Source organism: Ambystoma mexicanum, chromosome 5p (genome assembly GCF_040938575.1).
Source record: "Ambystoma mexicanum isolate Mex_15411 chromosome 5p, UKY_AmexF1_1, whole genome shotgun sequence".
NCBI lineage: Eukaryota > Metazoa > Chordata > Amphibia > Caudata > Ambystomatidae > Ambystoma > Ambystoma mexicanum.
This window is the reverse complement of record NC_090930.1, coordinates 1122702452-1122774540: the sequence shown is the minus strand read 5'-3', so window position 1 is coordinate 1122774540 and position 72089 is coordinate 1122702452.

The window sequence follows — 72089 nt, the reverse complement described above, 5'->3', positions numbered from 1 at the left end:
CTCCCTTGTTCCCATCTGCGCTGGCTGAGGAATGTCTTATCAGTACCTTCCCAGAGAAAAGGAAGATTAGCTTGGGGCCAGGGCTAACGTTAGTGAGGCTGAATATTCTAAGGGAAGCAGGGATGTATTAACCCCATCTGCAAGCTCTAAAAGGCATGCACTCATAGCTTAGTGTTTATAGCGCTTAAGACTGGCTATCTAAGCGCTATATAGGTGCCATGATGTTCCAAACACTCCAAAAACCTATTAGCTACATAGCTGGGGGCCCTCCCTGCCTGTCATATTCCTTGTAGCTCACTACTGCATAATGGAAGTGCTACAACAGACTACTGTCAGCATTTTTAGCACATACTTTGAATACACTATTGGCTTTCAGCGGCTAATGCTGTCATCTAAAGCCCTGATTGGCAAGGTTGCAATTTCGTGTATCACTACAGCTACACATCTGACAAAAGGACTCCAGAGCTAAATTGGTAGAGCATGGGGCTTGCAAGGCATTGGTCTCAAGCATGCTGTCAGACACAGAAACACAGCTTGTATGAAGGTGAGTTGGCCGAAGTAGAAAAAGCCTTGTTTTCTAGTTACACATTTCTTTACTGCTTGAGGAATGTAGTTTACTTTCATTCATTACAAAATAATGCCCTGAGAGCAGCACTTGGCATAAACAAAAGATCCCACATCTCTGCCGCCAGATGCCATCACAACTGGTTGACCACTGAGAACAAAATAACACTTAAGATGTTATCCCTGACCCACAAAGCTCTTAATAACTCCACCCCCAAATACCTGATTGACAAATTCCACAGGAGAACATCCCTCAGACCGACTACAGCTGTCAATTCCAATTGTCTGACAATACCGAACTTTAGACTTAAGACGATCGGAGGTAATAGCTTTCAGGTAAAGGCTGCAAAGACCTGGAACTCACTACCACAAGACCTGAGAGTGGACTTACCCTACCCTCGCTTTAGAAAAAATGTCATCCAACTCCTCACCTCGACTGACCTCAGCTGACCTCACATGACCCATGTCTCCTACAACCCTGATTGCCCTCACTTGAACCTCGTATATTTTGTAATTATCTGTGTCCCATGACCTCACGTTATTTTCTACTGTACATTCTGCCATGATGTAACCTGTAACTTGATTGACCTTTCTCGAATTCTGCATACTTTGTATTTACTGTATTTTATATTGTACGCTATGCTTTGATGTAACTTGTAAGCTTTGCATTTTCTTGCCACTGCGCCCTGCTACCCTTGGGTCTGGCGCGCATAAAAAGTGAATAAACAAACAAACAATAGAATTGGGGATAGGAACACAACATCCTAAAACATTCTGTCATTGAACATTTTCAGGTGCAGACATTCATGACTGCTTTGATAGCTGTGTAATAATGTAAGGAAAAATGTTCCAGCTTAGAAGTCAAGGCACTCTGCTCAAGTCTGTCATCGGGCCATAAAAGACTTGTGTACATCAATGTGAGTTGGTGGATGGAGGAAAAACATCTATCTTTTTTAATTCTACATTGCTTTTACTGTTTGAAAAAAATAATTTATGTTTACTTTCTTAATTGACTTAGAGATAGGAGCAAAAATCGTAATAAATGATTCCAATGATCTTTTGCACTCGAAGCCATTCAGGTCCCCTTTGATAGCAATGCTATATTGATAAAAGCTCCAGGTTTAATAGGGTAAAGTTCAATAGGCAGAAAATTTGACAGCCATCAGGCACCAAAAGGCCCTTTTCATGAAGGTGAGTTTACTGGAGGAGAAAACAATCAAGGTTATAGTTCTACATTTCTTTTGCTAGTTCAACAATTTCGTGTTATGTTTTATTTCACTGCAACTGAATTGGAGAAAGGAGAAGGAAGACTGGCACATCCTTTCATGGATCTTTGCATTTGCTGCCATTAATTACATGTTTCATAACTGTATTATAAAGACAAAATCACCACCTTTGGAAAAGGGTGCACAAAAGTAAGGCATTGGATTACCATTAGCTAAGTATTGGGTTCAAACCATTAATGAGGCACACATGGACTGTGTACCTTAAGGTGAGTTACCAGCGGGAGGAAAGGCCTCATTAGTGTAGTAGTACATTTCTTTTACTAGTTGAATAATTCAGTTTTATATTTACTTTAATTTCCTTTGCCTCCGAGATAGGAGAAGTCCTTTAACATTATTTCAGTGTTGCTTGGCATTTAATGCCATTCATGACACTTTTGATTGCCCTGTCATCATAAAAAACGCTGCAGGTCTTACAAAGTATGCAATGGCTCAGTTGGTACAGCATAGGACTTCCATTATACAGGTGCTGAGATTAAGCCTGCTCTCCGGCACAACATGAATCAGTAGATAAGGTTGAATTGGCAGCGGGGGGCAAGGGGAGCATCCATGTTAATGTTGTGTTTACTTTCATTACAACTGACTTACATAAGAGAAGAAATTGTGATATATTCTTTCATTAACCTTTAGCAATTGTAACCATTAATTGAAACTTTAATAGCCATTCCATAAAGTGAAAAGCTACAGGTCTGAAACAGTAACACAGGGAATCAATTGTGGTCCAATTGACTGCCATCAGTAAGGTGAAGGTACCATCAGGTACCAAAAGGACATGTTCATGAAAGTGAGTTGACAGCTGGGTAAACACATTAACCTTTTATATCGACATTTCTTTTACTAGAATGAAAATGCAGTTGTTTGTTCTCTTTCATTACAATTGAATTTGAGATATAAGGAGAAATATTGATACAATATTTCATTAATTATTTTCAGTTCAAGTCCTTCTTGACCGAACAGCTCCAGGTTTGAAAGGGTAACCCTATGGCTAAAAGAGTAGAGCATGGCACTGCAATCTAAAGATATGGTTTTAAGCCTCTCACTAGACTCCAAAAGACATTGTTCATAAAAATGAGTTGACAGCAGCAGGAAAAGCATCAACTTCATAGCTCTGACTTTATTCTACTAGTTAAAAAATGTAGTTTATAAATATTTTTAATTACAAATGAACTTTAGAAAGAAGCAGAAATCCTAATACATACTGTAATGCTAAGCCATTCATGACATCTATGAAAGCCATGTCATAATGAAATAAGCTCTAATAGTTTAAGGGTAGAGGATGGATCTACCTTAAGCAAAGTTCTGTGTTCAAGCCTGCAATCAGGCACCCACACAAGCATTGTACATGAAGGTGAGGTAGCAGCAGGAATAAGAAACATTGTGTGTTAGCTTTTAGTTTCTTTACTGTTTGATTAATTTAGTTTTACATTTACTTTCATTACAATTGAATTGGAGATAAGAGCGAATGTGCTGAAATGTACATGTATTGATCTTTTGAAAATAGTTCATTGGGTAGATCCTGGGTCTACTATGAGCGCAGTGCTGGATTCAAGCCTGCCATCAGACAGAAACAGAATTTATAATTAAAGTCAAGTTTGCAGCTGGAAAAAAAGCATATTTTCAATTTCTGCATTTATTTTGCTGTTTGAAAAATGTAGGCATTTGTTTCATTTCATTACAATTGAATTGGAGATTGTTGCAGAAATACTTATACATTATTTCATTAATCTTTAACAATTGTACAATTGTAGTAATCCATGGCACAATTGATGGCCATGACATAATGACAAGAGCTCTTTTGAGAAAAGGACCCACTAGTTGAATAGATAGAGCATTGGACAGCCGTGAGCAAGGGGCTGGTCTCAAACTGAAGAAGAGTCTGTACATGAAGGTGATTTGCCAGCAGGAAGACAAACATTACTTTTAGCTCTTAATTTCTTTTACGATTTGGACAATTTAGATTTACATTTCCTTTCATCACAATTGAATCGGAGATAGGAGCAGATACATGATACATTGTTTCATTCATATTTTGCAGCTGTAGCTATTCATCACACAGTATCATAATGAAAAACGGTCCCGTTTTCTTTTTTGTTTTACAGACTTTATTTATTAAGAAATTGGCCACAAACACAGGTCAGTAGCTTACATTATCTGACATAACGGTACCATTTTTAAGCGGGAACCCAGTAGCTTAATGGAAAGAGCAGGGCACTACTATCAGCATCGTCATGGGACCAGGTCCAGCAATCAGCACTAAAAACACTGTCCATGAAGGTGAATTTGTAGTAGGAGGAAAGACATTGGTGTTATAGTTCAAAGTGTCTTATGAGGTTTAGAATATATAGTTTTGTTTCCTTGTATTACAATTGGCTTGGAAATAGGAGCAACAATTCTGCTGCATTCTATCATTGAGCATTTGCGGGTGTAGCCATGTATGACTGTTTTGATAGCCGTGTATTAATACATTTTTTTCCAGTTTTAAAAGGGAAACAGTAGGTCAATTTGTAGAGCCTTTTGTGGGGGATGGCAGCAGGAAGAAAACATGATGTCATTAGTTCAAAGTTTGTTTTACTATATATAACATAATTTACATTTATGTTTAATTTCATTAAAGTTGCCTTGTGGATATGAGCAAAAATCCTGATACATTCTTTCATTGAGCCTTTGGAGGTGAAGCTGTTCATGACACATTTCATAACCATGTCATAATGAAAAAGCTACAGTCTTGAAAAGTTAACCCAGTTGCTCACATTTTATGTCCAGGCACTGCCATCAGCAAGACACTGGGCTGAAGAGTGCCATCTGGCACAAACATACTTCGTTAATGAAGGTGAGTTGGTAACTGGGAGAAAGACATTAATTCTGTAGTTCTAAAATTCTTTTACTATTTGAAAAACTAAATAGTCTGAGGAAGGAGCAGAAATCCTGGTATATTCTATGATATTTTGCAGCTGTAACAATCAATCAGTCATACAATCTTATACTTTATTTCAGGACCAAGCCCGACACAATGTTAAAACAAATAATAAAATACAGATCATAACAAGTTAACATCACAGTTCAGTTGATCAAAATACTATCCATAACAGGCATATAGTAGGAACACTTAGTAAAATACAAGTCAAAAGTGGTGCTATCAGAAACCATAACTGAAGTTTACAAAAAACGCTTAAAATACAATGACCACATTTAAAAGAAGTTCTGGCAGACGATCATTCACTTAATGTTTTGAGGCCGGCAGCTTTAGCTAAATCGTTGGATACAGCAAAGACCACTTCCTTATAGGATGTCAATTTACCAATGACTAAGACATCACAGAGAGAGCAGGTTTGATATTTCAAAAGGAGAGGAACAATCTACCTGCTCCATAGTGATGTATTTTTAGGGCATTCCAAGAGGAAATATGAAATGCTCTTTGTCATATCTGTGCACAAAGGACAACAGTGGAAAAGTTTTTGGACCATCTTTTAGACAACTCTGTGATCAGAAACATTTTCAAGGGAAACTTTATGTACAGAGCTCTATTGTAAACAGCAAAGATCTCATTCAAATAGTTTTCTGGGGCGAGGAGTGAGATTTTATGAATGATGTAACCAGGAAAATGAGCCCGGGGGACAGATGCAGCCATTTCATTTTTTATAAAGAGAATGTCAAGTTTGCACCTAACACCCCAATGTAATTCCTCAGTCATCTCAACATCTTCATTCATTAAATGGGCATAATTTATCATGCGCAGCAAAGATGATACATGATATGATAGTTTATTGATAACACACTTAATACCCAGAGGCGTCTACACGGGGATCAAACCTGTGTTGCTCCGTGTCGTTTTGCTTCCAAGGCAAGCACATTGCCGCTGAGCTATCCTCCCGAGACAAGGTGGAACGAAGCCTATGTCTTCCCTCCTGGTGTGTTTATCACATCCCAGAACATTTCTTTATAGTGGCTCAATAGAGCGATTTATGGAGGCGTAGCCAATAAAGATGAGGTTTGCTTTACCGTTGAAGACCGACCTCCAGCCATAATGAAATTGAAGGAATACTCTGAGGCAGGGAAAAAGCACGCTTCATACATTTATTTTCAGATTTGGTAAGATGGTCCTTGACATCCATACCCCAAAGCTCACTTCCGTATAGGGAGGCAGGAACTGCTTTGGCATTCTAGACCTCGAACCCAGTAAACAGGGAGGAGTCCCTAAATGAGAATTTAAAGTGCAAGGCGCGTTTGTGCGGCGCATCAGGGAGAGTTTGTTCTTTGCTCTTTAGCCAGGACCATTTTACATTGTTGTGGACACGTAAGCCTAACTAGTCATAATAGTCTACCTCCTGTAAAGAAACTCCATCCAGGGTGATATTTGCCTTACATGTGTGTGTGGGATAGCAGGTTATTACAACTTTTTTGTGTGATTGACGCTAAAACACCTATTTTTTCAAAAGCCAAGGACTATATCCAGCTGCTTTTGCAGACCCATTCTGGTCTTAGAAATCAAGACTGCATCGCAAGCATTAAGTAAAATGCTGAATGTTTGATTAGCTATACGATGGACGTCAGTATTAGAGATTAACATGTATAATGCCAAATCCTTTATATACCGTAGAAAGAGAAAAGGGCGAGTATGTACCCAATTGGGCACAGCAAAGGGGTCCGTGACTTCACCATTCTGCCCAAATATCATTTCTGCAGTGTTTATCTCATGTAGCCTCCGGATGGGGTTTAAAATGTCAGCAGGAATTGTAAGCTTGTTTAAAATGGACCACAACAGATTCCGGTTTACTGAATCAAAAGCGATTTAAAAATATATAAAAAGAAGATATAAAAGGCACTTTCTTTAAAATCACAAATCTGGTTAAAATAAGCAAAAGACAAACCCTGATCTACTGTACCAATTACTCGAGTAAAGCCTGCCTGCGATTCAGTAATAATATTCTCTTCTTGGACCCATTTTTCAAGCTGATTTAAAAAGATTTTTCTGTATTCTTTAGCTAAGCTGTCTATAAGGCTAATAGGTCTAGTTACCGTGCAGGATACAATCACTTTTTTAAAATAAAAATCGGCACAATTTCAACGGTTCGACAACTATTTGGTACACAATTTACAGAGATTAAAGAATTAAAAAGCAAGTTAAAATTGGGATCCAACCGGCAGGTTCTTCATTAAAGAAATCAATAGGAATGTTGTCTCGGCCCAGGGCTTTGTCCCTTTTCTGGGAATCGAAATTTGAGTGAACTCTGAGTAATAATCCTGCACATCAACTGGAGCCGACTCATACTCAGCAGCGCAGTTAAATAACTTGTTAAAATTGACAGACCAATCGTTTTTTTTATATTGAATTTGCAGTTTCCTGGTGAGAGCCTGATATGTTGGATGATAATTCGGAAATGATGTGGCAATAATATTTTGTGTTTTCTCGAGCTGAGTCAAGAGCTTCCCACTTCTCATATTCCGCAGCCCATTTTTCTGTAGAATTACATTTTTATAGTTTGCACATAGAAGTGGGATTTTCTCTGAGTCATTTGCTGTTTTAATCTCCGTCAGTAGGGCAAATTTAGCAGTTCTACAATCTTTGTCAGACCAACCACTATGTTGTTTAGCTGTTTGAGTAGTCTGTGTAATAAATAGGCTTAGTCACAAAGGGAGAAATAATATACGATAACATATGATGGAAATATTGGGAGGCAAAATTGGGATTACAAGAAATCTAAGCCTATGCAGATTGTATGGTACTGAGACTATTGAAACCGCTCAACATCTCATGTGCCACTGTGAGAGGCTTAATCAGTTACATAATAATTATCTGAAAAGGTACAATAATGCCTGGAAATTGGAAAATATAGATGTGCTTTGGCAAATGCTGCTAGAGGGTAATGACATGAACCTTATCCCCCACATGATGACATTTTATGAGCTCATTTTAACAATTTTAAGGGAATTGACTTTTTGGTATTATGGTTTTATAAAATGATATATTTTAGGTGAATTTTAGCCTTGCATTGAGTGTATTTTCAGAATGTGATATGTGTGATATATGTGAAGTCTTTGTGGGCTATATGCATGTTAAACAATAAATAAATAAACAAATAAATAAATTAAAAAAATATATACACTAGAGATAGATACACATTTTCAGCAGAAGATACAGGGGCTGATTCATGGAATTTGTGCACCGAAAAACGTGGACTTGTGCGCCATTCTGCCCGCAAATCCCTGTTTGACAAATGGGGATTTGCGGGCAGAATGGCGCACAAATCCCCGTTTTTCGGCGCACAAATTCCATGAATCAGCCCCTGTATTTTCTGCTGAAAATATGTATCTATGGGGATTTGCGGGCAGAATGGCGCACAAATTCCATGAATCAGCCCCACAGTGCCCTCAGTTCCATGAGAATGGGTGCCAATAGTAGATATTCATGCCTCATACAGTGGTGGGGCAATATTACTGTTATCGATATCCACCCATTGAAGTCGACTGCGGCTGTTAGCAAAGGTAATTGTGGAAGATGTAACCATAATGGGCCCTACATTTAAACATGGGTCTGAGTCTAGTGCTAGGCAGATAGGTTCAAAATCCCTCTCAACCCGAGTGCAGTGGTAACCATTCATGAGGCATTTGATGGCCATGCCTTAACACCAAAAGCTTCAATTCTGAAAGCGTAAGGCAATGGCTGAATGGGTAGAGACAGTTTGATACATTCTTTCATTGATCTTTTGCAGTTGCGGCCAGTCACGAAACCATGGAAAGCTGTGCCGTGATGACAAAAGCTCCAGTTTTGAAAAGGAAGCCTCCATTGCGCAAAGGGAAGAGCATAGGACTGCGATCGGCAATGCCCTGTATTCAAGCACCCCATTAGGCTAACAGAGGCCCTATTCAGGAAGTTATGACAGCCGAAAGAAAAGTATCAATTTACTGATTGAAAAAAGTGTTTTATTTCATTACTAATGAATTGGAGATAGGAGCAGATGTCCTACTACATTATTTAATTAATCTTTTGCATTTTCTTGATTCATGCCATGTTTCATTGCTGTGTCATAATGACGAAACCACCAAATTTGGAAATTGACCCAATGACCTAATAGGTATGGTGTGGGGCTAACACCAGAAAGGTGGCCAGCACAAACTTACTATCAGGAGGGAAGGACAGCTTGCAACAGCAGATCATGCATCATTTATTCAGTTCTTAATGTTTTTTACTATTTCAAAAATGTAGTTTTATGTTTACCTTTATTGCAATTGGCTTGGAGATAGGAGCAGAAATCGTGATCCTTTCTTTCATTAATCTATTTCAGTCGTATCCATTCATGACAACTGTGATGCATAATGAGAAAAGCTCCAGAGGAACCTAGTAACTCAGTGGGTAAAGCACGCAACTTCCAGTGCTCGGCACACACCTCCCATCAGGAAAAAAGCCCGAGTACATAAAGGTGAGCTCGCTTTAGAAAAACATCAATTGTTATTTGTTCTAAATTATTTTTACGATTTGAAAAAAATAGTTTTATGACTTTGAGGAAGGAGCATAAATCCTGATACGATCTTCGAATAATCTTTTGCAATTGTCCCCATTCATGTCACATTTGATAGCCATGTTATCATGACAAAAGCTGCGTTTTTGGAAAGAGAACCCAATAGCTCAATGGGTAGCGCCTTTGACTACTAGCAGCAGGACACTGGGCTACAAACTTCTATCAATCACAAAAATGTTCTGTACTCGAAGGTGAGTTGGCAGCATGCATTTATTTATGTATGTCGTCATTAGTATAGTGCCTTGCCTTTTACCATTATTATGGTCTCAATGCACTATGTGGTGGGAACGCCCACGGCAACCGAAGTCCAAAAGTGTGGGAAATCGCAGAGTAGGTTTTAGGATGCATGTGTGCATTTTGGCCAGGATAGGGCTTAGGGGCTGGCTGGGTTCTGATAAGCAACCCATGCGGTCAGGCATGTGAATTGGTGCTGAGAGAGATCAGGAGAATGCGCAAGTGCAAGAGAATCATTATGTGACGAGCTAGACCCAATGTGGCGTAGTCTTGGCTGCATTCTGATGTGTGTGGATAGCCCTACCTGGGCAAATGTCCACCGAGGTGGTGCATATATAGGTACCTTGGGGCTCGGATGGTACTTTGTTAAAGGTGCACCTGTTTGAACAGGTAGTCTCAGCCTCCATTTATTCTAACAGCTGCAACACATGGCTAGCCCCCACAACTCCTCCATTAGCAGCAAATAGACTAGGCCTCCAGATGCAAAGTCATGACCTTCTTCGCATGTGTAAGTGCAATGCATGGTCAGCCCCCACAATCCCTCAAGAGCGACACAAGGCCGGCCTCCACAATCCATCCACTAGTGATGCATGGACTGATCTTCACCTCTGATCAAGACCAACAAATGGCTATCCTTCCCATTTCCTTCCAAGCACAGTAAATAGCTGTCTTCACCATTCTTCTGAGCGCAGCATATGATTAAAACCACAGATTCCTCCAAGCGCCACACCTGGCCAAACCTCCACAACTCCAAGATCAAGGCCCCAAATTTCCAAGTGCAGAAAACTGCCGCGCCTCTAGAATCCTCCAAGTCCAGAACATGGCAAACCCCTAAATCCCCCAAGCACAGTATGGGCGGACCCTCAAATTCCTCTAGGGTAAATCCATGGCAAGCCTTAAATCCACCAAGCGCCGAACATGGCGAATTACAAAGTCTTCCAAGCCAGAGGTCTTCAGACTGGTGGTTTGGGGGGCCCTGGGAGATGGGGCATGTGAGAGATTATTCCCTGGGAGAGGGGTGAGTGGGAGGGTTGGGATGCCAGTGGAGGAGTATAGGGGCAGTGGGTCAGTTAGTATATCTGTTCTGCTCACGGACTGTAGTTTATAGTCTGTAGATTGCTTTTGTAATTTGTGTATTTAGTAGTTGGTGAGTGTTTCTAGGTGAGGCCGCTGCGATAATGGCCGGCACCTGCCTAGTGGAGGTCGACCATGATCAAGATTGATGCTTGTCAGTGTGCTAGGTCGGGGCTGCGGCGATAATGGCCAGCTCCGCATGGTGGTGACTGTTCATGTCTCGGGTAGTGTTTTGGTTAGGTTAGACGGGTGCCGGTCCTGTTAACAGGTTTCATGATGCTGTGGGAAATAGCCAGGTTTGAGGTCTTTTTGAAGGAATGGTGGTCCTTGATGCGGCAGATGTGAAGCTGAAGAGAGTTCCAGATGGTGGGGCTAAGACAGAGAAGGCTGAGCCTCCAACTCTGGTGGACATGTAAGGGGAGATCGCGAGAAGGAAAGGCAATCCTGATAAGAGGTTTCTGGTGGGATTGGTAGCGAATGACCTTATCCTGGAAGAACTCTTGCCCAGTATTACAAAGGACTCGGTGTGTGTGATGCACATGGCTTTGAAAGTCACCCGCCGACTCACAGGGAGCCAGTGTAGCACTCAGAGGGTGGGGGTGATATGTTCTCTGGGTGAGAGGGGGAGGAATATGAGTTTTGAATATGTTGGAGTTTTCTGAGCTGGCGTGCTGGAATGCCAAAATAGAGGCAGTTGGCATAGTGTGGGCGGGATATGATGATGGCTAGTTTTGCAGAAACTCTCTGTCAGTAGGCGATAGGGAAAGATTCACTTAAGGATTATAAGGCGTCAGACATGTGAGGCAGACAACTTGATAAAGGTGTTTCGCAGGTAGCCACTTTATTAACTTACAAGTGTGTGATAAACGCTTCGCTGTCTCTAACCTAGAAAGGATTTCCCTGCATATTCAACTAAGACTAAGGAAAACAATCTAACCAAAGAAATCTGTCCCTCACACTTATGCATACATCAAACTCATAAAGGTATAATATGGCAATTCAGCTTTAACAAAATAACATTTATGCTTAAACATAAACCTTATAACCAGGTATCCTTGTAACTAGGGTCGGATCTCCTTCCCCAGGTTCTAAGCAGGATTTTCCAACTTGAAGTTAAAAATAGGAGTGTTCCCTTTTGTAGCTATGTTCTGTTTAGAATACAACACAAAGTTCTTCCACCAAACAAACAGAAAATTCTTTATCATTAGTCAATGTCTCAATATCACTTCTCCTTAAAAACAAATATTTCCCCAATACTTCATCAACAATGTTTTGATCAGGATGATTTTTCCACAATCTTCTCCTTGATAAACAAACACTTCCACAATTCCTCTTCGACAACAACAATATTTTGTCAGGATGATTCTTTTCACAGTCCATCACAACCTTCATCCACAATACACTACTTGGATGTCTTTTTCCTGGTTCACTAACCTGCCAGGACTACTGCCAATAATTCCTTCCTAGTGTACTCGCCTTTCAGGATAAAAACTCCTAACTCCACTACAAGTACTCTGTGGTGAGATTTGTTTCACACTTTTAGAAACATTTTTGACCTATAAAAACATAGAGATTCACAACTTCCTCTGTGAGGACAAAACATACATTTGTGCTGCTTACTCTACCGATTTGTTTGCTCCTCCTTGATACCTTGCAAACGTAGGGCTTCTCTCCTGCCACTTCTGATTTCCTACTTTCACATTAAGTAAATGTTGACAAGGTTTCTTTGTATTTGCCATTCTTTGGTTTAGGCAATGCTTGTTGGTGTCTTACTTAACTATTGCTACTTCTTTACGCTTGGAATATGGGTTACAATCGTTCTGCAATATTGTTCACTCTTTACTTTGCCAATATTGGTTATAGTCTTTCTGAAGGATTGCCCCTCTTTACTTTGGCAATGCGGTTTATTTTTCCTTCAGTATTGCCACCTTTTTACTTTGCCAATGTAGGTTTCTATCTTGATTCAATAGTGTCCTCTCTCTATTTTGACCATACTCTTGGTTTTGTCAACCATAATTATAACCTTTCTTTTCTTGTCCTCTTTCAAAATTGTTATAACTGCAATGCGACTTACTTACATTAATTCGGTATTCAAAATACTAATTAGCAGCCAGCGGTCGACTATGAAGCATTCCGGGATTACCTAATGAATGTAAACTCACCGGTTCCTTTATGTGGATCTGCTCGATCCACTGCTGCTGCCCGTTCTGCTACTTCTGATGCTTCTTGAATGACTGACTGCTTCGGTCGCATTCCCATGGCCCGCAATGTTTGGGAAAGGAGTTCCTCTTGCACTGAGATGCTCGCTAGCCACCAGGACAAGGCACGAAATAATGAGAGTCTTTCTCTCTAAGGGGAAAAACTGTCAAAACACTGCTTTCTTCTGCGTGACCTCTGCACTTCAGGTTTTCAATATCAAAGACCCTCTCAGGAGCGACATCGCTTCAAAGACAGCGGTACCTCTGGTGTCTTCATGCTTCTTAACTGCGTCTGGCAACATCTTCCACTACTCAACCTTCCTGTTTTAATGGCCTGCACATGAAGGGGCTGAAAATATTCAAAAGTCCTGCTCATGTGTAGGTCATTAGAACCACTAGACTGCATACTGCAGTTCTGTACCTCTGAGTCCCTCCTCCTCGTCCCAGTACTTAGGGTCTTATGGGACTTGATGTCCCCAATGCTCTGGTTGCTTTTTGTATCAATAACTTCAAATCCAACCTTATTCACTCTGCTTATTAAGGATATCTTTAGGGAAGTATTTTGGAGGAGGTAATTTGTTATTCTTTTCTTCATAGCTCAAAGCTAAGGGAGAATTATAAGCATTAGATACTAAGGTATTAATGCTTTGGTTCTTATGTATATTTTTCCTATATTGATCAAAACAGTTTTTACCATTAACAAGGTGGGTAGGTATGGGAAGGGAAGCCTCATTCGGACCAAAAGCCATTAGATATTCTGGCATCATGGAAATATCTTCCTCTGAAGCAGAGAAATACTGCATTTCTCCTAATGGAGTCGTCACATTACCTTCTGGCCCTTCTCCTCCCAGGTGATCCACCCAGCTACTACCACCGCCAGGGTTACGATCAGGTAGAAGCTGCCTTCCTCTGGCAACTCAGGAGGAGACTTTAGGTAGGGATTCTGTGAGGACTCTGCAGGATTCATCACAGGATACATACGTGGAAGTGGCAAGTTCTGGACACAGAGTTTATATGTTGAGATAGGGATAGGTCCACGGTGCATCTGAGTATTTTTGCTAATGTGGAGGCTGACAGTGGAGCTCCAAGGGAGCCTGGCCATGGTATTGCTTGTGATATGAGGACAGCTTTGCGACAAATTATGATTTCAATAATAATAATAATATTTTTATTTGTTTTTAGTTCAAATAATGAACTTTTTATTTTTCAAACAAAAATACAATATCACTATAAATTTAATCTTATTTACATAACACAACAGATCATATATACTTATATTTAATTTACAATTAGAATCTAAATTTCTCTAAAATATCATCGTCAGATTAACCACTGTGTATTTTTGTCTATTTTTCAACAGAGAGTGCGAGTTAGATTATACACTTGTCGCATAATCCACTACCCCAACCTTAATTTGATCTGTATACATACTCTATCTTATTTACATAACACAACAGATCATATATACTTATATTTAATTTACAATTAGAATCTAAATTTCTCTAAAATATCATCGTCAGATTAACCACTGTGTATTTTTGTCTATTTTTCAACAGAGAGTGCGAATTAGATTATACACTTGTCGCATAATCCACTACCCCAACCTTAATTTGATCTGTATACATACTCTATACAATGCAATTTGGACTCTCTATGTGTCAGTGTTCACACAATAGGCCCAAAAATCATCCGATTTAATTGCATCGTATTGGCTTACAAAATCGCCAAAAGCCCACATATACCAGGAATACATTACAAGATAATATTGTGTCAAAACATGCCTTGCAGTCTCAGGTTCCTTACGTTTTTTCCAAATTCGACAAAACTGCTCATCCGCATAGCTCTGGATGTATACTCCCTGTACCGTAAGCAACAGTAGCTGGGTTATGCACAGTCACAATCTAAAATCCCTGATCAATGGGCTCTGACTTTTTACAAGATAATGCTCAGACCTTAAATATTTGTAACTAACACATGAGATACAGTTGTAATTTTTCTGCTTCCCCACATAGGTGGAGTTACTCACCCAATCTCAATTTTCGAGCTTGTTTTTAAAGATTTTATTCAGCTTCTCGTAATCGGTTACCCTACTAAAATCAGGTGTCCAATCAATCAACCTGAAACATTCCTTATTGAGACTCTTGAACCTTTTCTATTTGTGTTATATATCTTTGGCCAAAATGTTCAGTAGTGGACACTGGGGACAACACATGGCTTTCATATACAAGTCCCTGCGCATCATGACCTGAGCCCTTAATGAAGTCGATCCCAGTTCTAGCCAAAGAAGTACCATGGTGGTCCCTGGTGGTAGGCTAAGAACCTTCCTCCAAAAAATGCCCCTCCAGGACATTTATCCATGTCAGATTATTCATTGCCTTTGTGGAAGTGAGCCTGTCAATGTGTCTAGGAGACTTAGCTGATCGCCCGTATTGGAAACACAAGACATAGCAAAATTATGTTACTCATATCTGAGAAGACATTTCGTAGCCCACACGGCTTTACAAATATTTATTTGTGTCCAGCTTATCCAGTTTCCAGGATTATTAACTTTTTCCCCGCTCCGCCTATTCATTTTTGCCCTGTGGTGCCCATATTAAGTGACTATACCAGCGGGGAGTGATCGCTATAATTTGATCCAAGTACTTGTAGTGACTCAACCAACATGGCAAACTCATAGCTAACAATGAGGTAGTCAAGGGTAGAGGATTTGTTATTCGATGACCAGGTAGGTTTCCCCGGATGGCCACCCTCTGTTCTTCCATTTAGCATAACCAATTCCCATTCTTTCAATAGGGATACCCAAAGTGCCCCATTTGCATTTCCTCTCTGTTTTAACAAGCTAACTGGTTGAACTGCCTTGTAAACACCATATTTATCAGAGTCTCTGCAACATGCATTAAAGTCGCCCCCTACTATTGCAGATTCATTACCATTGATTGCAAACCATTAAGCACACACCTTATCCAGTGATTCATGCTCTGCCACCATGTTTGCCACTACTGGTGGAAGTGGAGAAAATAATAAAGAAAACAGATTATGGTCTTCAGTAAGTCACCAATCTGTAGGAAGTGAGGACACAAGAAAACAGATTCTCAGTACCTTTCACTAGATTTCTAATCCTTTTCAGAACTGAATGAGAAATACTTAGTCTTTTTTCCCTAATTGCAATTTTGTATGTAGTTTTGAAGAGTGTTGCCATCTCTAGGATTTGAAGTAGTTCATTCCACTTGGAGGTGGATTGCGTGCTCTGCACTGAACTGCCTTGAATAGAAGTCGAACACTATCTTGCAATTCTCAGAGCATGCGCACAGTCTGAACACCAGTTTGTTTGTAAAAGGATTGCTACCCTTTGTTAGTGCCCTCCCTGTCTAACACATGTAAAATAAATAAGACAGACACTCCCTGGACAGGGAATAAGGCACAAAAGCGCAAGCTGCGAGAGTTCCAAGGAAGGTTTATGTAGATCTCTGAGAGCGCTCTGACCACATAAAAGTTACAATACACTTATATAGTATATCTGCAGGGTTGACATATGATGCTACGTTGGACCAGGATTGGTCAGCCGTGGTGGTGACTTAGGTGTGGGCATCATCTCTTCCTCCGGGTTGGTTGCTGGGTTGGCGAGAGGAGTGACGTCAGACATTGTGCTCCGGATGGGTGAAGGTCAGGTCGCTGTGAAACACGGTGGTCACTATCTAAGCTAAGAAAATACATTCTGAATAATGCATGCATTAAATAATAGTTGATCAAAAGACTCTTAGTAGTGTCTCATGTCGTTATAAAAATCACTCAAGGGTTTACACCATCTACACATTTGGGTTACACAGGTCACAGGTTTAAGGGCCTTGACCACTATAATACTGTCATTGAACTATAGGGTTAGTCTCACAAGAATCTCAGGTATGTGGCACTTGTTAGTATTGGGCACGATATACTGCACCGGGGTCTAATGTTAGCTGGGGGGTCTGTTGGGTGGGCTTTATGGCGAGGTTGGCAGTCTGGCACATAAAGGGATGCCTTGCAAGGACACAGGGTTAGAATGGCAATACGTTTTGATTGGCGAGGGTAAGAGGGCAAGGACACTTTTGTGGAGATGGACGAGCTCTGTGGTTGGCTCATGTCGGTTAACATGCAGGACAGTGATCTCACAGGAAAAGGGATTTGTTACATTCATTATTTGTTGCAAGCAGCTCCGGCCTCAGCGTGAGAATGGACCCCCGAGTTTTCCAGTTGGAGTGGGGACGAGGGTGGGGGCCATATGCTCTGAGCTACAGCGGCAGGCAAAAGGGAGAGATGAATTTTGTACTATCGCAGTGAGGCCTAGTTACCAAGATGGTGTTGAAAGGGGGTATAGAAAATGGATGCCCTGTGTCCTGCTCGGTGGTCCCATCTACGCAAATATAACCAAAAGTTAGTATCGCATAAGGGCGAGGGGCGTACCCACCACTAGAGGCACTTGGTCCAAGTTTTGTACCGAGAAGTGATGGTAGAGAGGGGCCCATTGGCCCCTCGCTTCCACACATTCCCCCCTTGAGTTACATCTAAAGTAACAAATACTTCTACTTTTTATTCTTTTCTTTCTCCCTTCGGTAGTACTCAACCGCTGCCACCGCCTCGTCCCACGCGGGGGTACCTTTTATGGGCATCCAAGCTCTGCAAACACTTCTAAGGCTGTTCCCTCTTCTGGCATATTCATCTGGGGTACACGTTAAGTAAATACCTCCGTCCCCATCTAGATCTACCCATACTTCTTGGTACCATTGCACCTCTCTTGGCTCCTTTATTGACGTGTAGTGCAAATTATCCACTATGTCTCCATATTGCCTGTAAATTGCTGTCATCCTGTACTGTGGTGTGGTGTACTCCCCTGTTTGCATTTGTGCATCTATCATGGTAGCTACCGTTGTCGGTCGGCCCATTGTCACCATCATCATAGCCGAGGTTGGCATGCTTTTCTCACAACACCGTAGTCCCAGTTGGCACACACAAAAGAACAGGAGCACAAAAACGATGATAGGGATCTGTATTTTCATTGCCACATTTACCCATGATGGTATCCAGCTGAGCAAGTTGTCGAACCATGTACTTTCCTCTGCTCCTCCTTCCACTCTCATCCTCTCCCCTAGGTTGTGTACTGCACTTATCACATGGGAGAGTGTCCTGTTATCAGCGTCTTCAGTTGGCACGAATGTGCAACACGCCCTCCCATATTTTCGGCAAACACCACCGTCCATCACCGTGAGGAGATCAAGGACATAACGATTTTGCATTGTAATTAGGCGCATCGCCAAGAAATCTATCTTTATCATGTTGAACCCCTCTTCAGTGTCGTTAGCCAGTTGAATGAGTTCCCAGCGCACGATCTGTAACCATTTGGCGTTTGCTCGTGCTTGTACTCCAGAGGCGAGAAGTGAGGCAAAGAATGTCTCTGCTGATGAAAAGAGCTTGTATTTCTGCGGGATCTCAGCAAGTAGTTTTGATGATTCGGATGAGATGTAATTGGAGGATCTTTTACTTCGTGTCAATCTTTTCTTTAGTTCATATTCTGACAATAGTTCATATGCTGGACCTTCTGTTAGCGTTAGTTGGGGTGCTGTCGATGGTTCAGCCGATTGCCCTGCTGCCGATATGCCAGCCGATTGCCCTGCTGCCGATATACCAGCCAACTGCTCTGCTGCCGATATACCAGCCGATTGCTCTGCTGCCGATATGCCAGCCGATTGCTCTGCTGCCCCTTGGATGTGGCTCTCCGGTATTACCATCAGGGCTATGTTGAGGGTCGCTAAAGCACAAGTTCCTTTCCACGATGCGGGGAGGTGCAGGTAAGCTTGTTTGCCGCAAACCCAATACATGTCCATTAGTGCAGCTGTGCCTTTCTTCATGTCAGGGATTATTACCGTCTTTTTACATTGCCTTGCTTCTCCCATGTTTACCTTTCCTTCCCCGCAGAAACACAGTTCATGTGGCATTTCTTTTTGAATTTTGATAGGTTTTTCTAATGCTGTGACCCATGTTAGCTTTGCGACGTGTTGTGACCAGATGTGGTTACATGCCCCTTTTATCCATTAGAAAGTGTCATTTGGTAGGCCTCGAAGCGCTTCTGCTTTGCATTGTATTGTTTCTTCGTGCCATTTATTGTCTGCAAATTGTGTCCCCTTGATGACAAGAAATGGTTCTTCGAGGCAAACTACTCCTTGGTGTCGGCTTGTGCATGTTTTCTCGTTTTCCAGTTTTTCCAATGTGACAGTGTGCGCCTGGAATGTGCTCTTTATTCTGCATAGAACCAGATGAATCAAACATTGGGCCTCCGACAAGGGCACTTCGTGGGGTACTAACATTTTCGGTATTCCTGATGCGTGCGGGATGAGTGAACAGACGTAGCAGCTCTCATTGGTTGCTTGCTTCGCCGTGGCACTCATGTCAGAATACCATTTATTTGATTGATCAGGGTGGCGGGGATCTTCTATTTCATCTAATCCCAAATCGTGATAGATGTCATATCTTTTCCCTCCCGCCCCCCTTTTTCTCCTCCTCCTCCCTTCCTGATCATTATTTTTCACCCTTTTGTAATGTATCGGAAACATCCCAGCCCATGTTGTATCATTATTATTCAATATGGCATATGTATCATCATCAGTAGCAGCAATTTTGTGCGAGGTAGAGTGTATGGTTGTTGGTGCATTAATACTAGTGTTAATTAAATCATTTGTCCAATAATAATCTCCATCATATTCGTTATAACTATAAGCATTGCTCGTATTTACATTGAAACGTGACATTGACACACTTGTTGATTCCACAGTTATGTATTCTGAAGGGTGCATTCCATCTGTTTGGTTAACATTAAGTCCATGTGACTCTTGCCATATTGTCCTTACCCCAGTCAATATCATTTGTGATCCTTCTCTTATCAAGTTAGTCCCGCTCCCTCCCCTTTGCATGTCATCAACAAGAGACAAAAGGGTGTAGTACCACGATGCAAAGAACAGCATTACCGACATAAAAATTGCAGCACATTTCAAAATGCATTCAACATCACTGAACCTTTTAGCCCTAGTGGCGACCCTATCGCTATCTAACATTAATTCGCTCACTCCGATCATGGGTCGTTGGGCCATTGTTCACCTGGAGGGGCGATATAAATTTGTTAAGTCATCATAATATATACAATTATTTACAGTCTTGTTCAACTTCACATTTAATCATTATTTTCAGTCAGGCTTGTTCTGTTACTCTGTTGTTCATGTTCCTTTACTGTAGAGACAGTCATAAAAAAATGAAGGTGGGAGATAGAGGGGGAGAGATAGGTGAGGTATAAATAGTATGCTTGGCCAATTGAAGAAGAGAGTGGGGAAGAGGCAGGAAAGAAGGAAGAAGAAAGTTGTGCAGAACAAAATACATATCATCATTTTTATCTCTGCATGTTCTTTTACTGACTCTTTTGTTATTTTCCTACGACCTCGTTTGTGGTCCAAGTGGTGCTGTCTTGCTCCTCTGGGGGGATTGTACTACTGTGTGCCCTCCTCACATCAGATAAGTGCACCCAATACTTCAATCCCTTCACTTTCACCGCGGTGGGGGTACTATACATGACTTCGTAGGGGCCATGAAACCTGGGTGAATTCCACCTTCTCACAAAGCTGCAGACATACACATGTGCCCCTGGCATTAGTGGCCCGCTGGAACTATCTGCGGCGGGTGTAGTAGTATCAGCCATCACATTTTCAGTAAAGGGTGGTGCTATTTGTCGAGCTATGCTACGTACTGCACGTGTTAACTGAGTTAGGTATTCCTTGAACTCTTCCCCCAGCACTGTGGCAGCCCTGTGCGCATCCGAGGCTCTCCTAATTGGGGATACTGGTGTGTGTATTCGCCTCCCAGTCACAATTTCGTGGGGGCTCAGGTGATGGTCTTTGCACGGCTGCGTCCTGAGTTGGAACAGTGCTAGGGGCAAGCAATAAACCCAGTTCTTCTTCAATGTGTTACACAATTTAGACAACTTACTCTTCAGTAACCCATTGATCTTTTCTACCATCCCATTTGCCATTGGGTGATAAATCGAGCATAATTTGTGCTTCACCCCCAAAAGTGATGTCACTTCCTTAAAGAGGTCATTCACAAAATGGGTGCCATTATCTGATCTGATCACATCGCATATCCCCCATCGTGAAAACACCTCCCGCACAAGGAATTTGGCCGCACATTTCACGTCTGGGTGGGGACAGGGGCCTGCTTCCACCCACCTTGAAAAGGGACACACCACCAGAATCAGATATCTCGCTCCGTTACACCGCTCCCCCATATCAGCATAGTCTATGTGGAGCTCTCAAAATGGTCCTGTTGGGCACGGCAAAGTGCCACGTAGTGTTCTTAATGTCATTCCAGAATTATATGTTTGGCATGTTATACATTCTACAATTAATTTTGACAGGTGCTCTTGTAAGTTGGGAACGAACCAGTGTTCTTGGATATCTGCAGCAATGTGTTGTTTTGCGATATGGCCGGGGAAATGCAACTGCTGGAATGCTATTTCCAGTAACTCTATGGGCATTACAACCTTCCCTGTCATCTCTTGTCTCCAAATGAGATCTGTGGCTGATCGTGTGCATCCCTGTTTGTTCCACAGCTCTTGCTCCTCTTGGGATGCACGTTTTTGTAACTCTATTATCTGTGTTAGTTGCATAGGCTGAGTCTGAGTATATTGTCACTGCACAGCCTTTAGCAGTGCGCAGTGCTTCAATCAATGCAGTTAAGTCTGCCGCCTGACTTGAATAATGGGATGGAAGACGCTTTTGCACAATTGTTTCATATTCATCTTCTTCCATGCGCACTACCGCCATTCTGACGTGTTTTTCTCCTGTTTCGGGGTCTATTGATGCTGACCCATCTATGAAGTATATTTCTCCCTCCTGTAGGGCATTCTCACTTGCTTTAGGGATATCGTCACCTTCCCCATCATACATGGCACAATTGTGTTCTTGTGTGTCCTCTGTCGTGCATGGCTCTGTAATAAATGTTGCGTATAGCAGCTGCTCTGTCTGGGAGTATTCGCTTCCCATCTTTTGATATTAGCTGTCCAAGATATACAACCTCGGCGAGGCAGTATTACAATTTCCCTTTGTCTACCTTGTATCCTTTGGCAGCTAGCACATTCAATAGTGTTATCGAGTCTTCTCGACACCTTTCTTCTGTATGGCTAAAAACAAGCAAATCGTCTACATATTGAGTGATGGTACTTTCTATGTCTATGTTTCCAATGTCTTCCCGCAATACCCTGTTAAAAATGCTGGGGCTTTCGCAGTATCCCTGTGGGAGTCTGCAATGTTCATACCTGTTTCTCCCTAATGTGAATGCTGTCAGATATCGGGATCCTGGGTCAAGGGGTATTGAGAAGAAGGCATTTTCAAATCTATTAGAGTAAAACATGTTGATTCTTTTTGGCACACTACACAGTATTGATGCCGGGTGAGGGACTAGAGGGAACTCCTTTTGAATGACGTCATTGATTGGGTAGATCCTGGATCATCCTCCACGCCCCTCCCTTTGCCTTTTTGATCATAAAAATCGCTGTATTACATGGGGAGGTTGATGGCACTATAATGCCTTGTTTCAGGAGTGATTTATCGCTTCTTTAATTCCCTCCTCCGCTTCCTTTGATATGGGATATTGTTTTACTCTCGGCAGCATAGCACCTGGTTTGAGTTTTATTTTTATTGGTGTCACCTCATGCAGCAGCCCTACATCGTGGGGCCCAGTAGACCAAATTTCAGGTGCTACTTTTGTCATGTCTTCCTCAAATATAGTCAGTGGCGCTTTAACGCTAGCCATCAATGGGTTGTGTAACTCTCTGTATTGGACCATAATATCACATGGTATGCTTATTTCCATTATTATTTCTCCATCATCCTCACCATCGGTGAACAATTCCTCATCTGTTATGTCTCGTAGCATTACATTTGGGTCTATGCATAACACAGTCCTCCACTCGCACTCCTGCGCATCCAGTCCTATGACTACAATGCGTTTACTGGATGCTTGAACTGCCTCAATGTCTATGGACATTATCGTGCCTGGTACAATGTCTGCGTGTGCAATTGGGCGGAATATGAAATCTGATGGTGTTCTCCATTCTTTTCTCGTTATTTCTGGCACCACCCGTGCCAACACCTTGATGCCATATATGAACATGCTTATATCAATGGGTACCCCTCGCACCACAACTTCATTCATCACTGTGCTGATCATCAACATTGCTCGTACTGGGCAAACTCCCGGTGTTGAGCACACTATTCCTCGTTCTGTAAAGGAGATCGTCATATTCAACGTACTTAACAAATCTCTACCCAACAGATTTATTGGCGCGTCTTCGTGGTACAGTAAGGGTGCGCGCACGGTTTTACCCCCACCGTTATATCAAGATCTTTAGTGTAAGGAACTTTTAAAATAGCCCCAGAGAACCCCTGCGTCTCTAAATTCCTGCCTGAGAGTGGAAACCGGCCTTCCATAAGGCATGATTTCTCTGCTCCAGAGTCTACCATGAAGATAAACTGCTTATTTCCTATCTCTGCCCCCACTAGTGGTTCCTCTTCTGCACATAGGGTGGTAGATAGGACTGGACACGCAAGTGTTCCCTGTGGGCTGTCCTAATCTGAATGTCTTTCTTGCCCTGGCATGGAGAAGACATTATCTCCGATCACTGTTACGCTGCGGTACAGTGCAGGTGCACCGTTTGCAGATGCTGCATAACAATTACTGGTCGCGCTTCTTACTGTATTTTGTCTTACCATTTGTTGTGGTGGTGGTTGCTGTCCTTGCTGTACCTGAGGTTCATTATAGCAGTAGTCTTGTTGTCTCCCACTTCCCATTGGTAGGCCGTAGGGGCTACCTGGGTGCGGACATCCCCAACCTTGTTCGTTCTCCATGGGCTGTTGCCACTGGAAATACTATGAAGGCCGCATTCTACAATCTCTAGAATAGTGTCCCCATCTTCCACAGTTCCAGCATGACCCTTGTGGTCCGCCTCTCATTCCTTGGCCGCCAAATCGCCTGTTTCCCATACCTCCAAACCCCCCTCTCTGGCCGCGGTACTCACCTCTTCTTCTTGCCGGTCTGTCTTGCCACTGTTGTCCACCATATTGCTCTTCTCCGTTCCACTGTCCTGGTCCTACTGTAGCCCTTAGTGCTGCTATTGTTGCTGGTTTGTTCCCTGCTCCTTCGTCCCCCTTACTTTCTCGGTTTGTGGTTGTGCTGGCGTTGACGGCGGCGATCTTCACTAATTTGTTCTGTACCAGCTTTGCCTCGTCTGCCAACCTTTTTTGTGCTATCTCATTTTCTCTTTCTTTGATCCTCCTGCAGTGGTGCACAATTATACTCTGTATTTCAGGCCAGCCCTTAGCTTCTATCCCAGCTATTTTGTCCAAGGCCTTCTGCACCTCCTTCAGGAGCCCCTTCTTGATGATAAAATAAAACAAGGCGGTGGACTGGTTCTACGCCGTGCCAGTTTCACTTCTCCATAAATCCTGCACCCGTAGTATGAATTGCGTAGGATCCCCGTTCTCCTCCATTGTACACTGCATCACTAAATGTAAATCCGGAATATCAGGAAACGTACGCCTCAATGCATCCCATACTTGTGTTTGAACATTATTGAATGCTGATCCATCGTGGCGATCACAACTCATCGTTACTCCAGGGAATCCAGCTCTTTCCCACACTGCGTCTGCTTGGTCACCTATTGCTGATACTAATAAGCTTTTCACATCCCCTATTGCTAGCGGCACTCCCGCTGTGTTTTTCTCAAAGGCGTGTATCCATTTTCCAGCCCCTCCCGATAGTGGGGGGAGGACCTTGATCAAGTTATTTTTGTCCATTTGTGCCCAGGGAATGTAGTGTGGCCTACCTGCTCCTTTATGTATCAATGGCATTTGCAACTTGTGTTTCTTCCCTATCTTACTTACCGCACCTTTCTTTGTCTTACTTACCATCATATTTCCCTCTCGCTGTCTTAACCTACCCTGCCATAATGGTGGCGATGGTGTGTCTGGGTACCGGCGGTTTGGCAGTGCCTCTTCATACTCATCTAAGTCACTCCACACTTCTTCTATTTGTGACACCTGTTCATTGTTCCCTTCACATCCTTCTCCCCTCTCACTTTCTGGGGTAGGTGGGCCTATAAATCTCACTGGCTTGTCATTTAGATGGAATAGGAACTCCCCGACCGCCACTCGTTCTCTTGCCCTTATGGTGAACGTGTTTCTTGTGATGATACTGACCGTGCTGGCTCTGAGATTGCTTGCGCCACTTCTCCTGCTGTGCTTAATGTTGGTGTTAGATCCGATATAGATAAGGGTGGCACCTCTCCTCCTCCTGGCAGCATCTGGCTCCTATCGCACAATGCTCGTAGCCGATCTCTATCTGTGCATGCGCTAGCTGGCGGTCTAATTCTCCAGTGATATGCGCTAAATTCACGGGGGGTGCGCTTGTTGGGCCACACAAACCTCCTTTATCATAAGGGGGTGGTGCTGTAGCAACTGCTCCTGCTGTAGGTGCAGGAGTTGGACAGGCTGGTACGTACAGGGGCTCACTATATCCTACTGCTGGTCTGGACATTAGAGGGTATATCTTTGTTGTATCACCTTCAGCTGTAGTGGTTGTGCACTCGCCCTTTGGTGTTCCACTTACCTCTTCCTGTGTTTTCTGTGTTTCATTACCCTTCTCCTTGCTTAACTCTGCTGCAGGTGCAACTTCCTCAAACATTCGCCATAGGTCTAGTTCTTCCCTTCTGTTTTGCAGTTGTTTCCCCTTATACCTTGCTAACAAGTGTGTAGATACTAGATCCAATACTCTCTTGTCGAATGACCCACCCTCTGGCCATATTGGCGTCACACTGTCCCCTTTTATCTCCGTCAACCATTGATCATGATATTTTTGTATTTTCTCACTGTATAACGTAAGGTGCTGACAAATATGTGCTAGTGGTGTTATTCCTCCCATGTTAATATGTTTCCTTCCCCCCCTCTGGCTGTACTTACCTTTTAACCTCCCTTTCCACTCAATCACTTCTTCACCAGTGGAATAATAGATCACGAACTTTGTCACTTACTGGTAATTTGTATGTTTATATGTGTATCAAGATATATATATCATCCCCCCTTTTCAATCGTTAACTCTTTAATTATTGCATGTTCAAATTCAACAGTTTATTGTTGCATATTTTGCCACTTTAACCATAAATCAACCACAGTACTTGGATATCCTTGACAGAAAATGGACAGAACACAAAAGCACATATAACACTTATCATGCACATGCACTGCCTGCGTGCGTTTTCTTCCCCGTTGCTCCCCTTTTTCCCACTCCCTTTTCCGTGTCACCTACTCTTCTCATTTACTCCCCACCTCTTCCACTCTCTTACTCTTTTCCAAGAATCTTTTCGTACCCAGAAAAAGAATGTTCTAAATAACTACTCCGAGTCTACTCAATATACGAGACTCCTACTATTTTCTCTATAACTTCACTTATTCTGCACTGGACGAGACAATGCTACGCGGCGCCACTTTCTACCCAGTTCGGGCTAGGATACCACTTCTCTTTTTTCTCTTCACTTCTTACCAATACCTAATGGCCATATAAAGGATAGATCAGAAAAGCCTCCTCATCACTCACACAGGCCCTACTCTTTCCCTGCTACCCGTTACCACCTGATCCCCTTTTTCCCCCTTACCTTTCCTTCATAACCTTCGCAACCGGCACTCACGTGTTCAGTCAGGTGATCCGAGGATCGCCGCTCGCAGTCCGACCCCAGTCAGGCTCGCACTCCAACCAAACCGTGGCCCGCCTCGGTGAGCAGTTTTTCAGTTGGTATTCGTCAACCGGGAACCCTTGACCTTTCTTCGTAGTGAGCACAGGCTGGTCGACCGTGGAGGCGATGGTTTTGCTGGGGGTGTCCCGTATCTCGCCGCTCGGTGCCGGCCTGGAGGCACCTCTCCGATCACGTTGCAGGGGGTCACCAAATGTTAGTGCCCTCCCTGTCTAACACATGTAAAATAAATAAGACAGACACTCCCTGGACAGGGAATAAGGCACAAAAGTGCAGGCTGCGAGAGTTCCAAGGAAGGTTTATGTAGATCTCTGAGAGTGCTCTGACAACATAAAAGTTACAATACACTTATGTAGTATATCTGCAGGGTTGACATATGATGCTACGTTGGACCAGGATTGGTCAGCCGCGGTGGTGACTTAGGTGTGGGCATCATCTCTTCCTCCGGGTTGGTTGCTGGGTTGGCGGGAGGTGTGACGTCAGACATTGTGCTCCGGATGGGTGAAGGTCAGGTCACTGTGAAACACGGTGGTCACTATCTAAGCTAAGAAAATACATTCTGAATAATGCATGCACTAAATAGCAGTTGATCAAAAGACTCTTAGTAGTGTCTCATGTCATTATACAAATCACTCAAGGGTTTATACCATCTAAACATTTGGGTTACACAGGTCACAGGTTTAAGGGCCTTGACCAGTATAATACTGTCATTGAACTATAGGGTTAGTCTCACAAGAATCTCAGGTATGTGGCACTTGTTAGTATTGGGCACGATATACTGCATCGGAGTCTAATGTTAGCTGGGGGGTCTGTTGGGTGGGCTTTATGGCGAGGTTGGCAGTCTGGCACATGAAAGGGATGCCTTGCAAGGACACAGGGTTAGAATGGCAATAAGTTTTGATTGACGAGGGTAAGAGGGCAAGGACACTTTTGTGGAGATGGACGAGCTCTGTGCTTGGCTCATGTCGGTTCACATGCAGGACAGTGAGCTCACAGGAAAAGGGATATGTTACATTCATTATTTGTTGCAAGCAGCTCCGGCCTCAGCGTGACAATGGAGCCGCAGAGTTTTCCAGTTGGAGTGGGGACGAGGGTGGGGGCCATATGCTATGAGCTACAGCGGCAGGCAAAAGGGAGAGATGAATTTTGTACTATTGCAGTGAGGCCTAGTTACCAAGATGGAGTTGAAAGGGGGTACAGAAAATGGCTGCCCTGTGTCCTGCTCGGTGGTCCCATCTATGCGAATATAACCAAAAGTCGGTATCACATAAGGGTGAGGGGCGTACCCACCACTAGAGGCACTTGGTCCAAGTTTTGTACTGAGAAGTGATGGTAGAGAGGGGCCCATTGGCCCCTCGCTCCCACACACCTTCAAAGTTCGAGCATGCGCGCAGTCATGCAAACAGTTCTTTTGTTTCCTCAGATTACGACACTGCCTTTCAACTCTAGCGATTGCACACAGCCTGAGAAACGAAAATCCTCTGGTTAAATTTAAGGGAACACTACATCTGCATTCAACGCACATGCGCATAATGAAGAATGTCTTCACTGAAGGTCAGGCAAAACAAGACGAAACATAGCGGTTTCGTTCTCGCAATTGCGCACTTCAAAAAATAATCTCCTCGTGGATTTCTCCAAACTCCAAATCTACAAACATACTCATCTGAACACTTTCTTTGTATTTACACTCACACACCGACTTACTGGTGTGCGTGCATGCAAAGAGTTGATTCCTTAGCATAGCTCTCAACCATTGTTGCCAATTTAGCGACATTGTCCATGGAAAGCGACTAGCCACTAACTTAGCTACTTTCATTGGTTTGAAGACGTACACTTTTTTTCTATTGGTTTGGAGACTTGCAAGTTTCCAAACCAATAGAAAAGGGTGTATGTCAACAAAACAATAGGAGTACCCCCAATCAATGCCTCCGTCCTTGTAGCCAGGCTCCAACACAACAAGTGACGTCATGTCACTGATGCCCCCGTCCAGCCGCGAGAGGCACGAGAATGCTGCAAGAATATGCTAATTAGGTGATGATGTCATTTAGCTACTTTTAGCTACTTTTAGGATAGCCTCTAGCTACTTTACGGACTGAGGAGTTTGCAACACTGCTCTCAACTCACACGCTTTTGGCAGGTGTCACCCGCCTTGTAAAGAGCTGACTCACCCGCCAAGCCTCCTGCACGCCCATTCATTCCAATGGGCTCTCACCCGCCAAAAACAAAATCGGGTGTTTTCACCTGCCTTTGCAACATAAATGGTTGAGAGCTATGCCTTAGAACTTTGTCTGCTGACACAGTTCCTTCTCACATAACTACTTTTAAAGCTGCTAATTACAGTTCCTTCACGCAAAACTAGAATTACCAAGCGCAATACCTAACTCCCTAAACTAAATACCTAAACTGTGACATAATAAAAATGCGAACTGTTTCTTAAATAACTTGAGGTCCTTTCAACTGTAAACTTGCACTGGTTTATAGTGATTGCATCGAATGCGAAAGCATCGAATGCCTTAGCATCTAAAAAAAAGCAACGAAAAAAAACATCAAATGCATTTTTTAATTTTTTATTTTTAAATGGGGGGGCATTCTCTCATATCCCCGTTATTTTACCCCTTACAACCCATTATAATTAAAATAAAACTTTTACCTTTGAAGAAAATGTATTTGATGTTTTTATTTTATGCATTTTTTTCAATGCTTTTTGGCAGTCAATGCTTTGTATTCGATGCTTTGACTGGATACCCCTGCTCTTTGCTTATTTCGTAGCCAAAGAATCGCTGCGCTCCCACCAGAAACTCAGGATGTATTGTCCCACGCAGAGAAGTCACTTTAACTTGTTCCAGAACTCTTGACAACAATATTTTATTTCCTTGGCCTCTAAACACTGGATAACTCTCAAAACAGGACCTTCTTGATCTTCACTGGATGATGAAAGGCAGTTTAGAATGCCAGATATGTCATCAAGAGACAATTTGCACCAATCACTGCCCGGCCCCATCATCTCCATGAAGGATCGGTAAGCTCCCATTCTGAAAAAAAGACAGTTAAGGTCCAAACCAGCTTGTGCCACCTTCCTAAATTATAATAGCACAATTTATATTTAAACAGATTAAAACAGGATGCAGTTACATTTAACTAATGATCAGAACGGCCTGAAACTGCCCTGCCCTCCCCTGGACGGGCTTGTAGCCTTGTCTGCATTGATTTTGTAACGCGCAGCTACTCTTGTAGTACTTTTACAAGTGGACGACTTACCCTTCATTTCACTTCAGTTTGATCTTCTTTTGGGTAGTCTGCCCAGGAAATCAAAGTTAGTCACCACCTTACCTGGAGCGGGATGGGAGTGGCGGTCAAGGTGCAGGGTACGCCAACCAGCCCGTCAGAACCTCAACACCGCAACACTCTGCTAAACACACTCCACATGATGCACTTTGTGCTGGCTCCTGGATTTTGTAGGTTGTTCCAAGAATTAAAGGTACAGCCCTCAATAACACTGTGTCACCAGTTCCAAATCCAATAAAAGATCTGCTTTGGGAATTTTTGCAGCACAATATACAGAGAGGCCACAGTCCACTGCAGTCCATAGCAACACTCTGCTGAACACACCCTGCGTGACGCGCTTCGCGCTGGCTCCTGGTTTTTTTAGGTGGTCCCAAGAATTATAGGTACAGCGGTCAATAACGCTGTGTCGCCAGTTCCAAATCCAATAAAAGATTTCCTTTGAGAATTTTAGCAGCACAATATAGAGAGTGGCCACAGTCCACCTCAACACTCTGCTAAAAACACTCCACGTGACGCGCTGGCTCCTGGGTTTTGCAAGTGGTTCCAAGAATTAAAGCTACAGCGCTCCATAACGCTGTGTCACCAGTTCCAAATCCAAAAAAAGATTTCCTTTGGGAATTTTAGCAGCACAATATACAGAGTAGCCACAGTCCACCGCAACACTCTGCTTAACACGCTCAATGCAATTATTTCTGTTTTGCCAGGGTTGAGGATAAGGTGGTTGGTTTACATATATAGGTCGATAGCAGAGAGGCAAGAGGGAAGGTCTGGAGGGGGGACGGCTTGTGGCTTGGGCATTTTGAATATGATCTGGTTGTCATCTGTGTAATTATAGCAGGCAAGATTATGAGAGCGGATGAGTGTCAGGAGTGTACTGAGGTAGAGGTTCAAGAGGAGTTGTGACAGGGAGGATACCTATTGGACCCCTTTTGGGTCATGGCGGGGGGGCGGGAGATAAAGGTGGAAGAAGCATGATTTGTGAACAATTCAAAAGGAATGAGGAGAACCAATAGAGGGCAGAGTCTTTGATGCCTATGGAAAAAAAACTGTTCTTGAGTATTGTGTGGTCAATGGTGTCAAAACCAGCAGAAAGATCAAGGAGGATGAGTGCAGCACATCCTCCTGAAACAGCTCTTCTTTTTAGATCATCCCAGATGGAGATAAGAGAAGATTCAGTTCCTTGAAGAGGTCTGAACCCTGATTGAGCTGGGTCAAGGAGTCTGCTTGTTTCTGTGAATTGGCCTAGTTGCTTGTAGGCAGCACAGTCTCTAGGTTTGGCAATGAAATGGGGGTTTGATGGGGCAATCGCTTGAGGGGCATAGGGGGTTGAGAGAGCGTTTTCTGAGAAGTGGTTTGACGTATGCTGTTTTGAAGGCCTCTGGGAAGATGCTGGATGACAGAGAATTGTTGAGGATGGAATGAGAGACGTTGCCTGCACATGTATAGTTGAGGATCCTTTTCAGATGTGAGACATGGTAAGGGTCTTCCTGGCTAGCCTGAAGGCCGGCTTAGAGTTAGTAGGTTGGTGAATTTGGCATAGGAAACCGGTAAGAACAAGGAGAAGGTTGGTTGAGTGGGCGGGCAAGGATCTGGTCTCATGGACGGGAGAGTGAATGGATTTGATGGGGTGGGAGGAAGGAGGGCAATCAGGGCTAGTTTAGAGATGAGTGTGCAGTGCCTTTAAAGTACAATGTTGTGAAAGTGGTCCGAACGTTCATCACAGAAGGCGTGTGAGTGTGGGGAAGGGTTGGTTAGGCAACTGGTGTTCTTGAATTGCACTATGATGGTGTGGAATTCCCTGCATGGATTGTTGGAGTTAGAGATTCTGCTTCCATAGAATGAGGTTTTGTCTTTCTTGATTTCGGTTAGATAGACCCTGTTCAGTCTTGCAAAAGCAGTTTTATTTTGAGGAGTCAGGTCACTCCTCCAAGTTCACTCTAGGTGATGCTTGAGGGATTTTAGGGATTTGAGGGTGGATGTGTACCACTTGGGGGTTGGGCTTGTTCTTTGAGAGGAGTGTTTGGTTGCTATGAGGCGGGTTGGCGCTTTGGAGATCCATACATCGAAAAGAAGATGGAGGGGTGTCCTTCCCGGTGAGAGAGATCTCTAAGTGTTAGTAATAGAGATTTGGCTATGTCAGGGTTAATAATGCCTTTTTTTCAGAGAGTGAGGCGGGGAGAGTTTGTGCAAGGGTGTTTAGTGGACGAGGGTGGGAGGGTTATGGTGTAGGAGCGATAAGAATATAACATAGTGATCCATCCATATTAGAGGATGGGGAGGAAAGGTGGAAATTTGGTTTGAAGTGCAGAATAAGGAATCAATGGTGTTTCCTGCAATGTGAGCTGGGTGGGTTATTAGTTGTTTTATGTTGAGAGCTTCCAAGTTGTCATTGAGGGAACGGGTCATAGGGTTCGCGGGAGCGTCAAACCAGATGTTGAAATCCCCAAGCAAAGAGAGAGAAGGATGTTGGATTAGCGTGGTTGAAAAGGAGTCGTAGAAGAAGTCTACAAAGTTTCTGTTGTAGCCTGGAAGTATATATACGAGAAGGAAGCTGTGGGTGCAGAAGGGGTTGAGGCAGATCCTTACGAGAACCGATTTGCATTCTGTGATGCTAGGCAGAATTTTAGTCGAAATGACTGATAGGTGTTATTTATGGAGGACGGCTAGTCCTCCTGCTTTGCTTGACTTGTTTTGTACAGGGAGAAGTTGGGTGGAAAGGCTTCATGTGTGATAAGTGTGTAGTCACGAGAGAACCAGGTTTCTGTGATAAATAGGATGTCATGGTTTTCATTGGATATGAGTTAAAAGAAGTTGTGTCTGTTTTTGGAGACTTTTTCGAGAATGAGAGATAGCTGTAAGGGTGCTTGGTGTGGGGTGGGATTGGTAGAGGGTGGTGGGAGATGCAGTGGCAGTGGGGGACTAAGAGGGCTATGGAGGGGAGTAGTGGCAAGTTCAGAGGGTAAGTCAGGAGGGGGTGTCGGGGATGCTGCTATGAGTTGCAAGTTTGTATGGGGAGGTGAAGAGGGCTAGTACTGGGTTGGGAGTGAGGGCAGGGATGAGAAGGGTATCAAGGGGGTGCAGATGGGCCTTGGGTGGAGCAGGTGGAAGGAATGTGGGGGTGATGATATACGAAGAGTGAGGCCTGTGCGTTGAGGGGGTTAGGTATATGAGTGAGTGTTAGAGAGAATTCTCCAGAATGGCCTATTTCCCTTACCTACTGAGTCCCTCAGCAGCTTTGCTGGATTTCTAGGATTTATTTTTTTCACCTGGTAAGAGTGTGAGCTTTTTTTCCCACTCTTACATGCGTTTTACTGTGTGTGTTTAACATTTTCTTGTTTTCATAGACTGTGGAGCCTCACCTACTCAATAGGCATCATCTTTTTACTGTGTGTTACACAGCACCTTCAGTGCAGTGACACAGGGTTGTCTTTTTGACTTCCCAACCCCGACTCCATTTTCTGAGACTGACTACTGTCTCTCAGAACATGTAAAGTTGCCATTGACTTTATTAGTCTGTTTTAAAACTCACAGACTCAGAACAAACTATCTTACATAGAGTGCTGCAAGGGGTTAATACTTATGCCTTTTTGTCTGTTTCTCTTGGAACATTGTTTCTGTCCCTTTTCATCAAGACTTGGCTGGTGGCAGTGGTAACTACCCTTTTTTTCCTACCGCGGTTATCTTAAATAGCTCTGGTATTGTTTTAGGCTATCTTGGTGGCCTCGAACTTAAACCCGCTAGACCATATATGTTTTTAAATGGTTCTGGCTGGGTTTATTCGCCATTTCTTTTTGTAAAAGTCTTTCTCGTGTTTTTCTTTGCGCGCCAAACCAGGTTTGGTTCCTTTGTTCACCGTCCTTTCGCGGGCTTCTACACACAAGCCCTCCTTAGGCGCCTGTATGTCTGAGGGGGACAGGATGTGAGGGAGGGGTTTAGGACTCCCTGCACAGGGTCTCCTTGGAGACCCATGTCGCACTCTAATCTGATTGGCTGTGGTGACTCTCCCGGCGGGACAGCCACCCTGCTGTGTGATTGACAGCTAGGTTGTGTGAATGGGGAAAACTGCATAAAAAGCAGGTCTCTGGGTCTAGAAAGGCAGAGTCGCCACTGGAACGAAAGAACCGAAGAGGAGCTGACAGAAGAGGACCCCTACAATGACTGAACCGCCCGGTGAAGCCCTGCTGCAGGTCTGAATCTTCATACTCCAACAACAGGGAAGATCCTCAAGGAATCTTCTCCCCTTCAGCTGGTGGGAACAACCAGTTTGCCAAATTGCTCGTCAGGTCTCTCTTCTCTGGGCGAATTTGCTGTTCAGAGCTACAGTGAACCGGATAGCCAGGAGGAACGGACCCTGCTTGCATTTTAAGGAGTGCACCTTTTATTCGTTGCTTTGCTCTGCTGCTGGTTTCTTGCCTGGGCAGTACAGGACCCTCCAGTCTTCCTACTTTGTGTCAGTCCGACAGTCCCTTCAGGAACCATGAGCCTGCAGGGCCTGCCAGGAACGTCCGCCTCAGCTACAGCCTTCTTCCTCATTTAAGGTACTGTGAAGGTACTGTTCAAATCTGGTTGTTCGTTTCGTCCAGCTGCCGGGAAAGTGTGTGAAACCTTTCGCCAATCCGAGGGCTTGTCCTTCTCCACTCTTTAAAGTAACTTTTCCTCTGACTAACTTTGTTCTGAACTCTTGGCAAAGACTTAACCACAAACTACCCTGAACTGTGTGATCTTGAGCAAAGACTCTGTTCTATTGACTTTGGGCCAGGTCCCTTGAATCGGATTTCCTCACTTTAGTTCCTTTTTCTAGATTGCCCTGCTGACTTACTTGTTGGTGTTGTTCAATTCTTGCCTAAACTTTGTCTTTCCCTCCCTTTCAAATTGCTGGATTGCCATTTTGCTCACACTTCATTTTGAGCTTAACTTGTCCAGAATCTATTGGGTGAAGTGTAGTGTATTAGTAATGTGATTTTTCAACTGCTTTACTTTAGTCAAATGTTTTACAACTGATATGTAAATAAATGTATATTCTTTTACTCAGAAACCTTGAGTCAGTGTTTGTTTGAATCATAGTAATTGCTGTCCTTTGTGGAACTATTGATACTGCTCACTTACTCTTGAGATAAGTCTGGCTGCTCAGCCATCGCTACCACTTTACTGTGTAGTACAGGCTTGTACCAAAGGTGAATTTGTACTGTCACTTGTAGTCTTAATTCTGTGTGGTGTTCCCAAAGGGTACTGCATATAATTCTGCCTAACACTGGTGTACAGCGGTGAGGATCAAGTATAGTGATTACACTTAGAGTGCTGCTATTACCTTGGATCAACTAACCACAAGGCTAAACATCACTAAAAAGCAATATTAATAATGTCTGATATGGAAAGCTACAGTAAGGAGAACCTCCTTAGTTACACTGTGGATAATCTGAAAAATCTGTGTAGAGGAAGGAATCTCTCTGCCAATGGCAAAAAGTCGGAATTGATTGAAAAGTTGTTAGAGAAACAAAGTCTGGAGGGTAGGTCTGAAATACCTGACCCCTCAGCAAATGTGGAAAATAAGGAGGATGATAATGTGTCTATTATTGATGAGTTGGAGGAAGTAGATGTGTCTCATAATATAGGCCTCACTGCTCCCTTACCTGCTCAGAAACCTCAACCTTTGTCCACTGGGACCCCTACAGGTCCTACACTCAAGCCTGAATTCATTGTTCTGGAAAAGATGAGGCATGAATTGGAATTTAAATGTTTAAATGCTCAAACTGAACAAAAGCATCAAGAACTTAAACTCAGAGAAATGGAGATGAACCATGCCTTAGAAATGAAAAGGTTGTCTATTGAAAATGCTTCCCTCCCAGAGTCTTCTAGGTCTTCCAGTCCTAAGAGATCCGTATGCCTAAAGAAACTGTGGGTGTGTGTGAGGTTAAGCTTTATATTTTGGATTGGTTGGCAATGTTTGAATATAACATGGGATTCAAGGTCTTACAGGGATCAGTTGCTTCCCTGGCTCTTCTCTAGGCTACCCATTTGTTGCATCTGATGTTGTGATGGAAGTGGATAGGATGGATTATGAGTGTGTGAAGCTAGCTTTAATTGCGAGATTTGGGAAGACCCCTTCCCAGTACCTTAAGAGGATTAGGACCCTCAAAAGCATGATGGTACCCCTTGGGCTAACTGGGTATGTGAATGTTTGAAAAACTTAAATGGTTGAGTTAAGGTTTACAGAGTAAACACTTATGAATGTATGAGAAATCTTGTTATGTTGGAGTCAATTTATGATGCCTGCTCTCCTGAGCTCAGACATCACTTGGCTGATTCAAAGGAGATAGATCCCAGGAAGTTAGCTTAGGCTGCTGACTTGTGGGTTGCCAATAGGGCTACTCACAAGAAGGATGAGGGCAACCAGCCAAAGAAAGATAACAAGGAGAATTCTAATACCTCCCATCCAGAAGAGGCCCCCAAACATAATCAGGATAAGCCACATAGGAAACCAAATAGGGCTAGTGAACCCTCTGGTGTCCAACCAGAGGAAGGTCAGCAGAAACCCCCCATTCCAGAGAGCATTTGGTAAATGATATGTTTGTGAGTCAACTGACCATGTCAAAGGAGATCCCAGGTGCAAGGGTAAACCTGCAGGGATCAGCACTGCCTCCTTAGCCTTCTCCCCAGAGGAAGAAGTACAACTGGCTAGTGCCCACCTTGAACTATTTGCTGAAGCACCCTTGGGTCTTCAGGCAACTGTATCCTTAGAGTCCATGGGTCTGGGTAAGAAACAGAATATGGATGTGTACAACTCCATTCCAGAAAACTTTAGAGGGTATTATATGGACAGTGTTCTTGTCAATGGCCAGGATACTCCTGCCAGGAGAGACACTGGGGCCAGCAGAACAGTAGTGGATGAAAGCTTTTTCAAGCCTGAGGATGTTGCTAAGGCACCCAAAGGTCCCACTAAATGTTCTGGAGGCCCTGTCCAGTTGGTTCCAATTCTGCCAGCTCTCATTCAGTGTAATAATCTGACAGTGAGGATTCCTGTCAGTGTCCAGAATGAGGTACCTGGGAGAGTCATGCTGGGGAATGATTTAAAAGCTCTAGGAGTAGTAGCAAGTACCCCCAGGCCTCCCAGTGAGAGAAAACAGAACCAAACCAAATTGGCTAGAGAGGCAACCTTAAGAGACCACTCTGAGCCTGTGGGAACCTCTACAGAGAACCCCACTGCATGTTCTGGTGTTAGTAAGTTGACCTCTAACCCAGGCCGATCTGAGGCTAGTATAGTAGGGAAATGGGAGCCCCAACCAAGCTCCATCATTGCCCATTCAATTGTAAAGTCTTTGACTCCCCCTGCTTCTGAGGAAGAGTTGGATAGACAAATTGGACCCCTCTCTAGGCCCGTGAGAACTGGTAACTCTCAAAGCTGGTGGAAAACCAGGAAAATAGGTCTACAGCTAAACACCTTAAGACTATTGGAGCTTCTACTGAAGACTCCAATGTAAATCCTAATGTTAGGAGGGAAACTTCTAAAATAGGTAAGGTCAGATCTCAGAGGAAGTGGCAGCATGTACCTTGCTTGACCACAGCCCCTCCAACCAAGATACCTGAGACCCAGCCTGCTCTTGTGAGGGCGGTGGTGAGGAACCATGGAGGCCTATCTAGATCTAAGGGATCCTTTTCCAAGGACCTCTTGAAAAAGCCTATTGTAGGTTCAGAGGTTGTTACAACTTCTGAGGGACTGTTAGAACAGATCCCCTATACATTAAAAAAGAGAGATGTACCACAACAGTTTTGTAGGTCATATAGTCTACAAATGAACACCATTGGTACAAAATTTCTAGCAACGGTTCCAAAAGGTTGCTGGTGTACTCAGCAGGCCATTTTACCGACTTGCAACCAGAGATCCATCCTGGTGGGGATTAATTCCTCCTGTCCCTTAGTCGGGGGGGGGGCAGTGTTAGGGAGAATTCTCCAGAATGACTAATTTCCCTTACCTACTGAGTCCCTCAGCAGCTTTTCTGGATTTCTAGGATTAATTTTTTTCACCTGGTAACAGTGTGAGATTTTTTCCCACTCTTACAAGTGTTTTGCTATGTGTGTTTAACATCTTCTTGTGTTCATAGACTGTGGAGCATCACCTACTCCATGGGCATTATCTTTTTACTGTGTGTTACACAGCACCTTCAGTGCAGTAACACAGGGTTGTCTTTTTGACTTCCCAACTTTGACTCCATTTTCTGAGTCTGACTACTGTCTCTCAGAACATGCAAAGTTGCCATTGACTTTATTAGTCTGTTTTAAAACTCACAGACCCAGTACAAACTATCTTACATAGAGTGCTGGAAAGGGTTAATACTTATCCCTTTTTGTCTGTTTCTCTTGGAGCATTGTTTCACTCCCGTTTCATCAAGACTTGGCTGGTGACAGGGGTAACTACCCTATTTTTCCTACCGCGGTTATCTTAAATAGCCCTGATAATGTTTTAGGCTATCTTGGTAACCTCGAACCTAAACCCGCTAGACCATACACGTTTTTATACGGTTCCGGCTGGGTTTATTCGCCATTTCTTTTTGTAAAAGTCTTTCTCGTGTTTTGATTCCTTTGTTCACCGTCCTTTCGCTGCTTCTACACAGAAGCCCTCCTTAGGCGCCTGTATGTGGGGGACAGGATGTGAGGGAGGGGTTTAGGACTCCCTGCACAGGGTCTCCTTGGAGACCCATGTCGCACTCTAATCTGATTGGCTGTGGTGACTGTCCCAGCGGGACAGCCACCCTGCTATGTGATTGACAACCAGGCTGTGTGAATGGGAAAAAACTGCATAAAAAGCAGGTCTCTGGGTCTGGAAAGGCAGAGTCGCCACTGGAACGAAAGAACCGAAGAGGAGCTGACAGAAGAGTACCCCTACAATGACTGAACTGCCTGGTGAAGCCCTGCTGCAGGTCCAAATCTTCATACTCCAACGACAGGGAAGATCTTCAAGGAATCTTCTCCCCTTGAGCTGGAGGGAACATCCAGTTTGCCAAACTGCTTGTCAGGTCTCCCTTCTCTGGTCAAATTTGCTGTACAGAGCTACAGTGAACCGGATAGCCAGGAGGAACGGACCATGCTTGCGTTTTAAGGAGCGCACCTTTTATTTGTTGCTTTGCTCTGCTGCTGGTTTCTTCCCTGGGCAGTACAGGACCCTCCAGTCTTCCTACTTCGTGTCAGTCCGACAGTCGCTTCAGGAACCGTGAGCCTGCAGGACCTGCCAGGAATGTCCGCCTCAGCTACAGCCTTCTTCTTCATTTAAGGTACTGTTCAAATCCGTTTGTTCGTTTCGGACAGCCGCGGGGAAAGTGTGTGAAACCTTTCGCCAATACGAGGGCTTGTCCTTCTCCACTCTTTAAAGTAACTTTTCGTCTGACCAACTTCGTTCTGAACTCTTGGCAAAGACTTAACTGCAAACTACCCTGAACTGTGTGATCTTGAGCAAAGACTCTGTTCCATTGACTTTGGGCCAGGTCCCTTGAATCGGATTTCCTCACTGTAGTTCCTTTTTCTAGATTGCCCTGCTGACTTACTTGTTGGCATTGTTCAATTCTTGCCTAAACGTTGTCTTTCCCTCCCTTTCAAATTGCTGGAGTGCCATTTTGCTCACACTTCATTTTGAGCCTAACATGTCCAGAATCTATTGGGTGAAGTGTAGTGTATTAGTAACATTATTTTTCGAATGCTTTACTTTAGTGAAATGTTTTACAACAGATGTGTAAATAAATGTTTATTCTTTTACTCAGAAACCTTGAGTCAGTGTTTTTCTGAATCATAGTAATTGCTGTCCTTTGTGTAACTATTGATACTGCTCTCTTACTCTTGAGATAGGTCTGGCTGCTCAGCCATCGCTACCACTTTACTGTGTAGTACAGCCTTGTACCAAAGGTGAATTTGTACTGTCACTTGTAGTCTTAATTGTGTGTGGTGTTCCCAAAGGGTACTGCATATAATTCTGCTTAAGAGTGAGTGTGGGAGGGTTTGTTGAGGGTGTTATTTGGGCCAGGGCTGCCTGTGCTGCGCTGAGGGAGGGGAATCATGGGTTTTGGGAACTAGGGATGAAATGAGAGGTCGGGGTTCGAGGGAAGGGGCGGTGTGAAGGTCCAGGTGGTGTGGGTGGGGGAGAGTTTGGCAGAGGGGGTGAGTTACGGTGTGAGCTGGGACTGGTGTGTGGATGTTTTGGTAGGTGGTTCGCCAGTGAGCAGCCCTATTCCTGCAGGCGTGATGGGCACCCCAGGGGGGGCAGGTTTTATTGGGCATACAGTGAGTGTGGGGGGGTGGGGTGGTATGGAGTGCAATTGGTCAGAGAGAGGGAAGTGGGGGTAATGGAGTTGGGGAGGATGGTGAGGAGTGGGGGCGGCTGAGCATGACATTAGCTAGGTCTTTTGAGCACCAGCGCTCTGCTCTGAGCTGGGCAGAGTGAGGCATGGTTCACAAGTGTGTGAGGAATAAACAATGTATGACACAATGGTGGGCAATGTGTTACATAAAGGCTATAGCTATAGGGCGAATGCTGCTGGTAGAATTGTGCCCTCCGTGCAAGATATTACACAGTGCCTATCTTTAAGCGCACCAGGGAGTAAGGGAGGCAAGCACATAACAGTGCAGGATACTTCCCAATGCCTATCAATGAGTGCATGTACGTTCCCTACTGGCCTGCACCGCCCCCCACAAACCCCATAGCCACGCACAATACAAACCCCAAAACACACACTCCTGCTGTTTAGGGGCAGTTTAAAAATAAATAAAAGTATAGGAACAGTAAAACATAATTAAAAGAAGTAGAGGAGCACCGCTCCTGGCCACTTCGACCACTGATTTTGTGTTTGTGTGTGCCCCTATGCTAATGGGCCATTGGGTGTATTATAAATAAATAAACAAATTAAATAAAAAATACCAGTCACAAAAAGAGAATTAAAAGCAGGTATTAAGGTGAGTTGACCACAGAGGCAAAAGCTTCAACTTGTGTTGCTCTACATTTCTTGAACCATTTCATAACCTTAGTTATATGTTTACTTTCATTACAAATGAATTGAACATAGGATCAGAATTTCTGATCCACCCTATCATTGATCTTTTGAAGTTGTAGCCATTCATGATACTTTTGATAGCCATGTCATAATGAAAAAGCTCCCATTTTGAAAAGGGTATCCAACGTTATAAAGGGTAGATCTTAGATCTTCCGTAAGCAAGTTTCTGGTTTCAAGCATGCAGTCAGACACACAAAGACTACATTTCAACAAAGGTCTGGGAGCCCCTCTTCCAAGAACGAACACAGACAAGTAACCTTTTCTATGGGTATGTTCATAGTCGGGAGGGCCTACAGCCACGTTTTAGCTCACTGTAACATTCACAGAAGAGAAATATCCATTCTCATATAAGTCTGGTCCCACCCACATGGGCAGTCCAGCACCAACATACTAGGCAATTCAACACAAAACAAGAGCTCCAACAGTAACCTCGGACATGTGTTTCAGCCTTGTTGGACCTCATCAGTGAGGTGAAGCTGTGCCTCACTAAGCACAGTGACCAAGGGGTCCATGTCTGGATTACTCTTGGTGGCAAAGGGTGATAATATAGTTGTATGTTTACTTTCATTACAATTGATGTGCAAATAGGAGCAGAAGTCCCGATAGATACTTGCATGGATCTTTTATAGTTGTAGACAATCATGACTACTTTGATATCCATTTTATAATGAAAAAAGTTCCAGTCCTAAAAACAGAACCGACTAGCTCAATCAGTACAGCATGTTACCACCATCAGTAAGGTGTTGAGTTCAAGAATGTAATCGAGAAAAGGAAGACTCTGTACATGACAGTGACTGACAGGAAGAAAATAATCATTTTGTAGTCTTTAATTATTTAGAAAAATGTTGTTTTATGTTTACTTTTATGATCATTGATTTGGGTATAGCAGCAGAAATCCCGATGCATTTTTTCATTGGTCTTTTGCAGCTGTAGCCATTCTTGACAACTTTAATATCAGTGCCATCATGAACATAATGCTACAGCTGTGAAAGTGTAACTCCGTGGTTCTATGCGAAGAGCATTGGGGGTCAGTCAGGCTCAAAAAGGCCCTTTTCATGAAGGTGAGTTGACAGAAGGAAGAAAAGCATAATCATGTTAGTTCTAAATTTCTTTTACTGTTTCAAATAAATAATTGTGTTTGCTTTCCTTACAATTGACATAATGATAGGCACATAAATCATGAAACATTTTTTCATTGATTTTGTGTAGTTGTTGCCATTTACTACACCTTTGATATCTGTGTCATAGCGAATACAGCTTACGTTTTATAAGAGAAAGGCAACTGTACAATGGTTTGGAGCATGGGACTACCATCAGCAAGTTGTTGAATACAAACAGGCTATGTAATGAAGGTGAGTTGGCCGCTGGTGAAAAAACATAATTTTGGTGTTGTACATTTCTTTTATTACTTTAATAATTACATTTTATATTACTTTCTTTACATTTAAATTGGAAATAGGAGCAGAAATCCTGACACATGTTTTCATTGATCTTTTGGGGTGTGCTCACGTGTGAACCATAGGTCAAGCCTCCAGTAAGGCACAAAAAGACTGTGTTCAAAAAGGTAAGATGACTACCGGAGGAAAAAAATATTTGTTTTAGTTCTAAATTTCTTTTACCATTTGAAGCAGCAGGAAGAAGAACATGACTGTCTACTGGAAGCACTGAACGCAACCCTCTCAGTCTCCATTGACCAACACGCACCTCTAAAACAACGCACCTGCAAACCGAAAACTGGCAGCACCCTGGTACATGCAAAAACCCAATCTCAGCAAAAGAGTCATCATGAAACAAGAGAAAACCCGGCACTGCTCCTGGACTGCATCCGACCAGGTTCTCCTCAAGGAACTCTGAGCAACCCACGAGCAACTAATCAACACAGCAAAGGCCTCCTACTATCAGAACACCATAGCAGAAGCTAACAACAAATACAGCGCCATCTACAAAGCAGTCAAGCACTGTGTCAACCCGCTACCCGCCCCTGCCATACAAAACTCAGTTGAAAAATCCACTGCCATCAACACCTTCTTCACCAACAAAATCAGCAAGATTTGCCAGCACATAGACACCAGCTCTGCATCCACAGACTCCCCTCATGTCCCTCCTCGCAAAATCTTCACACCCTGCACAATATTCAAGGCACTCTCGGCAGAGGACCTGGTAGAAACCCTGGCCACCCTCAAAGCCACATCATATACCAATGACATCCTCCCAGCATCCATCCTCAAGACTCTCCCTGCAGAATGACTACTTCCCTACCTGGTGATCATCAACAGCTCACTAACTCAAGGTACCTTCCCATCGACCCTAAAAACAGGACAAATACTCCCTCTACTGAAGAAATCCACTCTGAATCCCGACAACCTAGGCAACTATCACCCATCTTCCCTTTCTAGGTAAGATCTTCGAGAAAGCGGTAAGCGCACAACTGCAGCAACACATCGTCACCTACAATCTCCCACAAACCTACCAATCCGGGTTCAGAAACAGATGCAGCACAGAGACAGCAACCATACAGGTGGTCAACAACACCCTCAACATCCTTGATGACAGCCGCCCGTGCCTCATAATTCTACTCAACCTCTGAGCTTATTTCGACACAGTAGACCCTCAGGTGCTTACAGACAACCTACATCGGCCCATGGGGATCAACAACTTTGTCCTACGCTGGTTCAAGCCCTATCTCACCAACCACCAGAAGCTTGTTCAGATACACTCTTCTAGATCGGCATTGCTACCCGTCACCTGTGGAGTCCTGCAGGGTTCCAGTTTCTCCCCTGTGATTTTCAATCTATACATGGAGCTGCTAGGAGCCCACCTAGCCACACAAAGCATCAACATCCACCAATACACCAATGACACACAGCTATACCTCAAAAACGACTCCATCAAGGGCATCCATAGGCTCAAAACCTGCCTCTCGCTGATCCAGTCTTGGTTGTCCAGTGCATACTAGAAGCTAAACCGCTCCAAGACTGAAATCCTACTCCTCACCAACAACACTGAACACCCAGACATACAGACCTGGCTATCAACCATGAACTCTGAGGACCTCACACCTGAGCTCACCTCCTGCGCCAAGTCCCTTGGGTTCCACATTGACAAACACCTCTCATTCAAGACACGCATAGCTAAGAAAACTCAGACAGCTTGGGGTCAGCTCTCCCTCCCTCTGGATGCTTTAGATCCACTCTTCAAGCACTGTTCCTATCCCACCTGGATGCGGGCAATGCACCCCTCAAAGGCCTCCTGTCATCCTCCCTTGTGCCCCTGAGAAGTGTCCTACACGTGGCTTCACATCACATTATAGGTCTACGCAGATACGACCACTTTATCCTGGCTCTCATCAACCTTCACTGGTTCCCACTGCAAGCACAAATCACCTTAAAGTCTTGCTGCATCATCTCTAAGGCAGTTGTCCTCAAGTCACCCAGCTACCTCATGGAGAAACTCAGCATTCCCGGCAGACAGTCCACCACCAGAACCCAGAACAAATTCATAGTTTAAATCTGCCACTACAAAAGGGAAAGGACCAGAAAACAAGCCTTCTTTGGATACGCCCCAAGACTATGGAGCCTACTCCCCATCAGCATCACCCCAAGCTCCTACAATTCATAAAAGAACTCAAGACCCAACTCTTAAAGGACTCTCTCCTCCCCAACATCTAGGCCAATCCTTAGGCAGTCTCCACATCTCCTGTTCCCTCCTAAATCATCTCCCAGGACGGTTCTGGCCTCTCAATTTACCAATGAAACTCAGGTCATCCCATCCTTACTCTCCTCCTCCTCTCCTTCTACCTCTCTCAACCCCCCTCTGGCCACCACTCCCTCTCCTCTTTTCTCCTCTTTCTCACTAACACCCGACGATGTTTCTAGACAAGTCTGATTGATGAAAGTGTTGTCCAAAGAGGTGCTCTCCTGCTGCTCCAGAACATCAAGGACCACATCAACACCCTCGCTCTCAACCTTGGCTGATTTCTACAATAACTCTTTTGCCAGTGGATCTTACCCCTTTCTCCTCAAGCACTACCTTGAGCACCCCCTCCTCAAAAAGCCTTCTGCCGATCTTACCTGTCTGGCAAACTATCACCCAATCTCTATCACTCCTTTCCTGGGAAAACTACTGGAGATTCTGGCCATCTCCAAGCTTACTCTCCACACTGAATCTGGTGGTTGTCCCCATGACCATCAGTCTGGCTTCAGAGCAGCCAGAGGCATGGAAACTTCCCTCCTGAACACCCTTGAAGATCTGCTCTCTAATCTTGACTCCAGCCTTCCTTCTTGTCAGGTCCTGCCTTCAAAGTTCCTCGGAAGCTGCTGAACCCCACAGGCCCACAAACGTGTCTCGTTCACAACTGATAGGGTTTACAGCTGAGTTTGAAACACCCCGGGGTAAAGGGGAATGGGACAATATAACAAACTCAGACAATGGACCTTCCTCTTTTGGATGGATATCTGCATAAATAAAAAACAACAACAAGGTGAGTTTTCTTCATTGTCTAACGACACCCCTCTCTCTCTCAGCCCAGAGAAATGTCACAGTACCTGAGAATCCTCTGCTGAAAGGAAAAGTGTCTAACTTAACTCCACAGACAACATGAAGAAAGGCTTCTGTGGATCATGAACTGCTCTTATTCTCAAAAAGACAATCTCCCAAAAATGCCTGCTTCCTTAACTGAGTTATAATATTGGAGAAAAAAACAGTTTACTGTTGTTTCTTCTCTTACCATCAAAGGACTCATCTGTCTTTAATGAACTGAATATGTTTTCAATAGTGTTTTGTAGTTGGCTTGGTTGTGCTTCCTAAGATGTGTTGTCACATTCCTTTTCAGAACCCTAATGACTAAACCTAACTTGAATCCTCTTTAGTGCAAGACTAGATTTGCCATAGTCTTTTGCCTGCCAAACTGAGATTTCTTTCTATGATGCACGTTCTCTTCATGTCACCTAAGTTTTAATAAATCCCATTTTAAATTGCCTTTTTATATCTAGTTAATTCCTAAAGCCTAGTGAGGCTATGTTTGAACATGTTCCGAAAATAATTAATCAGGAACCACAAATATATTGTCCAATGTCTGTGCGCTAGTCAGAGGAAAGGAATTATTTCTGCAGTTGCCGCGCTACTGGAAACTACAATTGCTGTGCTTGTACAGGAAATTGACATTAAACAGTTGCCACACTAATAGGCTCTGCGCGCGTCACCTCTTCCTGAACACGTCACCTGAATCAAATCTGAAGTGGCTTCTTTCTCACAGAAGTCCCGAGCTTGACGCACTGCTCCTGCTGCTCTTCAAGGGTGCGACGGACATGATGCGAGTTCCTGAAGAAAAGGAACGTTAGTCGCGTAATATCAATAACAATAACAATACAGAGAGTAACATAACCACGCTAGAAGGCTGCTTATTATAAGTCAAAGAAACGTGCATGCATATTTAAAGAAACAGTGTTCTGCCTCAGAGAGCACATGCTAGTCGGAAGAACTAAATGAAACTGCCCTATCAGATAATGTAATTCATTTGAAAGAGAATATTGAACCATTTCTATTTAAACAAACTGTTTAAATCTATTTTACACTAAAAATATTATTTCTTCAACAGTGCATCACTTAGCTTTAGATTGTAGAAAAGATCACAAATCTTCCTGCCTTCAATCAAAGTCTCTTTCTTCTTCAGTTGCACAAAAGGTTTAATCTTCTCCTGTAACTCCAGGCCTAAAACTCAGGACACAATAAACCAATTCTCAATGAAAGGCAGTTTAGAATGTTCTACATGGCCGTTTGGTTTGTTTCTTCTTCTGCCAATCAGGAATCCAGGTTCCTTCCACCATTTTGGCTTGGGATAACCTCTGCACTCTGGATAACCATCTTAAGGCCTAAACTAACTACTAAATAAAATACAGGAAATAATGTATGTAATGTAAATAAATAAAAGAAAATGTCTGAAATGAAACATTACTGTCCACATCTACCAGGAAACCCGACACTTCTGTCCTCATCCTCCTTACCCTTTTACACGGTCAATCATGACATCCTGATCAATGGACTGTGAGAACCTGGGCATCATGGATCAGTCCTTGGAGTGGTAGACCTCCTTCCTCCAGGACTGAAGCTCCCAGATCCAACTTGGGTCCTTTCTTTCCACCACCTCTCTCTCCATGTACGGTGTTCCTTGGGGCTTTACCCTCTCACCCTGGCTCTTCAATGTCTACTTGGCCCCTTTGGCCTACCTGACCTCTACTTTCTGCTCAAACATTCAGTGTTATGGGGATACCACTCAGCTCTCTTTCAGGCTCCCCTCAGCTTCCCCTCCTCTCTCGCTCATTATTGACTGTCTATCTGTGATTCAGGACTGGTGCGCCTCCAACAATGTCTACCTAATGCCAGTAAGACAGAGATCATTCTCATTGGGACACCTGCTCCCACTTTCCCTCTCTCATTCTGGCCGCCCTCCTTGGGCCCACTTGCCTCACCTTCTTGTGAGGCAAAACACCTTGGTGTCATCTTCGACTCCACTCTCTCCTTCTCTGCTCACATCACTGACCTTGCCAAGAAGTCCTACATCCAGCTGCACCTCCTTAGAGGTATTCCTCCTTTTCTCACTTTCCCCCAGAAGCCCAGGGACCGTATCTCTCCAGCCCTGAAATCTCTCTGCTTGGTCCCGGTGGCTGCAAGGATCAAGTGCATGACCCCCTGCATCACCCACAAGGCTTTCTGGGGCCCACACTACATCAAAAGCTCTCTTCCTAAATAGCTTCCTTCTCAAGTCCATTGCTCAGCTGCCTCCAAATCTCTGAGTGTCAGACGCTTCTCCAGGCAGAGTGTAGGGGGTAGATCTCTTTCGGCTGCAGGTGCCCCCCCTGGAAAGGCCTCCCTGCCCCCTAAAACTTGAGCCAAACCAGCTGAAGTTCTGGAAGTAGCACAGGACCTTCATGTTCTCCTCTGCTTTCTCTCTCTCCCTCCCCTGCTGACCTCCCTGTAAACTGCGGTGACTGGTTGGTTAGCTACCCTCAGAGTCTCACTGGGTACCTGTCCTGGCTTCTCCATGATCAGTCTCACTTGACCTTCTTCTGGGCCTACCAAACATTTAGGGGGCTGTAACTAACCTCTACGCTCCCCCACCTCCTTGCACTTACCCAGAGCCACGCTGCACTCATTTAGAGCCATGCTGCTCGGATTGCACTTCCTGCTTCCCTCTCCCTGGCACTTCCCTCTTCCGTTCCCCCTGCTCTTTACACTGTCACACTTGCACGATATGAATTTAAGTTCTACCTTTCTTTTACTATTTGAAAAATGTAGTTTTATGTTTACCTTCGTTACAATTGGTTTGGGGATTGTAGCAGATATCATGATACATTTGTTCATTGATCCTTAATGACAACTTTGATAGCCATGTCATAAAGAAAAATACTCAAGCTTTGAAAAGTGAACACAACGGCTTAACGGGTAACAAATTTTAACACCGTGAGTAAAGTGTCGGGTTTCTAGACTGCAATCAGGCACAGGAAGACTCTGTACATGACAGTGAGGTGGCATCAGGGTGATAAACATCAGTTTCTTGAGTTCTAAATTTCTTTTGCTGTTTGAAAACATAGGGCCTCATTAAAAGTTCGGCGGTAGCCTGGCCAGTAAAACCGGCATGCTGCCACCGAACTTGCAAATTTTTCCAGCGCCTGGCAATGGGGAAATACAGGGCCATTACAGACCTGGCTGACCCTCTAATTCCCCATTGCCATGTGCCGGAAAGCATTACTCCCCATTCCCATTGAGCCCTGTAGGACTCAATGGGAATGGCGAGGCCGGATGCACTGGCACCATTTGTGAATGGTGCTGGTGCATCCAACATGGGGCCTCATTACGACCCTGGCGGTAGCCATGCCCTTATTAAGGGCACGGCTGCCGCCGGCAATTAATTTTTACCGGAGCCCAGAAAAGGGCAATTGCCGTTCATGCCGAACTTGGCGGACCGGGTAATTGCCCTTTTCTGGGCGCCAGTAAAAATGAATCCCCATTCCCACTGAGCCCCATAAGGCTCAATGGGAATGGGGAGGATGCTAAAAACAGGCCCATTAATGACGGGCCCGTTGTTAGCATCCTGTCTCCTAGCGGGTCCCACTAAGGACGCCTGGTCTGACCAGGCGTTCCTTAGCGGGACCCACTACAGACCTCGTAATAGGGCGGCCCAGAATGAACGTGCCAGTCCCTTACTGGCACTGTTCATTCTTGGGCCGCCAGGGTACTAATGAGGCCCATGGTCTGCTTACGGGTGCCATTCCACCCGCCAGGTCAGACCTGGCAGGCGAAAAGGCACCCAGAAGCATAATTCATAGTTTGGTAGTCTGATAAAAATGGTACCGGTAAGCTTACCAGTACCATTGTTACCAGACGGACAAACTTATAATGAGGCCCATAGTGTTATGTTTACTTTCATTAAAATCAATTTGGGGATAGGAGCAGAATTCCTAATACACTCTTTCATTGATCCTTTGCTGTTGTAGCCATTCATGACACATTTGATCGCCATATTGACAACAAATTCCACTTTTGAAAAGGGTACCCAGTACAGTACAAAATTACCATCAGCAAGTCACTGTATATGAGGGTCCTCCTCCTGATTTTATGTGACGCGCTCCTTCCACTGCGCTGCTTCACCTATTTCACCAGTCCTCACTCATCACTGTCATGCTCAGCAAAGGATGGGCACAAAGACAAGGACCTCACCTGTTTGGACCTGATGGTGACAAGGGCAGAACCGCTATCTGCATCTCACCTACAAAGTAGTCTTATCCAAATACACACCAAATGACATCACCATATGTCTCCCTCTTTCACAGCCTATCCCTTATGCAGAGGAGTATAAAAATATGGGCAACTTTATTCAGCGCTCCAAACCTGCAAGGAAATAAAGGCTGCAAAAATCCCTATGAAGAAACACATAGCAAAGCAAGCAGCCCCATTTAGTGAAAGGCATTGCACGCAGGCCCAACAAGGCCTGGCAACTACATTCTAGTTAGGCTATAACATACCCTTTATAGGTAAGCACAAATGTACTTATACTTGGCCTCAAGCCCAGGGGACGCATCTCTCCGACCCTAAAATCTTTCCACTGGCTCCCGGTTGCTGCAAGGATCAAATTTAAATCCCTGTGCATCATCCATAAGGCTGTCTGTGGCTGGGGAACACGCTATCTACAACTAGCTATAAATTAATGCTGTCCCTCCAGACCTTTACGTTCCTCCAGCACCAACTCTCTGTGCGGCAAGCGCTTTGCAAAACAGCGAGCTGGTGGCCGATCTCTTTCCTCGGCTGGCTCCCTCCTATGGAACAGCCTCCCCCATCCTCTTGATTCGGATCTCCTCAAATTCCGGAAGCTCCTCAAGAGCTTCCTTATCACCTCCTCCTTCCCTCCCTCTCTCCTCTGCTAAACTCGACAGTGCTAAGATTGGTGACCAGGGCCCTTATTGTCCACCTGGGTCCTTGCCTCTCAAACCCAATTGCCTCAGCCCCCACCTGCTCCTAGCAATTGCCTAGGCACTGCTGGCCTTCGCTATAACAGGCCTACACTTATTTATTGGCAGTTGACCACTCTCCCAAGTCATTTAACAGCTGCTTACCCACTAGCACTTCCCTCCGGGGTACTCCTAGCACTTACCCCCTCCTCCCTCATCCCCTCTCTTTCTGCACTTGTACGTTCTGAATGCTCACAGGGCCCAGAAGGACATCTTCTATCTTTCATTGTTATATTTGCATTTCACCCCCATGTGCCCTCCCTGTTGCCCTGTGGGCGCTTTGAAACACAATTCACTTAATGTATAAGTGCCTTACAAATGCACCATAAATAAATAAACCCAACCCAGCAGCAGTTTGAATCAGTTTGAGAAATGTAGAAAAAGTGTTTATAGTGATAAATAGATGATTGCCACCAGTTTACAATAGCAGAATGCATGACACGTAGACTTCCAGATTTAGTTAGCTTCTCTTGAAGCACAATAACTTTCCCCCACCCCTCAGCACAGAACATCAGACAGTTCCTCATAGAAAGTCACACACATATATAGTATGCCACTTAGTCTGACCCAGCATCAGTTTGCGTCAGTCTGGAAAATATATAGACAGAGTGCTTACATTGTTGAATACATGATCACCATTATTTTACATCAGCTTAATACACTACACGTAGGCTGTGAGATTTAGAAAACCATTCTCACAGCATGAGATTCTCCCCCCATCACCCACAGCAGAATTCAGCATTCAGACCTTCACTGAAAGGCACACATTCCAAAGTTGCAACATTTTTCATGGCCACAGGCCAGATATCATGCAGGAACTGTTAGAGTGAAAAGGAAACAAAACAGGTTTCCCAGAGTTTAGCTTGCATAGTGAAAGCATGAAAGTGCAACATAAAATGATACTCGATTACATATCCCAGAGAAAATTTAACAGCTTTAACAACTAATGCTAATGAACGTTGCATTTTGGCAGGCTTCTAGCAAACTAGACACAGAAAAGCAAGTTTATAGTGATAGAATGAATGTAGTACAACACTGCCACCTGTAGGGAAAATAGCACTTTCAGAGCTCTCTTTAGCAAACAAACTGCTATGCAGAAACCAATTTTTCACAACTCATCCCTAATTAAGAAATAGAAAAGAACATAGGCATTTTACACAAAGGCCATTACATGAATGCAGCAGTAATGTAGACAACTCATCTAGCATAAGCACCTTTGCATATATAATAGAATTACAGAGGAACTAATGGATGGGTATAGCTGCACACAAACTCATGTTACACTGGTTGAATGTATTTGTAAAATAAAGACACTTTTATGGAAATATGCACTACACGGGCAAATCCACATTCATGCCATTATGAATGTGCAAAATGTGTTAAGCAGCAAGGTCCCGGCACACAAAGTCCGAATTAGCAGATAGATGAACTCATGAGAATCAGGAAGGGCATGCTAGTAACCTTCCCACTGAGCAAAGTTGCAAAATGAACTGATAATACACAGTTCTTAAGATGAGAACAATATTCTGATACCAAAACACTTAGCTCACTTAGGAAGGAACTTAACTGTTATTATTGTTTTAAAGTCACATCTCAAAGTGTTGATTGGTCAAGATACTGTCACATCTCAAAGTGCTGATTGGTCAAGAGATCTGTGATTTTTCACTCTGCTTTTATTCCTCCTGAAGCAGCCTATAAGAGACCTAGTTGGACATGTTTAAAACCCCATTGTCTAATCCCAGAGCATGGGAAAGGAAGTGACTGTACTGAGTATGAGCTAACCTGCTTAGACTTCACTATTACCACATGCTTAGAATAGGCTAATAAAAATGTATAATAGATAGTGTAGAGGAGAAGCCAAGTACCCCCACCTCAACCACCTCACCTATATTGCCTATATGTTGGGAGCCCGGATGTGAAAATCGTGCGGTACCAGTGAAAATACTGATACCTAGGAAAATCCTAGAGTCAATGTTCTCATTGAGAAAACCATACCTGCATACAAGAAAACAAGATGGCCTTTTGAATTAAGTCCCGGAAGAAGCAGAGCAAATTAATGGTCTAGACAAATGGTGACGTCACACAGAGCTGAACTGACGTGCCTAGAAGAGATGCAAAGACCACAGAATGCAGATATTCTATAAGGCATCAAGAAAGTATGAAGGATAAGTGACAACTTGGAATCAAGGTGTAGAAGCTGATGCCATAAAAAGGATGAAGATATCATGTCAGTTTACACATCTACAAATGCTAAAGAAACGCCAGCAGACAAAGTATTCTTGAGGCTCGCTTTATAGTGAATATATTGCGGCATGCGTCAGTATATACATATATGCATAAAGAGTAAACGATGGATGTTTCCATTACGTGTTATAGCAGAGTTGGACTAAAAAAGAAAGGCCTCTTCTCAGTGTGTCACAGTAAGAAAACACATGAATTAAAAGTGAATCATCAAAAGAGGAGGCTGGATGAGCCATGAAGCCAAGCCAAGAAGCCAAGGTCTTATCAGGATGAAGTAACTACCATTGGATACAAATCGTGGGAAAGAACAAAACTCCTGTTAAAAAGTCACAAACAAAGAAGGAAGACGTCAGAGTCTATTAAAAAATAGTATTTTAAAGACAGTGAAAACTAAAAATCATGGTCCTCAGTCACGTGGAAGGATGAAGTTGGACGTGCAAGAAGTTCACACCTACGCATGAGGGTAGAGCGTGCCTTCACTCCCCTGATTCTCCACAGTACAGAACAAACTCAAGGCCGAGCTTCAAAGCCTAATTGACTACGCTGACCACTGAGGTGATGATAGATTGATATACTAATTGGTGGGAAGCTGGGGTTATGACAAGCTCACCAGCACCTGGAAGTCCAATCTGCGTGCTGTTAGATGTAGGTGGAAAAGTACTGACGGAGGTTATAGTGCCAATTAATTGTAGGGGACTGCGTAATTAAGGGTCCTATAGTCGTATATCCAGTGGGTCATTGTGTATTTAGTGACGTTCATAGTGGCCATTTTGAGGGGAGGGCTTAGCTGCCTCACCTGATCTTAAGAAACCTATCACTTTCACTCACTATCCCGTACTAGTATAGATCATATACTTAGATGTTCACTAAAAGCCTATCCCAGTTGCTATTAGGTTCTTGTAGTTTGCCACGTAGGATGACGTTGGTAGTGACTTAGGTCAACATCAATGATGACAATTTTTTTATATATAATTTCTGTTTTTTAGGAAACTCGTTGAGTAAGAGGATCGAGCAAATTAGTTTATGTTCATTGTGCTCCCTGTTTTAGACAATTGAAAATAAAACACTAATCCTTTTTACCAACTAACTGAGTCATTTTGATTATTGATGTTTGAGTAACTTCAGCATCCCCATCCATCTCCAGGGTAATTGCTACTCATTTTAAAGGGCTTAGGTTTTTCAGTTCAGATAGGTTCATCTACACTGCAACGCTTGCCAGCCAATCACTGATGTAGTAATTTTAAACAAATTGTTCCCTTTTGCTTTCTGTAATCACAATTTAAGCATGCACTCACTCTACTACAATTTGAATGTCTGTTAGATGTTTCCCTGTCTAAGCAGTTTATTGTGATTACATTTTTATTCCTGTATCTTGTGCATTGCATTTTTTGGCTCTTTGGATTATTGTTATTGGCATCAGAATGGAATTGCCATATAATATCATTATCACTCTTACTCCATTGTAAGGAACTCAGTAAAGACAGACACAAGTGATCACAGTTCAAGGGTGTTTATTAAACTGTATATGCGGGTTGGAAAAACGGCTGATCTAAACCTAAATCTAAGATAGTAGCAAGCTACAACCATCAAATAATAACAAGGCAGTCTTAGTGACTTCTTGTCAAATAAAAGGGCCTATACTAAGAATAAAATCTATTGCCAATCCTTACGCTAAATACAAACAATGAGTGTGGGATAAGGTTCACAGGAAAGAAAGAAGTGTTCACAAATAATAAGTCAGGCTGAGGAAGTCGTGGTCTCCCTTCCCCACGTTTTGGGCACGGGACAAGGTAGGACTCCGGAGCACAGCACCAGTTCGAGCTTTCCCAGCACAAGCTAACAGTGCCGCTCTTAACTACCAGGGCCTATGGTGGTTAAGTCTCTTTTCTGCAAAAAGTCTCTTGCCTCCGAGGACCTCATGTGTTCCAATAATAACAAACAAATGTTCCTTTCTGCTTTCACGTAGGGTGATGCCTTTTTACCCCTGGATCCCCCTCTTCCGGGTGCAGATCCCCAGAAAGTTATTTTCGTTATCGAGATCTTTGGTTTTCAATCTCTTGCTTCCGAAGGCCTGATATTCAAAACAGCAAAAACTAAAGTTCTTTTCGATATCTTTAGAGTGATCGTTCTTCACCCTTGGGTCCCACTCTTCGGGGCTCGGATCTCTCTCGAATTTCAGCCTCCCTCTGTTGGGTTCACTACAGCTTTCAACACAATCTCATCTGTGCTACTCAAAAATCTTAATGTCTTTTAAACAGTTTACTGTGGACATCCCTATGCCGGGTTCACTCTTGTGTACTGACTGTATATTGGGGCTTAAGACGTTGCCTCCTGTTCATCGGCATCCCTCCAGCGGGTTCACTCTGGCCAACTTTTGAAATTCGGGATTCACCTCCGTTAAATTCACCTTCACTTTCGACTGTATGGAGGATTTTGCTATACCCCCGTATGACCACTTAGACACAAGTCTCTTGTGCCATTCCCAAGGCTTTCTGGTAATGGTAGTTTCAACCATAGGGATGTTCGCCCAGAGTTTCTCAAGTAAGCAAAAGCGTGGTGCATGCCTCCCCTGTAGTTGGCTTTCCCCGCTCGTATGGAAATAACAGTTCTTTGTACTTTCTTTAATTAGCCAGTTTCGCTACTTTTATTCAAACACAGTTTGGTTTCTTATCGGTTCTCCCCTCAACTTACTGGCTGTGATGAACAGCTCGCTTTGCTTTTCTCTGGAGTCAAGGCTGGTACCACAATGTCAAGCGTTTCCCCTCGGGTTGGTTATCAGTGGAGGAGGGCCTTGTGTACCGTTGACATCTGCTGCAACACATGCTGGCTATTGTTCGCTGTCTTATGTTTCCTTCTGTGGAGGTTTTCACAGGTCTGGTTTGGAAAGAGCAAGGTTGCTTCTCTCCTTGTCACCCTCTCGGTTTGCGCCGTCTTCCTCCTCCTCTTGAACAGCCATGCTGAGTTAGCTCTCTCGTCGTGCAGTCTGCCTTGCTCGCATTGTGCCTTGGTGCTCCAGCTTTTATCACAGTGGGGAAGGGAAAGGGCCCTCAGGTGTGTGTGTGATGCTGGTCAATTGACTAACTTTACCTGACCCTGGCGTTGGGACATGTCAGGTAAATGACTTTGGTGTTTGTCTGTCATCTTTCGTGATGGGTCAAAGTGTTTGTGTACAAAAGAGGGATGGGTAGAGTGTTTGCATGTCCTACGAGGTAGGATGGGGAAAAGGTATAAGAAGGGGGATACCACGTCTCACCCACCGGTGTCCCACTTCCATTCACCGAGGAGCCCCCATCCAGGTGATCCTCCCTCACCAGTCCACCACCAGGAACTGAATGCAACAGAGATGGTCGTGTTCTGGCTACCAGGATGACAGATCCCCGGGACTAATAAGTGAGGTTCAGGTTTCTCACACCATCCAACACCCATGGACCACACACACACAAACACATACCTCTTATGCTGTTTAATGCTCACTAATCAATCATTCATGCCACACAGATGGCAGACCTTCACTCTTACAACCACCTTGATGTCCTCTTCATCCCCAAAATATGGGTTACGAAGGAATGGAGTGGAAGTTGCAATCATCCATAGAAGTGATTGGTCACGTTCCATTATCCACTCACACAGAGCAAGCATGTTCAAATCACTCGGCTACTGGTTTCACATTATCCATCACCTTCCACTGCATATAAAGACCACCTCACAGGAGTGACTCTTTCATTGACAACATATCTAACTTACTCTCCTCTGCCAAATTAGCACACACTAATAATGTGTTTTTCAGAAATGTTATCATGCTGGGTCTCACTCCGACAACTACACTTGAAGTGCACCTTTCCCGCGGGCCGGATAAATTGACTTTAGGAAAATTGTGCTCTCCCCCAAGCACAACAAAGGCAACCCCCTAGGCCTAGTCTATACAACAGACCCTATTCCACTCGACTGGTTTGACCATGTCACCATCACACTGCCTGTCACCCACTCAAGCACCGCCCACAAAAGTCAGACTAAACACCCTCTCACTCAGTGCAACTCATTCAAAACCTTCCTGGTCAATTAGCTAGAAGCAAACATCACAAACTTACAGACCACAGGGATTACCTTGGTCCTCCTAGGATTATTCAACAACAAATAGGAAACTGGTAAATTTGTCACCTATAAAACATCTATGCTAAGAACAAAGCATCTGCCCCGTGGTGTACCCCCGAGCTCACCTCCAATAGACCCGCAAACAGAGCCCTGGAAAAATGGTGTTGTAAAAACTGTAACGCTGGAGATCTTATAAACCTCTAATTTCTCCTGGCTAACCATAGGATTCTGATCACCAAGACCAAAGTTACTTACTACTTCACCACCATGTGCAGCCTCTAACATGAGCAAAGCCCTCTTCAAAGTACTAAAGCAATGTACCAAACCCTTACCCCACGGCAAAGTGCCAGCAGCTCAGGAAAAATGTGACAGAATCAATCAGATTGGTATTGAAAATCTGTCAGCTCATCGAATAAACCTTCCCCATTGCACTCCTCTCCCCTGGAACACCTAAAACAGGTGTCTCCCTCAAACCTACCTCCTACTCGGGTGATATCATCCTAGCCTCCATAATTAAACAATTGATGGGCCCGACACTCAATGCAACCCTAAGCTTAGCTATTTCCTCCCTCACTAAAGGGTCATTCCCAGACACCCGTAAGATTGCTCTAATATGGCCCTAGACTCGGACAATTTAGCCAACTGCTAGCCCATTACAAACCTCCCGTTTATCGACAAAATCTTGGAAAATAATTGTTACTACACATTCATCAGAATTGAAAAAATACATCTCCTAACTTACCATCAGTTGGGATTCCACCTCAAATGTAGCATCAAGATGTCCACCATCCAGGTGTTGGACAATGCACTCCAAATCACAGATAAGGGTGACTCATGCCTCCTTGAACTCCTTGACTTCTCAGCTGCATTCAACACCATCCACCACTGCATCCTCTTCGGCTTCCTCGCCAGCAGGATGGGATTTTCTGGCACTGTCCTGAATTGATTTACCTCCTACCTTTCGGGCAGAAACCAGGTCATCCAAAACAACATGTTGCATTCTAACCAACTCCCAGTCTCCTGCAGAGCCCTGCAAGGTTATATAATCTCACCTATAGTTTTCAACTTTTACATAGAGCCTCTGAGAACACTCCTCAAAAGTCCCGATATAGTCATCCATCAATATGTCGATGATAATCAGTTGGAAACAATTGTAAAAAGCCCACTGCCAACCTCAAATTTAACCCCTTGAAGACTGAATTTGTCCTTATTGGTCTCCCCCGCTAAACAACAACTCATCCTACAATGGTTCAATGATATGTGCCTAGTAGAACTTGAATTGCAACCGTTGAACTGCAAGAAAATCCTTAGGCTTCACATCGACAGCAGCCTGGCCTACCAAAATCACATAGCTAAGATGGACCAAATCGCCTGGCTCCAAATCTGTAGTGGCCAATTTGACCAAATATTTTTTACTGTATGGCCTATTTGACTGAATTTAGGCAGTACGGAATTATCGTACAACCAAATATTCAGTCAAACGGGCCATACCGTTCCATTATAACGAACATGGGGAACAGGGGTTGCAGGGGTGTCCCCCGCCCCCTTGCTCACTATAATGGGAACGGGAGTTGCAGGGGTGGCCCCCGCTTCCGGGACATTGGAAGAGGGGGATTAAAAAAAAAACAGTGTAAGAGACCCTGCAGCATCAGTTCTGACCCACGTTGCAGGGACGGAACTGACGCTGCATGGTCCGATGGAAAGTGGATGGTGAAAAGCAAGTGGGGGAGGGAGGTGAGGATGTATTGGGGGAGGGAGGTGGGGATGTATTGGGGGAGTGTAGGGGGTGGATTGATATGATTTTGCCGGCAGCAAAATTGGGTTCGCGGCAAAATTGACTACAGTCAATTCCACCGCAAACAATTATGCAACGGTCAAATCACACCAATCTTCCAAATATCCACCTTTCATAAAATCAAGCTATTCATCCCATGGCAGGACTTCCGGACCATATTATGGTCTGACTCATCAATGGGGGAAACTCCTTTCTGACAGGGCTCCCAGACAATCACTTGGCTACCCTAAAAACAGTCCACCACACCTCAGCACTCCTAATTAAGGATGCCTGGAAATTTGACCGAATCACCCCATCCTAAAGTGACTACAATGGCTTCCTCTCCAGGGCAGCATACTGTTCAAGACTGCATGTAACATCTACAAAGCAGTCACGAGTAGCAAACCAATGTATCTGGTGACTAAGCTCGACATATCTGGAGGTATATGCTCCTCACGCAGCCAATAGGGCTCAAATCACAACTCGTCTGCAAAGAGAGAGACTGCAAACAATCTTTCTCTTGTCATGCACTGAGCCTCTTGAACTCAATCCCGGCATCAGCTGGGAATGTCCACATAATACTCCAATTTCACAAATCTCTCAAAATGTGGCTTTTTCAACAACAACTGACAAAGGACTCTGATTGGATGCACCGACCTACGCACATAACACACCTCACAATACTGAACTACTGCATAAAGACTCCAGGCAAAATGCTGCTTATCCACACATTATAGAAGGGGTTGCTGCTCTTAAGTAAGGTCAGCATTTTAAACAATAAAATAAATCAAATAAAACATCAATTTATTAGTTATCAATTTCTTCTAATGTTTGAAAAAATAGTTTTATGTTTAATTTAATTACAATTGAATTTGAGAAAGAAGCAGAAAATCTGAGTCATTCTTTCATCAATCTTTTGCAGTTGTAGCCATTCATGACACCTTTGATGGCCGGGCCATAACAGCAAAAGCACATCATTTGGAAGGGTACTCTAATTTCTCAGTGGGTAGAGAGCATTGGACTGCCATCTGCAACGCACATGACTCCAAGCTCCCATCCGTCACAACATCACCCTGTTCATGAAGTTGAGTTGACCACAGGAGGAAAAGTATCAACATTTGTGTTCTAGATTTTATATATTATTTGAAAAATGTGTCTTATGTTTACTTTCATTACAACTTAATTGTATATAGGAGCAGAAATCCATATAAATTATTGCATTGATCTTTTGCAGTTGTTGCCATTTATAGCGCCTTTGATAGATGAGCCACAGTAACAAAAGCTGTATTATGTATGTGTTAATTGTGTATTGTACCAATTACATGATTTTGGGTTTGTGTTCAAAGTTTATTTTAAACTGTAACACACATTAAAACATTGAGTTGAATTGATAGCAAAAGCTGCAGTGTTTAAAAGGGAATTTAATAGGTCAATAGGCAGAGCAAGGGAGTACAATACGCAAGGTGCAGGGCTCAAGTCTGCTACCATTCATAAAAAGACCTCATATCTGAAGGTGAGTTGGCAGCAGGAGGACAAACATACATGTTTTAACCCACTGGTTAGATTATGGGCACGCTATCAGCAAGGCAATTGGTTCAAGCTTCCCAACAGGCATAAACATGCCTTTTATATGAAGGTGAGATAACAGGAGGACAAATATCATTTTTTTTAGCTCTGAAGTTTTTTTACCCATTTCAATAATTTAGTTTTACATTTAATGACAAAAACTCCCGCTTTAAAAAGGGACTCCAATAGCTTAACAGGTAGAGCACTGGACTTCAATCAGCAAGGTGCTGTAGTCAATCCTGCCTTCACGTACAAAACAGCACTGTCCATGAGGGGGAGTTGGCAGCAGCAGGAAAATCACTATTTGTTAGTTCTAAATTTCTTTTCCTACCTATTCTTAATCTGTTAATCCACTACTTGAGAACCCTCTCATTGATCCTCAGTTCCTCCCTCCACTCACACAACCTACCTTAGCTTTACCAGCCTTTCTCTAATTTCCCTTAACCACAACCCTAAGACTACCCCCTCTCCAACTCACAACTCCATTCCCTAACTGTCCCCGCTCTCTGACTACTACTCGTCTAAACCTCCTTCTTTACATACTCCAGTCCTCCCTCTCTACTACCCCTTGCTACTTCAGTCCCACTCCCTTGCAGTCTATTCCTTCTCTTCATGTGCATGCCCCATCTAGTACTCATCTGCTCCTCCAATCTCTCCCTAACTCAAAATCCCCTTACACCTACTGAAAACGTAATGACAGACAGCTCAAACTCCTCCTCCCAGTCTGAACACTCACTCAAGTCTACCCAGGTCTCCGTCCCTCTTACTCCCAAGACACAAAACATTCCTGCTCTTAAGCCGTCCTTTGCAATCTCTCCCACCCCACTCACCCACTACTCCAAGCCTGTCTTCACAAGTTCTACTCTTAACATTTGTATACCACCAGCTCTGGCACTATGTAGAAACAAGCAACCTAATCAAAAGGCACATCATGGTTTTAGGACAATGAGGGGTACATGCGAGGCCCTTTGCTTGATCTGGGACACGCTAAAGAATAAATCTGAAGACAAATCCGAGAGCACTCTCGTCTTACTAGCAGTGGTCGAAGTGTATGAAAAGAAGTACTGGAACTATGTTCCCTGCTGGCCTGCCATGCTCCCCACAACCCCCACACACAAAACAAGCCCCAAACAAATGAATCTGCTATTTAATGTGTAGTGTAAGTTTCAACTGCTTCCTAAACTTTTATTTTCAAAGGAGACCATTCCGGAACGTTGCTTTTTAAAACAAAAGTATAGGAACAGTAAAACACAATTTAAAAAAGTATCCGAGCACTGCTGCCAACCGCTCCCGCCCACTATGACCACTCCTTACTAAACATCTTGGCAGAGTTTGACACTATCAGTCACAACATTCTTCTAACACCACTAGAAGACTTTGGAATAAAAGGAGCTGGACTTTGCTGGATCAACTCCATTCTCACAGGGGGAACCAAACCCACATTATGGCACCCTACATATCCCAGCCACACCTATCAACTTGTGGAGTGCACTAATGATCCATCCTTTTGACGCTCATGTTACCTGCTGGTCTCACCTGCTACAATCACAAAAATGACAAGCAAATATTCTCTGAACGCAAAAACAATTTCTCAACAGGGCACAGCCCCTAAAAACATGAACCCTTGGATGACAAAAAAACGGACTAATACTTAACCGCACTAGTCCAGTACTCAAGATCAGTGGTGTGGCTGCATCAAACACAACCTCAATCCCTTGGCATGACAAGATGGATCCGGGACCAGTCCATCCTCCTCAATAACGCACCTCATAATGACAATGGACAGAGGCCTGATGATGGAATTACAGGTGAGAGCCATAGTCAGAAGTTGCGTAGTCCGTTTTCCCTTTCCATGGCGGCCATCGGGAGCGGACGCGCTGGGAACAGAAGTGTTCCCAGCACGTTCGCTCCCGAGAAAAAGAAAAAAGAAGGTAAGTGGGGTTGGGAGGGTGGGGAGAAGATAGTTTGCAGGGGAGGGGGTGGAGGAAAAAAAACATTCTGTGCCATTTCTTTGCCAATCAATCATAGGCTTTAGCAGCTCTGCCACTTCATACAGCGATATTCATAGCTGTTGTCCTTTCCTGTTCAACATATTGGCCCTCATTAGGACCTTGGCGGAGGACCATGGCGCTATTTGCACCAAGGTCCATGGCGCAAAGCTGCCAACTCCGCCATGGGGGTTGGCGGACTTACCGCCCCATTCCGAGGTTGGCGGGGCGGTAAGTCCCCAATCCCCATTTACCCTTCCCCATTCCCATTTCTGGCCCCATAGGGCATAATGGGAGTGGGGAAGCCGTTAATTACGCCACCGTAAATTACGGTGGCGTAATTAACAACAAGGTCCCTTAGCGCCATGGATTTTAACGCCTGCTAAAAGCAGGCGTTAAAATCACCATGGCGCTAAGGGAACTCGTACTCAGGCGGTAAGGTGCGCCATGGTTTATGCCGGCGTAAACCCCTTACCGCCTGGGTCCTAATGAGGGCCATTGTGAGGAGTCAGGAATGAAATTCGGACACAAATGTGTCATGATAAGGTGAAGATGGTAATGGGCCTCATTACGAGTTTGGCGGTAGCCGTGCGGGTAAAACCGCCTCGCTTGCCGGTAACAGCAGGGGATTCTAACCCCGTCGGTCTGGGAAGTCAGGCGCCGGAACATTTTTATTCTCCATTCCCATTGTGTCTCATAGGACTCAATGAGAATGGGGAACACGGAGGCACCGACACTGTAAATAACGGTGCCGGTGTGTCTCTGTGAAAGTCTGCGAGCGGCTGCCGTTCTGCCCTCCAGGTCCAAAGTGTGTGTGAGTAACAACTAGAGCACTCCTTGGGCTTTTGGCCTCCTTCACTCTGCATTGCTCGGATCCTCCTCCTCATCCCAGTAGTTGATCACTCTGGGAAAGGAAGTCCATTCTTGACAATTTGCACAATAAACTTGGGTAAATATTCTTAATTTTTTTAAATGTTTTTATTTATTTGAACTTTACTAAGTAACAACTAAGTTTTGTCAAAGACCTTCCCTATCTACAGAAGCAGTTCAGAAAGGGATGTTCGAACGCCTCCTCAACTTGCTGGCCAGATCTTCTAACTCGCCGGTGGGCTAGTTCCTTGAAGGATCACAGTGTGATTTTTATTTAAGCTTCTTCTTGATCTAGTACAGATCGACCATCGGGCCGTATCTGGTTGATCTGGTCAAACGCTAGTTCTATCAGTTTGGCCAAGGCTTGAGTCCATCTGGTGTTCTCACCCGAAATTAGTCTATTCCATAACTCATCTGTTTGGAATATCCACAGGTTTTCGGCCAGCGAAAGGAGGTATGTGTTTCTGTTTTCATTCGTGTTCGGACATTCTATCACAAGGTGCTTCAAAGTCTCGATGGATAATTCCTTTTTACATAGTCGACATCGCTTCTCGGCACCAGCTCCTCTGATTGTTATGATTTCTCTGGTTGGCAACAGGTTTAACCTTGCTCTCATGATCGAATTTCTCAGCTTCTTATCTGGAAACTTGGCGCAGTATTTCAGTAGTTTTTTCACCTTATCGAATGTTGGAGGTAGGTGTTTTAGAAGTTTGTTCCCTACTGCTTTCTCTATTGTCAGAATCCAGTCTAGGTCTTCAGTTTTTCTTTTAATTCGATCAGGATTTGCTTTCAGATCTTTTTCGCTGCGTTCGGTTTTTGCCAGGTCATCCTTTCTGGCTTTGACCCAGTTTTTAAGGGCCTCGCATTTGCCTGTTTCAGTTTCCTCACATATGATGTTGAAGATAGGGAGGGTGTCTGACATGATAATTCTTCTGTACAGGCGCATGGCACTTTGATCTACCATTGACGCTAAGGACACCAACCCCAACTCTCTCCTGATTGCCGGCATGGCAGTAGATTTTGGTAGGCCTAGTACCGTTTTCCAAACATGGCCTTCAAGTTTGCTCCAGATGTTACGCGGGAAGTAGAGAGAGGCCTCCACGCCATAGGTCAATGCCGGGACAACTTTGGCTTTATAGAATGTCATTGCCGTTACCAGAGAACATTTTCCGAACTTCTGATCGACTGTTCTTATTTGGGCAGTCAGGCGTTTTGCTTTTTCCCATAGTTGGTTTTGGAGACTCTTTTCTGATCTGGAGCTATCCATTTGCATCCCCAAGTATTTGAAGCTGTTAACTATTTCAATTTTGGTGTTTTCAAGGAACAGTTCTATTTTGTTCGTTGTTTTACTGGGGACTTTTTCAAAGATCATGATTTTTGTCTTCGATTTATTCAGTTCGAGATGGTTTTCAACAATATAGGACTCCAGATTGTGTAGTTTTCTTTGAAGGCCCACTTTCGTTTGGTCGATCAAGATGACATAGTCTGCAAACAGTAGGCGTGGAATCTCCATTTTCCCTATTTTTGGCGGAAAAGAGCGAATTTTGGATTCTGAAAGTTGGTAGTCACCCAGAAATGCTGTAAACAGAGCCAGCGCTAAGGGGCAGCCCTGCTTAACTCCTCGGTTCACACTAATCTCCTTTGACAATGCACCCTGGCGATTTAGCTTGACTCTGATTTTTGAATGCCTGTGGAGAGCTATTATGGGGTCCAGTATTTCCGATGGACACTTCCACCCTTGTAGCTTTGACCATAGACTGGGTCGGTCTATCTTATCAAACGCCTTTGAGAGGTCCACGAAGGCCAAATACACCTTTGGCGCGCCCTCTCTGACTTTTGCTTTCAAGATGTGCAGTACCATTAGATTGATGGAGGTGGATCCGTTTTTTTGAAAGCCCGTTTGGAGATGGTCTTTGGACTGACTGTCTTTTGCCCATACACGAAAATGCTCCAGCAGGCGCGAGTTGCGTATAATTTGCCCAATATGTCTAGCAGAGCAATCGGTCTGTAGCTCGCGTGTTCGTGTCTCGGGCCCTTTTTATAAATAGGGACTATCACCGCTTGCAGCCAGGTTTCAGGCACCATATTCGCTCTGCCGCATTCGGAGAATATCTTACTGCTCAATTCCGCCCATTTACCTGGGCACATTTTTAAGTCCATGTTTGTTAGTCCATCAGGACCCGGGGCTCTTGATGTTTTCAATTTCCATATGGATGCTTCGATGTCTTCAGCATTAGAGAGATCAACCAATGGTCTGACCGACATCTACTTTGTCCATTGGGTGTCCGTAGTAGTACCCTCAAATTCAGTGGTGAAGTATTGGATCCACCTTTCTTCGACCACTGCATTGGACAGCAGGCCAGTTTGAGTGGAGTAGAACTCTTTTATAAAGTTCCAGAATTCGCTCGATTTTTTAGTTTGTAATTTCTGCATCATGACATCAGCGTCATTTTGATATTGTATGGGTCTGTGCTGTTTATGCCAGTTTTTGTAGCTTTTAGCTTCTAGGCGCCAGTTTGTCCAATCCTCTACGGCGTTAGATTTCTTTGCTATTTTTAGCAGCCTGCGGCCCACTTTTCTTTTTACCACCAAGTCCCTGTCATAAGTATGATTCGTCTAGACAGGTTTCCTCGATTTCTTAGAGCCCTTTACGGCGAAGGATAGTAATAAGGGCAGGTAGTTTGGTCTTTCTTTCCTGTCCTTCCGTGCATGCTCGGTGGTTCTCTTTTCCCAAGTTCGTTTGATTTTCACAATGTCTTGTTCGGTTAGCCGTAGACGAGTCTGTTGAGCATTTGTCTCGATCGCCACAATCATACGTTCTTAAGTTCAGGCTTGTGGTATGCCACGTACAGCGGAGTAGGTTGTGGTCACTGTGAATGGTTTTTTGGACCTTGAAACCCGTCAAACCTTTAGTGAGACCATTTGAAACAAAGATGTAGTCTAGCGTAGCTTTAGACCCGTTGCTTTCCCACGTTGGAATATTCGTTTGATTGGGGAACAAAGAGGCCACTTTATGGATGCTTCTTGAGCTGATTACTACATTCCAGGCCTTTCCTCTCACTATGGTGGAGTCAACACTTCCCCGTTGAGCGCTGGAGCATTGGTGTGCTGCATGGGCCTCCGTACACTTTGCATTCAAGTCGCCACAGATGATGAGCTCGATATTATCGAATTCCACATATAGCTGGTCAATTGTTTCTGACATGTTGTCGCAAAAGGTTTTTATTGACATTCGCTGAGGATTCCAGTAGCAATTCAGAATGGCCACCTGCCTCTGCCAGCCGTTTTCCATCTTTGCCTTGCCCTGGATTTGCGAGGTCAGCGTGACCAGCATTTCATATGACTGTTTCCAATTTTGTGGTTCGCTCAGACCCGTTCCTGTTTTTATGGCAGTCAAAAGACCCGACGACGGTCTCCCAAGCAAGCCTTTGACTGCCGGAGAGGTCACCACTGAGAAACCGTCCAGTGTTGGTTGGTTGACAAGCCAGGTTTCTTGTAGGCATAAGATGTCGCATAGACCAAGATCGACATCTCCCGGTATCGTCAGGTGCGAATGGCCTCTTGTGTTCCATGAGCCCAGAATGCACGTTTCCTTTATGGGTCGGTCGCTACTTTTTTTGCAGGTGTTGTCGACGAAGCAATCCGACCCTGGTCGCTGCTATTTACCATTATTTTTATTCCAGCTTGACATTAGCCACTTCCATGGCCCTTTAGGTTGTCTTTCATCTTCCAGTTTTGCATGGTTCTTTATCCTGTCATCTGGCTGTTTTTGCTCTGGATTGCTGCAAGCGACGGCTTGGATCTGTTCTTCTCTGTTGTTTCTCATTTGGTTCCGAGCCCAGACCCCCTGGTCCTTTGCGCCTCGCTGTGGCGTAGAGATTGAGTCACCTCTCTCCATCATTTCAGTGGTCCCTTTGCCGCCCCAATGTTGATATTGTGCTCGTCTATACGTTTCATGCCCCTCCCGGGGCTTGTACCCTCAGCCTTGGCGGTATAGGTCCTCTGTTTTGGATATGTAGTGATAATGGGTTTTTGGGTTATCCAGCTTTTCTTCACCCAGCTCTTGCCTGCTCATCTTCCTTTTTTGCTCCGTCAAACGAAAGCCCATTTGGTCAAATTCTTCATAGACTGACTCATCCATATGTCGGATGGCGGCTGATTTTAAATGGAGAAATGCTTTCGCCTTCTTTTCCCTATGATAGGGTTCCACCAGCACCAGGTCATCCGGTCTGATCTTTTTCAGAGATTTCATTCTATGCGTTATTTGGAGTATTGTCGGTCAGTTTAAAATTAGGACGTTTTTGTCTACTTCCCTTTGTTCAAGCTTGAAAACTCGTATCTCTTCATTTGCTTTTTTTTTTGTTTTCCAATTAACTTTCTTCTGCCCGATACTTTCGCGGACTTCTTCGGTTGTCGTCTTTTTGTTGAGCGTCTCAGAGTTTGGATGGGCTTCTTCTTTGTCTCGGTGCGTGGCTGTAGATCTTCTCATTATCCTCAGTCGCTTGAACCGAAACTCTCTGTACGGCCCTCGGATTAGTTTCATTACTATCCATCTGGATTGGACCCTCCTTGTCCATCTTGGCCTTTGTTGATTGATTTACAACCTGTTCAGGACCGCGCTTTTTTGCCTCGCCTTCTATACCAGGGGGGCTTGACTCCTTCGAGCCCTTTTCTGAGTATGTAGAGATGTCCATTAGGTCTGTACATCCTAAGAATTCATCTACTGTTCTCGGCGATCTCGGGGTGGCGGTTTCCTCTGATCGTGAGCTTGGCTTTTGTTGATTATTATTGGCTTGTGGTTCGCCCAGGCCGAGACCCCTCACGTTAGATTTAGCCGGTACTGAAGTAACCTTCACGAGGTTAGACTTCCTTTCCATCAGGTCAATTGTGGGTGGCTGCGCCTTTTGTCCTCTAGACGATTTCGCCTCTTCCGTTTTTTCTTGTGGCAATAACAAAAGGGTTTTCTTTTTTCCATTTGTCCATTCTCCGGGCTCATCCCTTGGTTCTTCGCGGACTATTATCTTTGTAAGAGCCTTTCTGTTCAGAGTTTCCAAGGTTTCAATCTTTTTTCCAACGCTTCTATTTTTCTTTCCCAGTCGATTTTCTGAATAGCATCGGTCTGGGGTCCTTCCGGCTCAATTGATCTTACTAGTAGGGTCCTGGTCATGGTTTCCATATTCGTGATCTTTTTCTCTACAGCTTCGATTTTCCTTTCCCACTGTGTTTTCTGTACAGGCGCGTTTTCAGTATTTGCTGGTGAGAGGCTCTCCATTTGGGCCAATTTCTCCATCATATTTGATAGAATTGCCGAGTTATCTTGTACGTTTTCTTTGATTGATTCGTACAGTTTACAGAATGGTGCTAACACGATGGTCATTGCTGACAAGATAGTGATCATTTCTGGTTTCTTATTGGGCGATTTGTTTTGTAGCGCCACCGCAATTTCACTGAGTCGTCTCTTTTTTGGAGAGGCTTGGATTTTATCCGATCTTCTCAATGTGGCTGATGAGTCCAGTGCCGGGCATTCCTCTATGGATCTTGAATTTCTGTCAATATTCACGTCCCTTCTTGGTGATTCGATTTTCGAATGCGGGTTTTCCTTATACAGTTTTGACTGGTCCCCTTTAAACAGGGGCATGACCGTGGGTTGCCCCCTGGACAAATGGGGCTTTTTCCAGGCCAGACGGTCTTCTCTGGGCTGCAGTACCTGCGTCGATCGATTTGGGTCCCCATCAGTTAGGACCCCCTTTGCCCCCTCTTCCTCTCGGTCGTCTTCCAAAACAACTATCTCCTCTATGTAGAAAGGAACCCCATTGGGGGCGCTTTGCTCCTGGGAACTCTCAAATCTAGTCCCAGGATGGCCGTTGGGTTTCAATTGGCCGGATGCTGGGCTCTCAGTATATATAATATTCTTAATTGTTTTCAAGGGGAAGTCAGTCCTGGATGATTGGTAGGTGGGACTGGAAAATGTGTTTTCCTAAGTTTCACAAGGCAGTTCAGAGTTGTAAGGTTGGCCTATGGGTCTTGGGAAAAGGTTTTCACTACCCTTCATAGGAGTGTGGTGAAGGTGCTGATTCAGCACTGTCAAGGGGGGTGCACTTAACAGCTGCAGGAATGATGGGAGCAGGGATGGGGCATCCCTAGATGGGGAAGGGACATCATTGACAGCTGCAATGGGTAGTATATGTGCCGAGTGCGCACATGCAGCTCGAGAAGTCTGAGGGCAAGACAGCGGTGGGGTGCCGAACAGGGGACACCCAGGGTTTAGGTGGTTCAGGTAGGAGCACGAAGTAGAAGTGGTAGTATAACACAAGGTGAACCACATAGCAGCCGTTATGGGGCAAAAAACACAGGTAAGTAAATCATTTGGGTTTAGCACTTTAGTAATGGCTTGGCAGGCGAAGAACGATGATCTGGAGGGTTGCCCAGAGCAATGTCAGAGGTTAAGATTAATTCTAAACCTTCCAGCTGTCACCTCTTTTGTTTTGCTTTAGTCACCCCGAGTGGGAGGTTTATGCCCAGACGTGGGTACCGTGCCTGCTGGGCCTAGGGACACAAGCTAATCCTCCCCGATGAGGCCCAACAAAGCTGAAACATGTTTGGGGATGCTTGTGGTCTAGTGCAAAAGGGATGTGACCTAGCAGTTCGGACTGGACTTCTCCTTTGGGGCTGGGACTATGACTGATTTGCATATAGTCTTTCCCCTTTCTGTATGGCTTGGCAGACAAAGAACGATGGTTCGGAGGGTTTCTAACAGCAATGCCAGAGGTTAAGATTCATTCTAAACCTTCCAGCCATCACATGTTTTGTTTTGCTTTAGGCAGCGCATATGGGGCAGACATGAATTTCACAAGCAGCTTGAAGCAGCAGTGTGCTGGAGAATTGTTGCAGGCTGGCGGTTCCCAGGACACAGTAATGACTAAGAAAGGGGAACGGCAGATACATACAAGGTCGGCGAGCCAGGCTCATGGGCGCTCGCTGGGACAGGTGAAAATTAAACACATAAATACATGCTCAGGAAGGAACGGCCACAGTGGGGTCAGCGTTTTTAAATTGCCCCTTGCACGATGGGCCTGGGAAGAAGGCTGTGGGATGAGGGAACGATGTTCTTCTGGTATCCTAGTGATTACTTGCCTTCATAGAACCCCTGATACATTTTTGGAGGCCCCAGCAAGATTCTCAGTTCCGTCTGCTAGCTGAGGGTATTCCGGCCACACTCCCGTGGGGTGCAGTTCGGGCAACCGCAGACCAGCATTATAAGCACCACGAAGGAGGTCCTGCAGATGCAGATTTCACAAATGTCTGCCTGCTCCCGAGCGCCTCCCATGCTCAGGTGGCGCAGCAAGCCAGCAAGGAAGGCTCAGGACAGAGAGGGCTCAAGGATCTCTAGGACACGTGAGTGTACCCTCACATGAACTTGCTTTATTGTGGTTGCATGTCCACGGACGGGGGATGGATTTTATTTTATGGTGTTTAGGATGCATGCAAGGGGGGAGGATGATTGGCCGTAGTAGAGGGAGTGGTAGATTTTAGTTCCATCCAACCGATAGGGAGTGGATGTGTGGTCGGCACGTCTGCATTAGAGCAGAAGGGTGCATAGAAGTTGGCGGATCCCGTTAGGAGAAGCACGTAGGGCAGGCGATTGTATAGTTGTGTCATTTGGGAAGAGGGGTGTTTTTTGATTTGTTGAAGTGTTGGAGGAAGTGTGCAATAGAATAGTACATGTAGGGTTGTTTGATTTAGTAGATTTTTGGTGTCTAGTACCTGTTGGTTTACGTGGAGTTGGTCAATGTCATGGTAATGTGTATATAAATCGCACTTGGCACAGTAGCTGCAAACACCAGCCTGGAGGAGGAATGTGATCTGGTGTTTGAAAACGAACATACGGAAAGGTGGTCCTGTGGAGATGGCCGGTTATATACTAACACATAGTGAGTGGACGGGCCTGAGAAGGCTGATGTGTATGGTGGGTGTGAGTGGGCAGACCTGTTGAGAGGGCCAGAAACTGTGAAGGAGGTGACATTAGGATAAGTGTGAAGGGGATAGGGGTGAGTTGGAGAGAGTGGGGAGGGGCTATTTGGATATAAAAGGGGAGAACATTATTAGCACCTAAAGGAGGGGCCACCCAAATCGGGGAGAAATGGCTTTTCAGGACAGCCCCCTGGATTATATGTGTGATAAATTGTCCCAATGTTGCAATAAAATATAATTTTCAGTAGGCCCAGGACACTGCAGGACAGTGTTTCCATGCATGGCCAGGAGAGGGAACGTTTGGAAATACAATTATAGAACACATATTCTCCTACCTGCTAACGAAGTACAAAGGATCTAAACTTAAGAGCAGACAAAATATTTTAAGGCTTTGGAAGCTCTAAGAAGAGAAAAGGAAAGAGTCAGTGAAGCAGGACTGCCAGGAAGACAATATGACTGACCCGCCCAGTGCCCTGTCTGCCCCGTACGGAGCACACACAGCAATAAAACCTGCAGCAGGGTATACAAACCCACGGTGTGTGTCCCCAGATAGAGGCGATGGGGGAAAAGGGGAAAAGAAAAGAAGGGGAGGGGACAGGGGCAAAGGCAGGACAAGGGAGACAGAAAGTACTTGACGCACATGCAAAAGAGCATGTAACAACAAGTGGACGCCTTGTTTAATGAGGCAGAGTGGGTCATAGAGAAGGAGGTGAAGAGGTAGGAAAAGGAACTTGGGAACACAGAGGATGAACGAGGGTGGAGATGAGGAAATATAACATTTAAATTGGAAAAGGAGGATAAAGACGAGGCGGAGGAGGAAATGGAAATGTGGGACAACGACAACATTGTCTCTGACGAAGAAGATGAGGGGAGGGAGGACAGCGCAGAGGATGACAAGCTGTGGAAAATGGATAAAGAGAGGGGAAGGAGACAAGGGAGAGCCAAGTAGAAACTGCTCCACAATCCACAGCAACCGCACAGGGAAATATGATATGATATGATATTTTATTTGTATCGTGCTCATACACAGGTGTTTCAGAGCGTAAAAAGGCAAGGAAGGGGAACAGGGGAGAACAC